Genomic DNA, 57,043 nt, shown 5'->3' on the forward strand with positions numbered 1-57,043 from the left:
AGCTGGTGGCTTTCCAGCTGCTCTACAGCAGAAAAGGGGATTTCATCCAAGAGTTCCCACAAAGATGATTCTCAGGAGGTTCTTACAAAAAAAAAAAAAAAAGCAGCTTGTTGGGAAGTCACGGAGCTTTTCAATTTCACCCTTGAAAAGGATCATTGGCGTCTCCTATGGCCGGATAAAGCCTTTGGAGGAAGCGAGCCTCACTCTCTGAGCACCTCCATCAGGGGGAGGTCTCTTCTCCCCCTTTCCCAAAGTAGTTCTGTAAGGTCTAAAGGCAAATAACGCCTACTTCGGGCAAGAGGCCCTGAGTCCAGGCAGGAGAAAGGGAGGGAGGGACACCAAGAGATGCCGCTGCCCATTGATGGGGTGGGATGGAGGAGAAGGAAGCCGGAGAGATGCCCACCTGCCCTCCCTGCCTGCCCAGCACCAAATTAAAGTCACACACGACGCACATCCCCGCCCCCCCCCTTTCTTCCCTCCCCACCCGCTTCATCCCTGTCCCCCCCCAGCTTTTCCCTAGAGGGGGACACCTCCGCCGCTTCGCCAGCCCTTGGCTGTCTCCTCCGGACCTGGTTGATGGGCGGCTCGTGAGACCCACCACGGAGGTGGGCATCCCAAAGCTAGCACCCTCCCGCCCACCCTCCCTCCTCTCTCCTCCCTCCCCACCCTCCCCGAAACGAATAGGATGGCTTCACTGGTCAACTCTTTACATTCACGAACAAAGAAAGCAGAGGAACGTCCACCCTTCCACCATCCGACCTTGCGCTGCGGCAGCCTCCGCCACCTCCCCGGAGCTGTCAGTCCAACCATCGCCTCTTTACCTGGAGGCTTCTTCCTTGAGCTCCTTGTTTTTCCTCACTTCTTCCGCGTGTTTGTCCTGTGGGAAGGGGTGGGGCGGGGGGTAGGAGGGAAGGAGGAGGGAGGACACGCGTTAGCTGGACGGACTTCGGGGTCCCCACGGGCGGGCCAGCGGCTTCGGAGGGGTTCGAAGGCACGAGGGCGTTTGCGAGGTTCATCCCCGGAGGGACACCACCGATGGGTCAACAGCGTCCTCTCCTCCCCTGGGGTGTTTTAAGGACTGTGGAGGCACTCGGGGACAGATTGTCCTCGCCCGCTAGCTAGGAGGTAGACGTCAACCAGACGGGATGGACCGGGAGCCCCAAGGAGATGGGGTTAGCTCGGATTGTCCTTCATTATCTCGTGCTCTCTGCCTCTGACCCAAGGCTAGCTGAGGCGTTTGGAGAAGGGCACTGGGCGAGCTCCTTGCAGAAGGGATGTTTTGGAGGGAGCTGGAGGTGGTGAGGGTGGGACCTTCCGTGCTGAGGTTGGGAACAGACCTGCTTCGGGGAGAGAGAAGAGGTCTGCACAGGCTGGCAGGGAGGAAGCATCTCCTAGCGTGGCAGCACGGACCCCTCCAGCTCCACCGGGGAGCTGACGGTTCCATGGCCTCTGGGGAAGGGACCAGGGGAAGATCTGCCACCCGGGAGGTGGAAAAATTGCCAGAGATGGGTCAAGGCCGTTAGGGTGGGACATGGGGAAAGCAAAGGCTTTGCATGTCTGTGGACAAGATATGGGTCCCAGCTCTCCACCCACCAACCACTCGTGATCCTACGGACTTGGTGGGTCCCCGGGCAGGACCCCCCACCCCGGGGTGGGAGGTGGTGTTTGGGTATTGCTGCACTGTGGGAGGGGAAGAGGGAGCCCCCCATTGGTGGTGTCCCCAGGGGATAATGCCAGCCCAAGAGCCATGCAGGGTGCCCGGGTGTCCTGTGACACCCTCTTGGTTCGGTGTCCCAGTGCATCCCCCCTCCCTGCTCAACACGCTCTCACCTTCTCCTGCAAGCGCTCCAGCATGGCCGCTAAGTGGGCCTCGCGGTTTTCCTTGTTGGACTCCATCTTCTGTGCCAGCTTCTCTTTGGCCATTTTGATGAAGTTATTGTTCTCCTCGATGGCCTTCTGGATGACCTCCCGCTCATGCTCCCGCTTCTCCGCCAGATGCTTCAGCAGCTCAGCTTCTTGGTACTGCGTGGGCAAAGCAGACACAATGGCCACATGGACCATGGATTCCTTACCCTCCTGGCCAAAACTATCCCCTCCAAATTCAGCAACGTCCCCAAAGTTGGGTGCACCTTACTGAGCACCCCAAATGCAAGGTTGTGTGTCCTCATGGCACGTCTCCATGCTGCGGTACCGTGCATGAGCTGCTGGACCTACCTTCCTCCTCTCCTCTGCTGCCTCCAACTTCTTCTGGATCTCCTCCAGGGACGGGTCACGCCGCCGGGGCAGGGAGGCGTTGAACTCAGGGATGCCATCAAACGATGGGGGCTTCAGGATGACCTCGAAGGACTGCCCTGAGGTTCGCTTGTTGAGCTCGATGACTTCCATGTCGGAGATGACGCACCAGGTGAGGTCTACCGTGTCTGCTGGGAGAGGGGCACGGGCTGACCGCTGGCACGGGCGCATCCCACCCCATAGGGCAAACCACCCTGGGGTCCTGCAGCCCCCTCAATGTGCCACCACCTCCCCTGATCTCCACTGGTTTCACCCAAATCCCCACACCCTGTAGTTCAACCCCAATGTCGTGGGTTGGGATAGGGACTCCAAGACCTCCATTGAGGGGGCTGAGCTGGGAATATTTGGGCTGAGCATGCCCCCGAGGGAGAGGCGGGCAAGCAGGGCAGCATTCAGCCCTGCTTTGGGGACTGGGAATGGGACCATGAAGCCCCTTTGCAGCTGCAGATCCCCCCCCAGCTAGCCAGGAGGAGCTCCCCAAAGCTGGGCAGCCCCCTCCGCCGCCGCTGTCGCCTCTGGACCCGCCGACGCGAATCAGTCTGAATCACCCGTCGCCGTCTGCCTAAAAATACCGAGCCCACGCCGGGCGCTTCGTGCAGCGGAGCCGTGGCAGAGGGGAGGGCTGCGGGGGGCTGCCCGAGCCCCCTCCTGACCCCAACCCAGCCCCGTGTTTCCACCCGGTGCCGGCAAACCATGGAGCCACCTCTCTCGGTTTGAGGGTGACCCAGCTCGTACCAAGGGGGAGGGGGGGGGGTCTGCAGCCCCCACCCTTCGTGCACCCCCTCGACCGTGGGTGGGCAGCAGGCTCCTACCTTCGTACGTGTACGCCGGCTTGTTCAGGGGGTCCGAGAGGAAACAGGAGCAGAAGAGGGAGACGAGAGGCAGCTCCTTCATCTTCTCTTTGTAAGCTGGGAAGAGATGGCGGGGTTGGGGTCAGAGAAGTGTGGGGGGGGGTGTTGTCCTGCCAGGTGTCCAGGGCAGGGGCTGCCACGTGCCAGGGAAGGGCTGGGACGGGGACGGCGGCTGGCACCAAATTTTGCCCAGATATCACAAATAGGGTGATGTGGGAGGGGGAAACAAGGTGTGCAAAGGGGAAACTGAGGCACACAGAGGAGGGGTGCCTTACTCATGGCCACGTGGGTTCTGTCTGTCCTGGTGTGTTGAACCCACGCACGAGCCCTTGCCTGTCACCACTGGGCTGCTGTGACCATCCCAGGGCAGGGCTTAGCCCAGGGTAGGGCCACCGCCGGGGGCGGTTTGGATGGGCCCCGACTCAAACTAGAGGTGCTCCAGCATGGGGTAGGTTCCAGGGTTGGGTTTATGGGGTGGGGTGAGCCGTGCTGTCCCCTGTCCCCTGTCCCCACGCATGGCCCCCCGCGGCGGTGCCGTACCAGCCAGAGTCATGGCGTGGAGATCCTTGGACGTCTGCAGCAAGAGCGTTCCTGGGGGAAGGAAAGAAGCAGGATCAGTGTGGGGTGTCCTGGGGCTGGGGACATCACCCAGCCCTGCCCACCCATGCCCACTCATTGCGGGGGTGTCCTGGGGGTGGGGGCATCACCCAACCCCGCCTGTCCCCTGCAGGCAGTGGGACAGCTGCCCACACACGGCCTTGTGAGCGCATTGGGGTTGCTATGGTGGGCACGCTCTGGGGTGGTGTGATGGGTGAGGTGGGCACTGGTGAGGTGGGCACACACTGGTGTGGCGTGAGGGACACACTGGTGTCATCACAGAATCACAGAACAGTTTAGGTTGGAAAGGACCTTGAAGATCATTGAGTTCCAACCCCCCTGCCATGGGCAGGGACACCTCCCACCAGCCCAGGTGATGGGCAAGGAGATGTGGTGTGATGTGACGGGTACATGCTGTTGGGATGGGCACACACTGGTGGGATGCAGTGGGTGTGCACTGGTGTGCCGGGCAGACAGACGTGGTGCGATGTGATGGGTACGTGCTGTTGGGATGGGCACACGCTGGTGGGATGCGGTGGGTGTGCACTGGTGGGGTGTGAGGGACACCCTGATGCGATGGGCACGCAGATGTGGTGGGAACGTGCTGTTGGGATGGGCACACACTGGTGGGATGTGGGGGACACACACGTGTGTCTAGAGACCCCCAGTCCTCAGCTCGCCACTTGCCAGACCACGCGCAGAGGGGCTGACGCAGCGGGACCCTCTCCCAGATCCCACCGGGACCCCCTCCTGTGGGTCTGTGGGTCAGGCGCGGGGGCATCCCTGGTACTCCCCCCCCCCACCCCCGGGGTGCAGAGCCCCAGGGTGAGCGCAGGACCTGGCATGGGGCGGCAACACCCGGAGACGCATCAAAACCCGGACAAGCCAGGGCCGTCCCCCTTTCCCAGGGTTTCTGGGGGACACAAATGGGGTGGCGGTTCCCCAGTGGAAATGCCCTTCCCGGCTGTGCCAGAGTGGGGGCTGAGTCTGGTTTTTGCAATTATTCATGGCTTTTGTTTCTAAGGTGGGAAAAAAAGATCCTTCTTTAAAATAGGGACTCTTAAACCTTTGCAGCCCCCCTCGGGAAGGGGCGATGCTCCCCGTCAGCATCCCGGGGCCGTCAGGGCACTGCCAGCTCCGGCAGCCGCAACACATCCCGACCCAGCTCCATCCGGGGGATCCCGAGAAACCCCGACCCCTCGTCCCTGCTGAAACCCCGTCCTGCCGGGATCTGACATGGGGACCACGTAAATAACCCGCCCGCAGCTGCCGGGGGCGAGTTGGGGGGGGGGTAAAACAGGGACAAAACGTGGGGATACGCTGCTGGGGACACCTTCCCCAGAGGTGTTCCCCCTTTTTTCAGTGACCCCCCCAGAGCCAGGGCTGGGGGGGGTTGGGGGTTACCCAGGGATGTACCCCCACCCAGGGCTTTCCTCCTCGCCCGGATGAAGGGGTTTGCTGCAGGCGGCTCTCGCCGAGCGCAGCGCCAAGGCAGGGTGGGGATGCTCCGATGGCTCGTGTGCCGACACGAGGCTGTGCCTGGAGCTCCGACAGCCCGGCTGGAAGCCGCCTGCACGCAAACCGGCAGCTGAAGGCATTTGCCATCCTCATCCCTCCCCGCTCCTTGCATGGCCGCCCCAAATCCTCATTTTCCCTGGGCTTGCGGGTGGGACCTGGATGCATTTCATGCTACAGAAACCTTTCTTCCAGGCGTTCATACCCCAACTGGAGGGGGAAATGCAGACACGACCCCATCAGACCCGAAATGGGGATGGGGTCCATTCTGGGGGATGCCACCAGCTGGGGGGGAGGTGGGCTGCCAGCCCCACTCCTCCTCGCTGGATGAAGATGCCGTTCAAGGCGTTTGGAGGAGGAACCCCCCTCCCTGCTGAGCTCCCTTCCCTCTCTGCTTCCCAGCCCCGCTGCCCCCCAGCCCCGACCAGTACGCCCAGCCCGAGGGCTGCGGGGTGTGGTTGGGGCTCTGCCGCTGCTGTCACCCCCGGCCTGAAACATGTCACCCCCAGCCTGAAACCTCACTCAATCCCCACACCCCCACCGCCTTCCCACAGTGTGGAGAGGCTTCGGGAGCGATCCCGCTCCCAGCGAGGCGCACGTGGCAGGGAGGGGGCCCCATCCGACGACCCCAAAGGGCTGCAACCCGGTTTCACACCCCGTCTCGGTGAGGGACACCCCCCCCCCCCCATCTCCCATCCTCTTCCCTGGAAGAAGCATCCAGTGATGGATGGAGGTGCGGGGGGGGCTCCCCGCTCCCCCGCTTGCAGCTCGCCAAGCGATGGATGCTGCCCCCCCCCCTCTCCGGGGGAGATGGCAGCCGCCTCCTCCCTCCCTCCCCCTCGCTTCCCCCGCCCCCCCCCCTCCACCCCTTCCCTGGAATAAATATTTCAGCGCCCGCTGAGAACAGGTCACCTCCGCCAGCATCCTGCCACCATCAATAATTCAGCCTGGTCCTGCCTTCCCGGGCTGGGGGGTGGGGGTGTCCGCGTCCCCGCGCCCACATTTTTTTGAGAGGTGGGGGGGGCTCCAGGAGAGGCGATGCACACCCCCCGGGGGTCCCGGGGATGCTGTGGGTGCGGGTGCCCCGGGATGCTGCGGCGAGAGGGAGGATGCTGAGCCCCATCCCTGCACACACACACACACACACCCCGCACCGTGGGGGTGGATTTGCCCCCCGCCCCCTCCCCCCGGCAAGGCAGGATGAGGCCCGCCGGGGTGCGGGGAGGGTCTCCAGCAGCCTGAGTTCGGCTGTCGAGACGGGGGGGAATGGGGGGGGGGGGGGAGCAAGACCCCCGGTTAATTCCTGATGTCCAGGCGGATGGCAAATCCACCCCGGGGGGGGGGGGGGTCCATGCCTGCTCGGGTCGGTGGAGGGGAGGAAAGAGGGGGGGGGGACCACCCAAAAAAAAGGGGGGGGGTGGTGCGGGGGTGGGTGGGTTGGGGCACGGCGGGGAGGATGCTGGAGGGATGGGGAGGGCGACAAAGAGGGGTGTCGCGGCCAAAGAGGGACACCCAGGGACCCCCCCCCATGGAAAAATCCTTCCCCCCACCCCACACCCCCCTCCCCCAAAAACTTTTCAACCAAAAACCACCCTCCACACTCCCACTCCCACCGTGACACTCACCCCACCGCCGGCGCTCGGGCTGTTTCTCCGCGCTCTCCGGGCTCATTTAACGCGGGCGCGGGGGGTCTGCGCGGAGCATCCCCGCCGGGGGGCCCCCAGCGCCCCCCCCCCCCCTCCATCCCACCCACCCCCCACCCATGACATCACCTCCCCGGCCGCCGATTGGCGCAGCGGCGCCGCCGCCCCTGATTGGCCCAGGGACCGTACGAACCGGGTACCAGCCCGGTGACATCACGCCCAGCAGCTATTTTTGGGCTGGGCCCGGGGAAAAAAAAAAAAAAAAAAAAATATATATATATATAGATAAAAAAATCACATTAAAAAAGGGGGGTGGGAATTATAGCGGGGAGAGAGGGGGACGGATTTGGCCCGAAAAATGGGGGTTTTGGGGGGTTCTGGGGGGGAAAGATGGGTTGGAAGGGTTGAGCGCGTGGTGGGAAGGCAGCTTGGGCTCTCCGCTAGAGCAGGACAAAGCTGGAGAGTGACAAAGTGACAAAGAAGGGGACTCGGAGGGTTTAACGGAGGCCCGGTGGCAACTCCGGAAGGGGCCAAACCGTCCCGCTCCGCTCCCCTGGACCCCACGCCAGCTGGGGGGTGCCCTCTCTGTCCTCCCAGGGCTGGGATGCAGGACAAGCCTGGCGTGACCCATTCCCGGTCCCCAAGACACGTGAGGACTCATTATCCTCCTCCAAACTGCGTAATGGGAGCTCGGAGGGGCCGAGTCCCAGATCCCGAAACTATTTTGGTGCGATGCTGCCGTGGATGCCGGAGCGAGCGGTGGTCCTCGGGGAGTCCCAGCAGAGCTAGGACATCTCTTAGGGCTGTGTCCTTCCCATAAACCGACCCTCCTTTCCCCAGATCCGCTTCACCCTGGCCTATTTATCGCCGCCGGCTCCGTCTGACGGCGATCACAAGCCCGGCACCTCCGGGGAACCGTGCGGGTATATTTAGGCACCGGTCTCCGCCGTTATGCAATGAGCATCAGGGAGGCTGTGGGGAGGAGGTTCCCCCTGGAAAACGAATGTAGGGTGGCTTCGCAAAGCCCGTGGCCTCAGGACGTGGGGAAGGACAGGGTGACCCAGCTGGAAACGGGGGTGACATCGCACGCGTGACACCGCGGCTCAGCCCTTTAGCTCATGGTGGGGCGTCTGCGACACGTCCCAGCGAAACTCAACAGCAGAAGGCTTCCCTCCGAAAGGATTTTCTGATGCTCGGGTGATGCGTGAGCTCCATGCCGGAGCCCCACCGGCTCGGCAGGGGTGGGGTGCCCCCAGTGGTGTGGGTGCCGTGGGTGGGATGGCCGTGGGACGTGCGAGGAGCTGCAGAGGGGACTGAGTAGAGCCCTGGGATGGAGGGAGCCGAGGGGAGGAAAGAGTGGAGACGCAGCAGCCAACTGGGGGACAAAGAGCCATTGTGGGGCCCCACGTGGCTGCGGGACGGTCCCCGCCGTGGCTGGCACCAGGCTGTGCGGCTCCCCGCGGCGGGGGGTGCAGGGGGCTCTGCTCAAATGCTCCTTTGAGCTCCCCACGGGTCCAGGCTCGGGGCACAAACCCCTCCTGGCCACCCCGCGTTGGTGGCCGGCTGCGGTCACTGGATCTGGGGGAGATACTGGGGGGAGGTCACATCTGGAGGTGCCTCCTTGTCCCCCAGCTCCACAGGACCAGCATTTTGGGGGGGGGGGGAGGGGGGACAGAGCTGGGCGTCAGCTCTCAGAGCCCCTGTGTGAGGCTGTGGCTCTGGGGATGCTCGGTGGCCACCATCCCTAAGGGCTGTCACCCCCCACCCCACAAAGCTTCTTGGCCACTCCAACGCCGGGAACCGCTCTGCCCCAGCAGCGTGTGCGGGGCTGAACTAAACGAGGCACAGAAAAGGGGGGCCAAGGAGATTCGGGTCTGCCCAGGGCAATGGGGACCGCAGGCTGTCATGGGCCACCCCTTTCCCATCCACGCCGTGCCCAGCAAACCCTCCCCAGGGTGTCAGCCCGGCGCGGGGCTGTCCCCAGCCCCGGGGTGGGACACGGCAGGAGGTGGCTGGAGGAGAGGTTGGCCGCGGAGCCAGGCTGGTGCTGGGGAGGAAAGACCTCCAGCATGAGAGGGTCCTTCCTTACCCATTGAGTTTCACTGGGATGTTCTACAGATGCCCCACCGTGAGCTGCGGTGTCACACACCCGATGTCACCCCCGTTTCCAGCTGGGTCACCCTGTGGGGAGAGGAGACCACCGGAGGCGAAGGGTTTGCCTCCTCCAGTGACTGCAGCCCTGTCGGCTTAGGGAAACTCGCTCAGCATCCCAAGTGCCACCATCCAAACCCTTCCTGGGCACGGGCCGAAGGGGTGGGAGAGATGAGGGGGACCTTTCACCATTGACACACAGCGCGTGGAACCCGTCTGCAGCCTGTGGTCTGTCTGGGCTGGAGCACGAGGACGGCTGTGCAGGAAGGTCCGTGTGTCCTGGGAGGGAACAGGCATCCAGGGGAGACCCTAAGGATGGGGTGAGCGTTCCTGGTGTCATGTCCCCCCCCTCGAGCCCCTTCCCACCCCCTCGGGGGGGTGGGGGGTATTGCAGGGCTGGAGGTGGGCTCTGCATCCTCCTCCTCCTCCTCCCAAAGCTTCAGCATCCTCAGACCCTTCAAGGATGAAGACCCACAGCTATGGACCCTCCTCGTTCCCGGAGGATTCCTGGTCCTGGGAATTGCCTCCGACACCTCCCGACCATCACTGCCAGGGCACGAGCTCAGCCCCAACCCCCCCCCCCGCCCCAGAACTGGGGACTCGGGTGCAGGATGTGTCCCCAGGACCCTGCATCCCCCCGGGCTGCCCAAGGGCTGCGTACACCCCGGGGAACCTCCTTTGGAGGGGACCGACGGGGGTCCCCTATTGCCCCCCCCCGGGATGCACCGTGCCCCGGCGCTGGCTGGTACCCGGGGCGAGGGGGGGGCTGGGGGGGGGGGGGGGGGGGCAGGGAAAAGATGTTGTACTCCCCCGGATTGGGCAGAAATTACATCATCGCCGTGTTGTGAGCCAATAGGAGAGCCGCCTGCTTCGCCGAAATATCGCCCGTCCTTATAAATGGGGGGGGGAAAGATATAAATGGGGTGGGGGGGATGTTGCGGGGGGGTGTGAATACAGCCTGATGGGGTGGGGGGGGGGCTTCACTGCAGCAACCTCAGCCCTCCCCCGGTTGGATTCCCGCCCCCTTCCCCCCCCCACCCCCCGGGGGAGCCCCACGCCCACCCGTGGACCAGCGGTACCGGGATGGATGGAGATGGGGATGGGGATCCCGGGTACCCCACAGGCTGGAGCGGGACCGTCACTTCCCATCCTCAGCGGGAGCAGCCAAAAATGATGCTAAAATAATGCTGCTACTGCTGCTACTAATTATTATTATCATTAATGAGATCCTTCTAATTGCTGCGAGGAGGAAGATTTGAGCTCGGAAAAGGTCCTGCAAGTACCCAACGTGTCCCAGGCGGGATCTCAGGCATCGGGGAAGGATGCGATGGCTGCAGAGGAGGGTCCCAGGCAAAATTCGCCTGCCCCTTACCAGACGTTTCCCCAAATTTGCCTTCCGATGTCGGATGTGAGAGCAAATGTTCAGTCCCGGGGAGACATCACCCATTTCTCTGCCTCGGTGGGAGCGAAATGAAGCTCAGGGGAAGGTGCAGGCACCGTTTATTACACTAAAAACCGCGGAGTCTTCGGGAGCCAACCAGTTCATTAATTCATATTGTTTCCTGCAAACCAATTTTTCACGAAATGATTCAGAAAAAAAGTCAAACCGGTTCAGTTTTGCCATGTGAAGCGATGCCTCATTTCACCCTTTATTGCCATTTTTACACCAGGCACCTGCTCCGGCGCTGGCGGCCGCGGGAGAGAAATGCTCCCTTCGGACCTGACAAAGAGAAACGCCTCGTCCTGCTCCAGCCCCGGCAACTCCAAGAGCTTCGCCGCCTTTTTATTGTTCCCAAATAATGCTTTGTTTGTGCCTAAATTGGCGGCGGGATGCCCAAATTCCCAGGCACTGCCAGTTTTTGGGGAGGTGATGGGCGGCGGCGGGAGACGGTGCATGGAGGGAGACGGGATGCTCAGGCCGATGTTCCTCCTTTCCCCGTATCCAAGGATGCTCGGCTGGAAATAGGTAACGTCAGCCGACGTAAGGAAGGCGGAGGACCCCCGGGGTCGCCCCCGCACCGCACGCCTCCAACATCTATCTCCCTTTTGTTTTTCCGCCACCGCCTCTTGTTCCTAAGGAGCATCCCTATGCAAATGGTGAGAAACCATGGAAACCGGCCGTTAATATCAGCATCCCGCCAGCGAGGTCCCGGCCAGCCAGGCAGTGTGGGCAGCCCCGGCAGCACGGCCCGCCGGGCACCCTCCCTTTCCCCGGGGCATCATCTTTAAACCCCAAGCGCTCACCAGGATGGAGGAAAAAGCCTTTTTTGGCAGGATTAATAGCAGGCCAGACCCAGCACGGGGTGGCAGAGGGTGGGTTTTTGTCTCCCTTCATCCCACCTCCCAACCTCCTCCACCTCCAAACACCAACCGCACGTCATCACCTGACTCCCGGAGCTGGGGATTTATGGAAAAGCCCCCTCAGAGGGGTAAAAGTCATAGGGAGAAGGGGTGGAGGAGACGGGTTGTTACTCTCAGGGATGTCCCCCTTAATGTTTTTTTTCATAGAGGGGAAACACATGCTTCTGCCTGCATCTGTGCGGCCACGTGGGACTTTCCTGTCCCCGAGGTCTGTGGGCAAATGTCACCGTCCCCTGCTTTACCCACCCCAGGGAGACATGGAGCTCTGCAAGCTGCAACACTTGGAGAAGGTTGGTAAAGCCCCAGGTGGTTTAATTTACTATTTACAGCCCCCCCGGCAGGGAGACACCTTCTGCCCGGGACCTTCTCAGCTTTGATCCATCACGGAGAGAGGCGGGAAAGGAGCGGAGGCGATTTAGGCAGAGAGGCGCAGAGCTGTACCAGAAAAGCAGAATGTTTATTAATGATTAAAAAAAAAAAAGAGGCAGTACATACATACATAATTTGTTTTTCCCCTTTTTTTTTTTTTAATTTCTCCTAAGGAAAGTTGGAAAAATCATCTGGAGAACTCCAAACGCAGTGGGAGGCCGTGGTGGCAGGAGACGGTGGCCGCTAGACGGGGACATCCTCGTGGACGCGGACCCGGAGGGGACAGATGCGGATCGCTTCGGGCAGCGCGCCCTCCGGCCTGCCCCCCACGTAAAAATAGGGGAAGACGGTGCCGCCGAATTTCTCGTGGAAGGTGTAGATGTGGGTCTTGCGGTCGGCGTCGTAGAAGGAGAGCTCCCCTTCGTTGCAGTCCAGCTCCACCCGGATCCGTTGCAGGTCGCCCACCACCGCCTCGGAACGCGCCGTGTTGGATGCTCGGCACGTCTCGCCGTCCTTCCCAGGTAGGCGGTAGATGTACCAGAAGCCGGAACGAGCGTCGTGGTGGAAGGTCCAGTGGGTGCCACCGCATGGCCGAGCCACCCCCACCCGCCAGTTTGTGATGCCGCCCAGGTCCACCTCCCAAGTGTGGAAGCCCGTGGAGAAGCCGTGGGAACCCAGGATGCAGGGGGCCGAGGTGAAGCGCTCGGGGTTCTCCACCAGTGGCTTGTAGCCCCCGTTGGTGACGCTGGTGAGGTCCTCAGACACCGAGAGCCAGCACCCCGCGGAGTTGGGGTCAAAGCTGAAGGGGACTGTGGTGGGGACATATGTGTTAGGAGCATGGCTTGGCGTGGGGATGAGCTCATGAGGGGACCACAGCCCTGCAAGTATCCATCCATCCATCCATCCATCCCTCCATCCCTAACCCAGCTCACCATGGAGAAATGCACTTTCCAGGGCTTCTCTTTTGGGGTGTAAGTGCCCCAGAGCACCCTATATGCTCTCCAACCCCCTTCCCCAGGGCCATCAGCCATGGGCATGGTTGCTCCACGCTCCTCTTCTCTCCAGCACCCACCGCCCCTGGACTGCCCCATGCAAAGGCTGCTTTAGCCACAGCATCACAGAGCGGTTTGGGTGGGAAGGGACCTTTAAAGGCCATCGAGTCCCACCCCCCTGCCCTGGGCAGGGACACCTCTCCCCAGCCCCGTCCAACCCGGCCTTGAGCACCTCCAGGGATGGGGCAGCCACAGCTTCTTGGGGCACCCTGCGCCAGGGGCTCACCGCCCCCACAGGGAAGAATTTCTTCCCATTATCTAATCCAAATCTCCCCTCTGACAGTGTCCAACCATTCCCCCTCGTGCCATGGCTCCCCTCCCTGACCCAGAGTCCCCCCCAGCACTCCTGGAGCCCCTTTAGGCACTGGAAGGGGCTCGGAGGTCTCTGCGGAGCCTTCTCCTCTCCAGGCTGACCCCCCCACCTCTCCCAGCCTGTCCTCCCAGCAGAGGGGCTCCAGCCCTCCCAGCATCTCCAGGGCCCCCTCTGGCCCCGCTCCACCAGCTCCATGTCTCTCCTGTGCTGAGGCCCCCGAGCTGGAGGCAGCACTGGGGGGGGTCCCCCAGAGCAGAGCAGAGCAGAGCGCAGCAGAGGGGCACAGCCCCCCCTGGCCCTGCTGGCCACGCTGCGGGGGATGCAGCCCGGGATGCCGGGGGCTCGCTGGGCTGCCAGCGCACGCTGCCGGCTCCTGGCCAGTTCTTCACCCCTTAAACCCTGGGACAACCACCCTTTGAGGGGGACCCACGTGCCCCCCAGGCCCAGCACCTCACCGACAGTGATGGTGTCCAGCATCTTCTTCCACACGTTGTACTGCAGCGAGCCCAGGTACTTGGCAACATCGAGGAGCATCCCCGAGGGCACAGCCTCCGGCTCCTCGGCCGTGCAGGCGATCCTAGGGCAGGGGCAGAGGACAGAGACGGGTCAAGGACGGAGGAAGGGACTGGGCTGGGTCTCCTGGCACCCTGTGTTTTGGCAGGGACTTCCCCACCGGCATCCCACATCTCCTCCTGGGCTTTGCCCCCACCCTGTTCTCACCCCAGGAGGGTCCCGAATCCCCCCAGCACCAAATCCCCCCAACCTCAGGGTTTTAGCGTTTCCCCCAAGACCTGCAATGCTGCTTTGTGTCTGCACGCGTGTCCCCCCACCCCCACCCCCCCAAATCTTGCCCGGAGGCACCCATGGGTGCTGCCATGCCTTGGGGACCCCCAACACCTTCTTCTGCCAGAGCAGCCGGATCCGGAGGGAGCATGTGGGTCCGGGAACTCGCTTGGGGCAGAGACCTCACTCTGCAGCCGGGCAGAACCCCTTCAGCCCCAGAGAGGGGGCGCAGGGGCTCAGCCACCCCGAGCACCCCGTGTCACCGGGCAGGGGACGTGGCGGGGACCGGGACTTACCTGCGCTTGCGGTTCTTGTGGCTCTGAAAGAGAAGGAGACACTGAGCATCAGGTCCCCGCTTGTAAGGGGCGGGGTGGGGCTGGCAAACCCCCAAAGCATCACCCAACATCCCCCCCCCCCCCCTCGCACCCCGGCGGGGGCAGGAGGGTGTCACAGCGAGGGTGACACCCCGCAGGGCACGGGGCAGCACCCTGGTGGGTGCTCTTTACCATGAGGAAGGTGTAGTCATCCTCCTTGAGGTCCGCCTGGAGCTGGAAGGCTTCGTTGAGCAGCGTCTGCCTCTCCTTCGCCAACCGCTTCATCTTGCCCTCGATGAGGCCGTGCTTGCGCCGCGTCTCCTCCTGCAGCCGCGCCAGCAGCGCCTTCTCCTCGCCCCGCAGAAACTCGTGCAGCTTCTCAAACTCCTTCCCGATCTGCTCCTCCAACCGCGCCGCTTCCACCTGCCCCATACGGGGACATCACCTCCATTCGGAGCCGGCAGATCCCCCTGGGCTCCCCCCCATCCTCCCCCTAAACTCTCCTCCGGAGCCCTCCGACCAGCTCCAGCGCTCAGCGACTCGCCGAGCTCCCCCGGGGACCACGCTGCCCTCCCAAAATCAACGTCCCGGCTGCCACAGCAGGCACAGCCCCATCACTCCGGACCCCAATTCCCCACCCGAGCCCTTCCTCCCCCCAGCATCGCTCCTCGCTCGGGGATGGAGCAGCCCAGGATGGGTGCAGCGCTCCACCCCAGCAGCATTCCTGCCCGGGGCGTGCGCACGCGTGTGCATACATGTCCACACGCGTGTGTGTCTGTGTGTGTGTGTCAGGACAGGGCCCGTCGCCTCCCTGCCAGGAAGGTACCGCGCACCTGGTTGTGTTTGGAAATGGACTCGTAGGAGCGATGCACGGCCCAGAAGTCCTTCGCCTTATCCCGCAGGGAGGTCTCCATGTTCTTCAGCTTGGCCTGCGGGGAGGAGACGCCTTCAGCACCCTCCCGAACCTACGCCCAGGGTTCCCGGCGCGGAAAGACAAGAGCCCCAAACCCAGTAGGACGAAGTTAAGGAGGATCCCTTGCTCAATCCACCCTTTCCCCTCCTACAGCCAAGCTCTGGGCTCGGGGCCGCACGAACACGTCGCCCCTATAAGCCGCGAGGCAGAGGAGCTTTGCTCCGCGGCGAACCCTCCCCCCCCCTCTTATTTTTAAGCCCTTTTACCGACGCACCGTCGAGTCCCCCGCCTGCCCGCCCAGCCCCGCACAACAGCAGCCCCACGGCCGCCCCGCGGCATTTGAAATCTGGCTCGTTCCCCGCGGGCTGAGTCAGGGCGGCAACGGCCGGCAAGCGCGGCGAGTCCTGGCGCCATGCCCGGCTGCCGGCCGGAGCCTGTCTCCTCTTCCTCCTCCTCCTTGCGCAGCCATGGCCCGTCCTGGCCCCCCACGGGGCTCAGGGCTGTCTCCCCAGCCCGCATCCCACATCCCTCCCCGGAATTGTGCAACCCCCATCCCAAACACGTTCCCAACCCCGAGGCGCTGCCGCAATAACCGGCTGTTGCAATCGCGGCCGCGGCCAAATCCAGCCCAGCGCGGCGGCGGAGGAGGAGCGAGCCGAGAAAACGCGGGGATGGGGCCAAACCCCTCGGAGCATCACCCCGCTCCCCTTTCCCGCGGGGCGAAGGGCCGTGCCCCAGGGGGACGGGGTGGCGCTGGGTAATTATTAGGCAGGGAGAGCGTCGGGCAGCGATGCGATGCGGCAGGGGCGCTCCCGTGGGGACCCAACCCTCGCATAGCGCGGCATCTCTCATCTCCCGACACGCCGGCGGGTACAACCACGCCGCGCGTGGGCCAAAGCCGTGCGTTGGCAAGTTTGCGGCAAGGGCGTGCGCGGGCTGCACCCCTCCAGATGCCGGGGTGCCTCTCCGGGTCATCTTTCCCGCCCCCCCCCCCCATTCCCCCGCTTTTCCCGGAGCATCCCTCACCCTGAAATCCGCCGCCACCTCCTGCACCAGCCGCATCTTGTGCCCTTCGTGCTGCTTGGAGCTCTGGCAGACGAAGCACGCCAGCTCCTTGTCCTCCAGGCAGAAGAGTTTGGCTTCTTCTTGGTGCAGGGGGCAGAGGGCGGCCCCCCGGCCCCGCAACTGTCCTTCCTCTTTGAGGATCATCTCCACCAGGTTGTTGAGGGTGTGGTTGACGCGAAGGTCGTCGAAGGAGGAGGTCTCCTTGCAGACGGGGCACACGTGGTGCCGGTGCTCCCAGGAACGGCTCACGCAGCCCTTGCAGAAGTTGTGGCCGCAGCAAAGCGTCACGGCTTCCCGGAAAGGCTCGTAGCAGATGGGACACAGCAGTTCTTCCTTGAAGGTGGCCGTGGAGGACGAGGCCAAGGCCACCGAGCTGCTGGCTGAGGGTCTGGCTTCCTTCTCCATGGCGCTGGGGAGGGACGGAGGGATGGAGGGATGGGGGGGGGGAGGCCGGAGCGGGGCTTTCCGGGAGTCCCGGCTGGAACAACAGCCCCGTTCCTGATGCAATCGGTTTCCTGCCGGTGACTCACCCCCGCAGCTCCCTCCCCGGGCGCTCACCCGCCTGAGTGACACCGTCCCGGGCCACTGGCAGCCGCCGAGGGCGGGAGGGCTCCGGCCACCGCGCCGGGATGCGGCGGGTCCGCGGGAAAAGGGGGGACGGGGGCGGCCGGACCCGGTGCGGGGCTTATCCTGGTCCCCGGATCCCCACCCCTGGAGCTCTCCCCCAGGACCCTTAACCCCCTGGTGCCGGGAGCGGGACCCCCCAGACCCCGGGGCAACCCCGGATCCCCACCCCCGGAGATGCTCCGGTGCCCGGACCCTCAGCCCCGGAGCAGCCCCGCTGCCCCAACCTCGGTGCTGCTCCGGTGTCCTGACCGGGACCACCACCTCCAGGGCTGCTCTGATGCCCGGACCCCCATCCCCGGTGCTCTCCCCACGTGCCCGGACCGGGACCCTCATCCCCTAGGACCGGGACCGGGACCCCCACCCTCGGGGATGCTCCGGTGCCCGGACCCCAGTCCACGGGGCAGCCCCGGTGCCCGTACCGCCATCCCCGGTGCTCTCTCCCGGGACCCTGATCCCCTGGTGCCGGGACTGGGACCCCCCCAGCCCGCGGGGCAGCCCCGGTCCCCCACTCCCGGGGATGTCCTGATGCCCGGACAGGGACCCCCAGCCCCGGGGCAGCCCCGGTGCTCTCCCCCGGTACCCAGACCGGGCCCCCCAGCCCCGGGGGTGCTCCGGTGCCCGGACCCCAGCCCACGGGGCAGCCCCGGTGTCCGAACCCCGGCGCCCGTGCATGGCGGGGGGTACCCCGGGGAGGTGTGTGGGGGGGTCCTACCTTGCCGAGGGCGAGAGGCAGCGCTTGCAGCGGCCCCTCCGCCGCGACGAGCGGAGGGGGGCGCGGGTGGGCGCCAGCGGCATCCCGAAGCCGGCGGGGCTCGTCCGGTGCTGGCGGCGGCGAGGGCGCCCGGAGGGGCGGAACGGGGCGGAGCGGGGGCGGGGGGGAGAGAGCGGTTTGCAGCCTCCGGGGAGGGCCCGGGCACGGCCCTCCCCATCCCCACCGCCCCCGCTCCGGAGGCTCTCCCGCCCCCCCCCCAGACTTCAGCCCTCCTCCTGCTGCTTGGGGGGCAACTTCACCGGTTCACGACCCACCACACACCGCTTGTCCCGTGTGGGGTGGGGGAGATTAGGGCTCTCCTGTCCCCCCCCCCCCCCCCGCAGGGCTGGGACTGCTGACATCCACTTGTTCATTTCCCTCTGTGATTACAGGAACTGGAGGCTGCTCGGTGCCGGGTTCCCAAACATCCCCTGACTCCAGGAGCTGGCGTCTCGGCAGTCCCGGGAGCCCGGGCAGAGCGAGCTGAGATGTGTTGGGCTTTGGGCGGTGTCTGCCGCTCCCCTGTCCCAGGCAGCCTGCCCATCCCTGCTCCAAAACCCTTTCCCTGCCTTCCACCCTCTCAATCTTGGGCCTTTGTGTTCGCCTTTCTGCCCCATGGATCCCACTGTAGCCCAAGGGTATGGCTAGCAAGCTGTCCCGCGGGATCACCAGCCCTCGACGCTGGCCGGAGCCCCTGATGGGGACCGGGAGAAAAGTGAAAAGTATTCAAGGGTACCGATACCCATTGAGCAAAAAAAAAAAAAAAAAAGGTGTTATTCTGCTCCGGTATGAGAAACTGCTCGTGCTGCGTTAGCTTTAGGCAGGGGAGTCAAGGCTAAAGATAAAGCTGGCCAGGAAGCCTGGACTGGGAATGAGATATAACTGGTGTGAACCAGAGGGGTGGAAGGGAGTCACGGATGCGACGTGGCCCTCCTGGAGACAACTCTGCCAGTAGCACCACTTTGGGCTGATATTGGCTCGGAAATGCACAATTTAGGTACAGATTTAGCATCAATGGGACTGATGAGGGAAAAGTAATTGGGTGTGGGTTGTTTGGGAGATACCCAGTGGGGAGAAAAGGGGTTGGGGCAGCAAAGGGAAAAGGGGGAATAAGGTGTAAAATCAGCTAAAGAAGGGTGGGCTCTCTTGAAGCCAGGATGCGCAGGGACAGTGAAAACGTTGAGCTGCGGGAGGTGAAGGCTTCTGCCCAGCTTTGGCTCCACAGAGGGAACGGAGGACACAGACCACACAGCTTTGCAGCATGAGGGGGGAAACGCTTCCCCACAGCACCGTGAGTCCCTGCTTTGGGGTGGGATGCTTGGCTGAGGCTCCCCAACATCTTCGGAGGCGAGAGGTGCGCTCCTTGCAGGTCACACGCACTCTCCCAGCTCAGGTTTAGGAAGGGTTTATTAGTCCCTGCCAGGATGTCCTGGCTCCAGCCACAGCTTCAGCTCGGGACAGAGAAAAGCCGTGCCCTGGCCCTGGGCACTCACTGCGTTTCCCCGGGGCAGGACAGGTTCAGGTCCATCCAATGCGTGGGAGGGCAGAGCAGCTTGCTGTTCACCTGCGGGGAGAAGCACCCTGAGCCCGACAGCGATGGGCTCCCCTGTGTTTGGGACCTCTGCATCGGGCCCGTGGGGTGGGGTGTCCCCAGGCTGCAGGGGAGGAGGATGCCACACTCACCCCAGAGCTGACGTACTCCTTCAGCAGCAGGTACAGCTCCGAGTTCTGCTGCCGCAGGATGGCTGCTTCGGCCAGCAGGCTGGCCCTCCGCGTGAGGACCTCGCTGGGCAAAAAAGGGGAGAGGGTTGACACGGTTAGCAGGTGCCAGCCCCGCTGCGGTCCCCCCAGCCTGCCCTGTCCCCAGCAGCGCTGCCAGGCACTCACTAATATTCCTCCAGTGCCACTGCCAGCGCGTCCCACAGCTTCAGCGTTGGCTCAGGGATAACGTGCGCCAGGGCTTCCCAGTACTCCCCGTCCTCTGAGCTGTCCCGTACCTGTAGCACCTCCTTTGCTGATCCGTCCTTCTCCCTGGGGGACAGAGAACAAAGCCCTGGGGCTCAGCTCTTCATGGGTGAGGAACATCCCCGTACCCAGCTCAGCCACACTGAGCACCAGCACGGAATCACAGAATAGCAGGGGTTGGAAGGGACCTTCTGAGATCATCTAGTCCAACCCCACCATCACACGAATGAGATCACACGGGCTGATGGTCATCTCCTGCCTTGTTGTCCCCAGCCATCCCTCACTCAGGCATTGTCTGTACCCCCTTGCCCTGGTGGGACCCCCATAGCCCCCTCTGTGCCCCAGACTGGCTCCCCCCCAGTGACAACAGCCCTGCTCTGCCCCTACTCCTACCTCAGCTTGTCAAAATCCCGCACAAACACTTTCAGGATCTTTAGGACATCATCAGCGTGGATGTACACAGATGAAAGGGAGCCCAGAGAGCTCCGAGGGGATTTGAGCTCATCTCTCTGGGCACCGGATCCACCGTCCTCTTTGTCCTCAGCCGGATCCGTGACATCTTCTCCACCTGGGCTGCCCCGGCTCTGGAGGGAAGGCCAGCAAGCTGGGCACTGTGTCTCCCACCACCTCCTCCTCCCCAAGAGCCACCTTCCCCCTTGGACGCTTCCAGCTGCCCGCAGCCTTCTCCCTTGGCAAATTTAGGGACCGGAGGCAAAAATTCATGTGCAGGAGGCTCTGTTCAGCCACGGCAGAAGAAGATTACAACCCCTCAGCCCCGGCATCTTCACCTTCCTTATCCGGTCACAGGGAAACATTTCAGGGTCAACACGCTGGTCCCCCTCTCTGCCTTCCCTGGGTGTTCAGGAGATGTTCTGCTCCCCCTTCCCTGGTCCCCTGGCTCTGCTGGACCCTCCCCACTGCTGTCCCTGGTGGTCCCACCTGGCTGACAGCCACCTCCTGGGCTTTGTACTTCAGGAAAAAATCCACCAGCTGGTACAGGTCATCCTCGCTGTCGATCTCGAGGGCCTGGAGAGTAGAGGAACCAGGTTAGCGTCCCTCAGAGACATCACGGGAGGAGCAGCAAAAAGAAGAGCGTTTCCCAGGAGCAGAGAGTGCCCCTTTGGCAATGCCACACAAGGTGGGAGCAGGTGGTAGGAAGTGGCGAGTGTGGGACAGCTGGGGGTATCTGTGGATGGGAGAGTCTGAGAACAGGCTGGGGAGGTCCTGGAGATATTTAATTCCTCAGCAGGACGTCCTTGAGCTGAGAAGCGTCTGACCACAGTGCTTCACACCCTCTCAAAGTGTTCTTCTCTCCTTGCTGCCCCACAGTCACCCCAGCCGCACCTCCCTGGGGTACCTCAGTCCTGCGCCACGCAGACACGGAGCAGAGAGCTTTCCCCGGTGACCGCCAACCTTGCCGGCAGCCCCCGACGGGCCAAGCCACAACTTACCGCAAAGATGGAGTCGAGCTTCATGAGGGTGCGCTCGTGCCTCCCCAGCGCCTGCAGGGGCCTCAGCAGCTTGCTCTCAATGAGGAAACCCTTGGGAGACAAGCAGAGAAGAAGGTGCAGAGAAATTGATGGGATGGTAGGAAGAATTTCTTTAGATTGGGTATTAGGAAGAATTTCTTTACTGAAAGGGTCATCAGGCACTGGAATGCGTTACCCAGGGCTGTGGTGGAGTCCCCATCCCTGGACGGCTTTGAGGGTCATGTAGATATAGTGCTCAGGGGTGGGCTTGGCAGTTTTAGGTTGATGATTGGACTAGATGATCTTACAGGTCTTTTCCAATCCAGGATATTCTGTGATTCTGTGAAATAGCGTCCCCCAGAAGCCAGTCCATGCCATGCTACGGCCGTGCCACCCTGTGATGGCAGGCTGAGCGGGGAGGGTGGGCAGTGGCCGGGCAGAGTGAGGCTGGCAGGGCCAGGGGGCTCTGGACCAGCCACCCAGCAGACAGGGAAGATAAGAGTCACCAGCACGGTGATGCCAAAAAGACCTCATGATCTGAAGCTCTTGCTGACCATGCCCAGAGACAGGGAACAGCCTGGAGCATCAGATGCAGCAGGTTTGCCTGTGCTTAATTCTGGTCTGGGGAGCTGTGGATTTTGGCAACTGCACCCACCAATACCTTTTATTAGCATCATATACATGTGCCACACAGTGGAAAGACCTGGAGATCCTCTCCCGGCCCCTGGGACAGCTCTCTGACAACAGGCTGCCTGGCACAGCAAGGCAGTGCCATGCAGAAGCCTTCACCCCAAGACATGGAGCTTTGAAGAGATCCACTACAGGCTGGGGCAAACAGGAGACAGCATGCCTGCTCCCTGATCAAGACACGTGCTACATCATCACGCACCGACTCGTCGCTCACAAGCTCCAGGATCCTCTTGGCAGTCTTCTTGGAGATATTTCGCAGAGGTGGGACTCTGTCATCAACCTTCACTGTGTTTTCTTTTCCTCCTTCTACACTGCCCGCTTCTTCCTTCTCCTTCTCTCTCCCTTCCTCCTCCTGTCCTCCAGAGCTGCTCTCTGAAACACAGAGAAAGAAGGCTGAGCAAAAGCCTTTGTGCTTTGACTGTGTTCTCCAGGCTCTGCTCTCCCATCACATCACTGCAGGAGTCACCAGGGAAATCACGATTGTTCCCTGCGACCTGGAAAGTCACCCGAAGACCTTGTGACACGAGCTGGCTCTTGGTCTGGAACTGGGAGCACTGGGCAAAGTACAGCGCAAAGATCCCCAGGCTGACTCGGCATGATCCAGCTCAGGGCTGGGGACAGCCCCTGCCTGGGCTCACAATGTCACCCCCATAAGATCCCACTTTGCAATGGCAAGGACCGGAGTGACAGTAGGGGCTGTCAGGGAGGAAGGTGAGGGTCTCCTAGTGCCACAAGGGTGACAAGGGCACTGTGCAGCCCACCTGTCAGGACCTCTGCAGCCAGCTTGGTCGCCATCCTCTTCGCTCTGTAATGCCCGAGGGGGCCGATGTTATTCAGGAACCAGTAACGAGGCTCTTCCCAGGGCAGCCCCAGTTGCTGGGTGTGAATGATGCGATCTGCATTGAGGGCTTTCCGCATCAGCCCTTTGGCTTCCTCCTCATTCATAAGCCAGACCTCTGTGAACTTCTCAGCGTCGCTGACAGCAAAGTGCCTGTGCAGAATGGAGACGGCCCGTGGAAGGAGGCTCCGTGCCCCAAAACGACAAGTCAGCTCCCCCTGCACCTCACTTAGGTGCTCCGAGGCCTCGTCATGGGGTGGATGCCCGCGCACAGCCCCACCTCATGCTCCTCTGCACCTCCTTGCACTGCCCCGTGATGCGCTCGCAGTCGGCTGCCAGGCTCTGGTTCTCCTCTCTGAACTGCTTCTCTTGTTTGGAGAGTTTTGTTCTCAGGTTATTGAGCAAGCTGTGGAGCCTGGGGAGGGACAGCAAAGCGGAGCATCCCTGAAGAGGCACCTTCGGGCGTACCCAGCTTGTAGGAAGACGCTGGGACTTGGGGCTGCTTATCTACTAGTGACCATGCAATGCCAAGGCCTGCCTGACGCGGATGCAGCTGGCATGAAGTGCTCTTGGGGATGGCCCTGCCCTGTGCTAACCCCAGCCCAGGGACGGGTTGGGACACAGCTTGTTGGCCCGTGCTAGGTGATGGGCTCCACAAAAAAATGGCATATGGGAGGTGATGGCAGGTAAGGCAGAGCCCATCTTCCAGGGATGCATTTTTACCGGTTGAGCTTCCTCCTCTGCTGGGATCTGATGATGGTGTTCTCCTCGTCCTGCTTCTTAAGCACCTGAAGGCTGTACTCCAGCTTCTCCTGGTTCAGCTGATAGATGGCTTTCAACTGCTGGAGCTGCCTCTCCAGATTCTGGCATTTTGAAAAACACAAAAACAAGCCGTGCCATGAGCAAAGGCCCCACTGAAGCCTGGATCCTACTGATCCTGCATCTCCAAACCCCATCTTCCCATGCACATCTCTCCAGCTAAGCCCCAGCCGCATGGTATCACTCATGGGTGAGTGATGGAGAGGCTGGTTGGCCATAAGTACATGCTACGGGGCCATGTCTGGGGAAGGGTGAGCAGGCTGAAGTTGTACTCTACTTTCACTCAGTGGGGCACTAATTTGGGTTTCTCTCCTCAACCTAGCTGCTGATTTTCACTTCAGTATTAGGAATTGCATCTCTCTGAATTAACCAAGAGGCTCAGGAGTTACTTGGCAAGCTGGAGGAAGGGAGGGAGGACACACAGGAGCGACCGCACAAACTCCAGGTCTAAAGGAAACCAGAACAAAACAAATAACTGAACCATTTGTAACAGCAGCATCTCACTGCATAGCCTGGGGGACAGGAGAGAGGCGGTGAGTTCTTCCCTTTGTCCCACAGCTGCAATGGAGGAGACGTCTGCAATGGAGACATCTCTCTCAGCTTCCCAGTGTCCCATTTGCTCGACAGCAGATGGAAAGGAAGAGCCGCTTCCCGGGCTGATTGCCCCAGTCTCCTGCGGCTGCTGCTCTGGGCTGGGAGGCATCACACCCTACCGATGAGCTGCTCTCTGTCAGCCCTACAGCTCATTTGGAAATGAGCTCAGGGGTGGACAGTGGCATGGAAACTCCGGGAGCAGGTAGCATGACTGCATGGAGGGGTGAGAGGTGGTGTCTGGGCCTGGCATGGTTTTTCATGTGCAAAATGAGGCAGAAATCTGATACTGAAAAAAAATCTCATAGTACAGTGCTTTACTGGGGAGGCCGATAAAGATTTCTTCCACAATAGGAAGTGATTGGAATTAAGCTGCTGCATGGCCCCAAATTACAGCATCAGCTACAGGCTCAACAGAGAGACCCCGTGGAGTCTCCATCGGGGGATGAGGCTTGCTCTCGGCTCAGGGGGATCTCAGGGGGCAGGTAAAGAGTCCCAAGCTGTAGGCTAGAAGCCGGGAAGATGAGGGTACCCAGGTTAGCAGGCTCAGAGCTCTTCTGGGTAGCCCTACGTACAACAGGGAGTGTACAACCAACCTGGGAAGACACCCAGAAGCAGACCCACCCAGCTAGGATCAAAGCTTGACTGAAAAAAAGGTGGAAGTAAATCCCAGAGGGGCCAAGGGACCTTCTCCTTACAGCAGATGGAGGAAAGCCATGGGCCAACCCCCATATTTAAAATGCCAATTCCCATCTAGTCAAACTGGGGAGTATTCAATAACCCCCAAACCATAGACTTCATCTTTAGGTCTTGGCTAAGATCCTGAGATACCTCAGGATGATGATATCACAGCTTAATCAGGAAAATAGTCTCTTTTCTTATTCTCCCTGAACTGGAAGTGTGAAGTCTGTGCTTTACAGAGTTACACAACTGCAGTGCTAAAGGGAAGCAGGAAGACATCTAGCTCATCCACCCCGCCGAGGGAACAACTTCACCAAATCAGCCCCAGCAGAAGCTGATTTACGTTATTCTTAAAATCCCGAGTCGAAGAGCAGCAAACCCAGGGCACAGTCACTCTAGCTAACCATCAAGCAAGTCCTTGCCATTTCCAGGCTTTCCTAGCTTGAAATTTCAACCCTAAATCTGAATGCAAATTTAAATCTTCTCTACCAAAACTCAACCTCATGATTTTTTCTTGTATCTACAGTGGACACAGAGAAGTTATTCTCCATCACACAGAACTGCATATTTGTAGACTTATCACTTTCCTCCAGAAATCTCTTCCCTGATCTAAGCAGTCCCAGCCCTTCACCCTTTTCTTACGGGTCATTTGTCTACTTGGTCTGCTCTAGACTGGCTCCCCTGTTCCCAAGCGTGATGCCAAACCTGGACAAGGACATGTAGGTATAAAGTAGAGAGGAATAATTACCTCCCCTGCCTTATATATAAACCCTCCCACAACTACAGCTAAAGGCAGCAGGTGCATTTTTACAACAGCCCCACACTGCTGCCTGTGAACCTGGATCTCCAGCGTGCTGCTGCTTCCCTCCCCTAATGGCTCAGAGGCATCTGCAAACATTACACGCACGTGTCACCTTCCAGGTTATCAATATGAAGATGAAGAAACCGCAGAGTCAGCACTGCCCTCCCTGGACTTGCCCTTTCAGGCTGACAGGGACCTTGCAACAGTAATATTTCACCTGAAGTTGTGCAAAACCTTCTAGACATTGGCCCTAGCCCGTATTTCACTGGGCCTCCTAGGGACTCCCTAAAGGACATCCCATGGGACAAACAATAAGCTTCTCTAATGTCCTAAGGCAACGTGTCCCATTTCTACTGTGCAGCCCAGGAAGCAACACACGACAACTAGCAGGGAAGGTATCAGCTGAGTAGAGGATGATGAATGATTTGGGGCTAAACCAAACCTAACAGCCTTAACACCAACGCTGGGGCTGACGCCGTCCAGTGGACCAGCAGGATCGCAGAGAGCAACAGATGCACTGCTTTGCTGACACCGCTGCTCGCAGAGAATGCAGTGGATTAAAAGGTATCTGTATCTCGAGGAAGACACGGCTACAAGGTTGGGATCCGCAGTGAGAGCCAGCGGTGTGCCAGGGCTGTGCTCTCCACTGCATTCCCTCCTACCTTAGTAAGGGCAAACAAATGATAGTTCTCACACCAAGTGGACTTTAAGGGCATTAGAGAAATTTTGGCTCTATAGACAGATGCCAAGAGGAAAAAGCTCACGCCTCCAAGGCCAAGACCCTGCCAAAGGAGGAAATTGGACTGGTCTGAAATGATCTGGTGCCAGGACACTCCCACTATTCAATCTTTCTAGCAATCATGATGGCAGTAGAAAACTCCTCGACCTTCCCAGGTGCTTCATGCATACTAGAGCTACAGTTCATGTGCTACAGACCTCTGAGAGCCAAGGGCAGATGGACACTGCGGTGTAGGACCTATGGAGAGGAGAGGACAACAGCTCTCTCCCCCTGTTGACATGGGGCTGGACTGTGCATGGTGAAGAACTGAGGGGACCAGTTACCAACTGCAGCTTTCACACCGTCTAGCTGCCCCACAAACAGAAAAGCTCAGGGAGATCTGATCCACTGCCTCCCCGCATGGCACACACAGGCCTTTTCTGTACCTGCACATCATTCTCCAGCTGTATCTTCATGCTGTTATACTCCTCCTCATCCTGCACCCGCAGCTGATTCAGCTGTTTCTCAAACTCTTCCACCTTCCTCATACGGGCACGCAGGTATTCCAGCTACAGGGAAAAGAAGAACCTCATCCATCAATGGCCACAGCTTCCTCCCGCAATCACAGCTCCTTCGGCCAGCCCAAAACAAGGCCCTGCAGAGCAGGCTGGAAAACTGCCCCTCTGCCCCCCACACTCCTGAGGAACCAGCGGCCTTCGTGCACATGTGTATTTCGAGGCAGCCCAGTGCTGGAAGCAGCACCGGTCCTGGCAGCCTTTGGCTCCTCATGACAAGAAAGACGTTGAGGCGCTGGAGCGTGTCCAGAGAAGGGCAGCGGAGCTGTGAGGGGTCTGGAGCACACGTCTGGTGAGGGGCGGCTGAGGGCCCTGGGGCTGTTCAGCCTGGAGGAGAGGAGGCTGAGGGGAGACCTTCTCGCTCTCTACAGCGCCCTGAAAGGAGGGGGTAGCAAGGGGGGAGCGGTGGTCTCTGCTCCCCAGGAACAGGCGATACAACAAGAGGAAATGGCATCAAGTTGCACCAGGGGAGGTTTAGGATGGATCTTAGGAGAAATTTCTTCAGGGAAAGGGTTGTCAAGTATTGGAAAAGGCTGCCCAGGGCCAGTGGTGGAGTTCCCATCTGTGAAGGTGTTTAAAAGATGCATAGACGTGGTGCTGAGAGACATGGGTCAGTGGTAGGCTCGGCAGTGTTACATTAATGGTTGGACTCAATGATCTTAAGGGTCTATTCCAACCTAAATGATTCTATGATTCTAAATCTCACATGGACCTTACCTCCTGTGTGTTGTGGGCCTGAATGGCTTCCTCCCACTTCTTCCTGTTGTTGTCCAGCAGTTCTCGCCGTTCAAGCTCAAAAGCTTTCTGTGAAGGAGACAGAGCCCTTCACCATCAGGTTGGCACCACTTGTTGCCAACCTCAGACTAGTCCAGGCCAGCAGCCTCCAGGAGGGGATTGGCTGCAGACTGGTGCCACCATCCGATGAACACACAGTGGCGTGATCTCTCCTCTCCATGCCAGGACCCCACTGGCATAGATCTCACGCTGTGACCCCACGGTGACCGCTGCTATCAGCCACCTGGAGCTGGGAGGGATGCTCTTGGTGGTGGGTAGCTCTGCGAGTTCACTGGAAATCATTGCTTGATGATTAACCGTGGAGCTTGGTCAGACAGCCACCTGACAACAAATGCAGGTTTGATCCACGAGGTGGGACTTTGTGGTCTGCAGAAGGCAAGGCTAAAGAACTATAACGGTCCTTTCTGGCTTTTAGGGACATAAATAATCAGCCATCAAACAGCAACAGCTTTCACGTGCCACCGAGTTGCTCTGCACTGAACCACAATCATTCACAGCATGGTATAAAACAGCCCCTCAGCACCATTCATGCTTGTGCTCAACCAGATTTCAGCCTCATTCATCACGAAACCAGCCCTGCTGCTCTGGACAGTAGTCAACAAGGCAGTGCAATGAGCCTGATGCCTTTTTGCAATAAATATGGAGAAGCAAAAGGCTACAGGTTTTCTCATTGGACTTTTCCTCCACCATAAGAACTGGCTACCTCAATCTGCAGGAGTTTGTGACGGTAAGTTTTCAGCATGAGCCTGACATGCTCCTCCATTCTCTCCAAAAGCAGGTGGATATCATCTGACTGCTTCTTAATGGCCTGCACGTACTGCTCGTCTTTGTTTTTCAGTTCCTGGAGGAGGAGAGCAGATGCTGAAATCAGAGAGAAATATTTGACCAGGAATTCTCAGGCACTAACTGAGAGGATAAGACCCAGATTCTGCCTTTTCCAACAGAGAAGAGGTGATGAGAGCAAAGAGCCAGAGAGTCAAGAGGTAGTTAGGAGGGAAGGTGAGAAGAGAGACAGATCATCGCTGCCAAAAGGCCCAGGTGAGATGGAGAGGGAGGTGACATGCCTGCAGACACAACACTCCTTCTCTGGAGGCCAGGGAACCTGCTGTGGGGAAGGCTTTCTTCCCTCTACAAAAACACTCCTCATCTCTGCTCATCTGCCCTTTTTTTACTGTGCAATCTGGGAATTGCCAGTCTATCTTATTGCTACCAGTGTCCTGTGTGTCTGTTCTCGTGCAGTGAACGGTGTCAGGGCACTCAATCTCATTGTCCCCATTGGGACACTGGCACCGCAGGTGCTGGCACAGTTTTGACCTGGACCAGCTGACACTAAACAGATCCCTGCCACGTACTGGTAGATTGAAGAGCCAGACAAGGATGGCTGTTGCCTTAGAACAGCATCCTCCAGTGCCTGAACCCCCCCATCCTTCCCAGTTGTCCCTGGTCCTCGTGCTACCTGCTGCAGGTCACCGATGAGCTTGTTCTTCTCCTCCAGAAGCAGCGCGCACTGCTGCTGCTGCTGGTTAAGCAGCTGCCACAGCTCCTGCGGGATCATCATCTCCTTGGCCAAGGCCCACTTAGAGGTGATCTCCTCGAACTTGTATGTGCTCAACTTGGCTTCATTCTCCAGCTTCTCCACTCTGCAGGCAGAAAGGAGCACACGGCAACCGGGGAGCTGGGGCAGGGCAGTGAGTACTTCAAACATGGTTCAGTGGCCCATGGCCCAGGAGCACTTTCCTGTATAACCCAGTTTGAATTCTGAGTGGCATCAAGATATCAGTGGAGCAGCAGCTTTCCTGCAAGCGCTTGTCAGAGCATCGGGCAAGGGCAGAGCTGGCATCCGGCAGGCCCTTCCCTTCAGACAGCCATTCCCCAGCTCTGCCCTTGCCCGGTGCTCTAACAACCGCAGACCTGGAGAAGAAAAGACTAAAGAGCTCAGCTCAAGCCGCAATCGCCTTTGCAAGGAGCACTAGTTTTTCTGCCAAGAGAGCTGTCTCTGGGCAAGAGGTGACGGAGAAGCAGTGCCAAACAGCCTCCTGGCTATATCTAGACTTGGGAGTCAAACTGTCCAGATGCTATACTCCAGCTAAAGCCAAATGGCACCGAACATCCCACATCCATATTACAAAACTCCTTCCTCTTCCAAACAGAGGTACCATCCAACATGCTCTTGGCTCAGGCTGAACAGCAGCCACCACCTTTGTCACCCCCAAACCTGCTCTATGGGAAGTTCCTGAACACGGCACCTGGTTCCTTCATGAGAGTTCCACTGGGGATCCCACTGAGCGAGTGACACACATCCTGCTACAGCCAGCCTCCCATAAACTGTTCCTACAGTGCCCTCCAAAGGCAGTAGGAGCAAGGACTTGGTGTTTCCTAGCTGATCTCCCGGTCCTGGGGACAGGGCTGAACGAGCCAGTCCCTTGGAGACCGCCCAGCTTCTCTGGTGGAGCAGGACAGGTTTGCCCAGGAAGGCACCCAGAGAGGATCAGAGAATAATCAAGGCTGGAAGGGCTTCGGGAAATCACTGACTCCTGGGTCACAGCAGGATTAACTTCAATGTCAGAGTAGGTTGTGCAGGTTGTGTCCAGGCATGTGCTGAGTATCTCCAAGGAGGAAGATCTCTACAACATCAGGGTCCCCTGATTCAGCATCTGACCACTCTCACTGACAAGACCTTAATATCCAATTTCTCAAATTAGCACCTCCTCACATTCTTCCCACTCCTCACACACAGCCTGAGGTTGCTGTCCCGGCACATTTTCATGGGATGGCCAATAATTACCCCTATCTCCATGACTGGAGGGCAACCTCTGGAAACAGGCCATTTAATGAGCCACCTCTTAGCACAAGGCGGCACGTTCTCCACCACGGTGTCACCTCCAGGCTCAGAAGGGCTGCTTGGCAAGCCAGACGTGAGGGCAGCTGTGCCTACGCTTCTGGAGCAAGGAGACCACAAGTATACATGGTACAGGCTCATGGTGAAAAGCTGAGAACCAGCTGTGTTTCTCACACTCTGGAGCTGAAGATGTGATGGATCTGGAGGAGATCGGTAACCAGAAAATCCGTGGTACTGCAGTGCCACTTGGGGAAGCCAACGGCCTTGACCTGCAGAGCTCTGCAAAGATCCAGCTGTGGCAGGTTGGACCTGGAGGCTCTTTGTGTGCCTAAATTTTCCTTTTGAATATAAATTCAGTGTTGCCCTAATTGCTAAGCGTTCCCAGATTACCAGGGTTAGGATGTCCTCAGAAGGATGCACCATCATCTGCAGTGCTCCTTCCCAGCAGCGCAGACCCACTGCACAGTCTCTTACCTCTGCAGCTTCAGCTCTGCCTCCTCTGCCCTCCTCTGCGTTTCCCTCAAGTCAGCAGCCACCTGGATATTTGTCACCATCTGCATGCCATCAAAAAGCAGCTTGGCCAGCCTCTGTGAAGTAGGTGGTACACATCTCACCCAGAGACCTGAGCTCTGGAGGAAGGGATATCAAAGGAACTCTTGCTATGCCTGTCCAGAGCCTGGCTCCTATGCCCATGCCTGCGTGGACCCATAAGCCCCGTCTTCCCTATGGCAGGGTTTGATGAGCACGGCAAGGACCTCAATGCACCCATGGGTCCTCCCTCTCCTGAAAAGCCCTGCAGGCCACCAGCACCAGCAGGAACATACTTAGAGCCCCTTCTTGTTTTGCTTCCCCTGTGTGTGTGTGTGGGGCTAGGCACAGCGGGGTTTGGGTTAGGATGGAAAACATCAGTCCTAGATCCTTCCAATCTATGGGCTGTTTGTCATAGGGAAATCATATCCCCAGGATCCAGCCCAAAAATCACCCTCCATGCAGTCCTGAGTTTCTGTCCCTCCCTCTTCTCACATAAATGCTGCTGTGTGACACTAGGCACCGCACAAAGCTAAAGGGAGGGTAAAGCCAAATGTCTAGAGGTCAGGGACCTGAGAGGACCTTCCTGTCCTACTGCCGCACCTGCCTGCTCTTCTCAATCTCCTTATGGCTCCTTCTCTGCTCTTCCTCCTCCTCAGCCACCTTTGGCTCCGCATCTTCTCCAAGGGCCTCCCTGGGCAGAAAAGGGGAAAAGACAGAACATTTCACACCACACCATCTTCCTAATGCTCGGAGATTGCCTTGAATCTGGAATCCCCATCCAAAACTGTGTGGTTCAGTACTTTGCTCGCTCTCTTTCCCTTGGCAGGTTTAGTCCCAGGCCAGGAGGTCCCCAGAGATGCATAAAAGAGGCATAAAAAGGTGGGATAGCCTCCCCGAGGGAAAATGGGGTCCAGGCTTCCCTTTCTGGAGCTGGGAATGCAGCCCAGGGCTGGGGGGCTCAGCCCCTGCTTGCTTCCCAGAGGGAGGAGGGCAGAGGCTGTCCAGGGGCTGCCCTTAGGTGGCTGTGGGGGACCTTTGCTCAGCCACGAAGACAGCCAGCTTCCATCTGGAGCCATTTCAGGGTTGGCACCAAACCCGTGCTCGTTCCTTGGGATCAATCCAACCTAAAGGGAGAGCTCTGGGATCAGGAAGGGGAAAACAATCCCGTTGGGGTCAACGTTAGCGACCCAGGCACAGTTTGGTAAAAGGGTCCACAGTCGCCTTGTTGTGGTTTACCCTCATTTTGGGGAGGAGATGGTGGTTACTGCCCTGGTTTTCCCCAGGCTGGGGGAAGATGGGGACCATAAGCCAGCCTCAGCTCAGGAGAGGGTGGCAGGGTACTGTCACTTCACAGTCTGATCTCACCCAGCCTGGAGGGACAGCAAAGGCTTAGGAGAGGACTCCTTCTGGTTTGGGGAAAGGTATGTCCCATTGCTGGTGAGTCTCAGGTTTGGGAACATCAGCCTGATCCAGAAGGCCACTGGACTGCTGCTGATTTTGTCCAGGGGGGCAGAGGATCCATGGCAGGGGAATATTTGGGGGAAGGGGGTATTGCTGCCCCAGCACTGGGCTGGAGACAGGACAGGGATGTCCTTGGTTTTGGGCTGAACTGGGATTGGGAGGGGTGGTCCCTGACCTCCTGCCATTTGGCAAGGAGCGAGGAATGTCTCGGACTGGTTCGGGATGCAGGGTGGTCCCTGACCCGAGGCCAGTTTGGGGAGAGGTGCTGAGTCCCGTGAAGGCTGGCACGGCCACGCCAGGTCCCTGCCCCCTGCCGGCTCATGCTAGGGGTCCTGGCCCCAGTGCCACTGTGGGGCAGGGGGTGTTCTGAGCCCCGGGGACAGTCTCTGAGCCTGTGCTCCTCCTGGGGATGGGGGGGGGGGTGTGTGTGGGGGTGTGTGTCAGCGCTGGGTGCCGGTTTGGGGAGAGGGACCTGGCACTGGTTTGGGGCTGGGGGCATCAACCCCAGCGCCAGTTTGGGGGAGAGGAGCTCAGCTGCGCCCAGCCATGGGGAGAAGGTGTGGGACTCGGTGCCGGTTCGGGGCAGGGAGGGGGCTGGAACCGGCTCGGATCTGGGGGGGGGGGGGGCGGGGCGGGGCGGGTGGCAGTGCAGGCCGCCGCCACCGGGGCGGGGGGGGACAAGGGGGAAAGACGAGCCCCGTTTCTCACCGGCGCTTGGCATCGAGGCGGGCGGCGACACGACGCCGGCGAGCGGCGATACGCTCCTCGGGGCCGGGGCCGGGGCCGGTGTCGCTGAGAGCCGGGGCCGGAGCCCGCCATCCCGCCGCCGCCTCCGCGCCCGCTCCCCGCCTCATGCGGCGCCGTCCCGCTCGCAGCGGCAGCTACCGCGCATGCGCGCCGCGCCCGGAGCGTCCCGCCGTCGCCCGGCAACGGCCGTACTGCGCGTGCGCTCGGCGCTTTCCTGCCTCCTGGCGGCGGCCGTTGCTGCGCGTGCGCCGGGCGGCGGTTGGGCTGAGGCTGAGGCGGCGGCGGGGGGGGAAGCGGGGCTGTGGGGACGCGGTGGCGCCGCCGCGGGCAGTCCGTTCCCGCGCTTGGCCCACCTTTCCCTGAAGGCATTTCTCCTAAGATCCATCCTGAACCTCCCCCGGCGCTACTTGAGGCCGTTTCCTCTTGTCCCATCGCCTGTTCCTGGGAAGCAGAGACCGCTCCCCCCCCCCCCCCCCCCCCCCCTCGCTCCCCCCTCCTTTCAGGGCGCTGCAGAGAGCGAGAAGGTCTCCCCTCAGCCTCCTCCAGGCTGAACACCCCCAGGGCCCTCAGCCGCTCCTCACCAGACGTGTGCTCCAGACCCCTCACAGCTCCGCTGCCCTTCTCTGGACACACTGGAGCGCCTCAATGTTTTGTGCTGAGGGGCCCAGAACTGAACACAGCACTTGCGGTGGGGCCTCACCAGTGCTGAGTACAGAGGACCATCACTACCCCAGTCCTGCTGACCACACTATCCCTGATACAGGCTGGGACGCCATTTTGTGGAGCCCTGTTGCACAGAACCAAAATGAAGCAAGCAGGGAAGAGCAGGAGATGACAGCCTGCTGCAGCCAGGAGCCCAGACCAGCAGGAAAGACTAAGCCCACATTTTTCCTTAGGCCACCCCTACCCCAGGTGGCCTGCCCATGAGGTGGGAAGGAGGGATCATGCCAACTGGAGGTTCCCAAATGTCCCCGTTCCCCAAAGCTGTGGGTGCAGGATGAAAGCACAGGTGATTTCTCAGCAGAAGACAACCCTGCATCCACCCTATCAGCGTTGGCAGCAAGTCTTGCCAAGGTCTCAGTATTCCTGGGGAGAGTGCTCACAGCCGCTCTTTGGGGCTCTCTGCTGCTCGAGGCCTCCAGAGATAACAGGCAGATCTTTGTTCCATCCTAGCAGAGCATGGTAACATGGCTGCAGACCAGTCTGGGCTCTGCCCTCCTCTCTGGGCAGGATGGGACCAGGCAGACAGCAAGGTCCTGCAGCCACTGGGGGTGCTGGTGGCACGTGAAGGATGGACATCTGTTGGACGTGCCCCGGGCTGTCCTTGTCGAGGGGTCTGACGTAGTCCAGCAGCTCATGGACTTCCTGGCTGACGTCAGCCATCTGGTTGGCTCCAAAATAGACATGTGCCCACATGCACCGTGCAGTTGATGGTGAAGCTGGCAGGACTTCACCCATCACTTCTGCAGGACTCGGGGCAACCACTGGTGGGACTGAGGGGCTGCTGCTGGGCAGGGAAGCCCGGTCACTTCTCTTTGTCACCTGCTGGCTGCATTGAGGGAGGCTGCCCAGCAGGTAGTCTCTTCTTGCCCACCCTAGAAGAGAGGAAGGAGGTGAGGAGGGAGGGACCCCTGGGCTCCATTGGAGCTCCAATGACCAGCTCAAAGCCCAGCCCAGTTCCAGCTGTAGGTCCTCCTTGTCTTCAGTGGCAGCTGCCGGTGATGATATAGTGAGAAGAACGCCGAGGGCAATGAAGAAAGATTTCAGGGCCTTGGGACGACTGGTTAAGGGATCGGGAGCCCAAGTCTTGTTTCCCTCTATCCCTCCAGTTGCAGGGAATGATGAGGGGGTTAACAGGGCTCCCAACCTGGTGCTACCGGCAGGGTTTCGGGTTCTTTGATCACGGCCCGATTTACAGAACACCAGGCCTGCTGGCAGCAGATGGGAAAAGCCTGTCTCGCAGGGGGAAAAGGGTTCTTGGAGTAGAGTTAGCAGGGCTCACTGAGAGAGCTTTAAACTACATTTGAAGGGGGATGGGCAAGTGACTGGGCTCGCTAGAGAGGCGCCTGGGGGGAGCAGCTCAGCACTTGTGGGGCAGAGTGCTAGTATTTTTGAGGATCATAAGGTCCACCATCCCTCGAGGGCAAAAACTACACACTCAGCGGCCTCTCTGAAACGCCTACACACCAATGTGCGCAGCATGGCGAATAAACAAGAGGAGTTAGAGATCTGCGTGCGGTCACAGAGCCACGATCTCATTGCAATTACTGAGACATGGTGGGACAGCTCACATGACTGGAATGCTGTCATGGAGGGCTGTGTTAGATAGGCCAACGAGGGAGGTGGTGGAGTCGCTCTTTATGTGAGAGAGCAACTGGAATGTATTGAGCTCTCCCTGGGAACAGACGAAGAGCAAGTTGAGAGTTTGTGGGTATGGATTAAGGGGCAGGGTAACAGGAGAGACACTGTTGTGGGTGTCTATTACAGGCTGCCTGATCAGGATGGGGAAGTTGATGAGGCCTTCTACAGACAAGTGAGAATGGCCTCACAATCACAGGCCTTGGTTCTCATGGGGGACTTTGACTACCCTGATATCTGCTGGGAAGGCCACACAGCTGGGCATGTACAGTCCAGTTCTGGGCTTCCTGGGTCAAGAAGGACAGGGAACTGCTGGAGAGGGTTCAGCAAAGGGCTATGAAGATGACGGGACTGGAGCATCTTTCTGATGAGGAAAGGCTGAAGGACTCGGGGCTTTTTAGTCTGGAGAAGAGAAGGCTGAGATGGGATCTTATCAACGCTTATCAATCCTTAAAGGGAGGGTGCCGGGGGGATGGGAACAGCGTTTTTTCAGTGATGCCCTATGACAGGACAAGGGGGAAAGGGTACAAACTTGATCACAGGCAGTTCCATCTCAACCTGAGGAGGGACTTCTCTCCTGTGGGGGCGGCAGAGCACTGGCAGAGGCTGCCCAGAGAGGGGGGGAGTCTCCCCCTCTGGAGCCATTGCAAACCCGCCTGGAGGTGTCCTGTGCCACTGCTGGAGGTGCCCCTGCTCTGGCGGGGGGTGGCACTGGGGGAGCTCCAGAGGGCCCTTCCAGCCCTCACCAGTCTGTGATTCTGTGATTCCCTGCTTGTTGTTGTGTGGTGCTTCCTGGGCTGCACGGTAGAAATGGGACACGTTGCTTTGGGACTTTAGAAAGGCTCATTGTTTTTCCCAAGGATGTCCTCCTAGGAAGCCCAGTGAAATAGAGGCTAGGGGTAGGGTAGAGGGATGCTGCGTGTCATTGCTGCCATCTTGAGGCCGGCCAACCTGAGCTGGAGAAATACCTTCTTCTCCCCTGCAGCACCCCAAGGAGTGGGGGGCTCCCCCCAGCCCCCATGACCTATAGCAAGTTCCAGCAAAGCAGTTATTTTCATTATTTACTTTGATAATCAATCTTGTTTTCACCTTTATGGGATGTAAAATCCCATTCCCAAGCGGCTCAGGCCCCAAACCTCTGAAAATGGGAGTAAGGGCAGGTGGGTGTCTGCCACAGGCAGCGATGGGGAGACACCGGTCGTGGCAGTGCCGGGTGCCAAGCCATGGGTGGGATGCCGGAGCAAGATTTGTGATGCTCAGGTGTTTTCTGGGGGGCTGTCAGTAGGAGACGGGACAAGTGCTAGCAATGCGGGGCACCCTAATAGCATCATCACCGCCCGTGTGAGCCCTAGGGCGTCCCCAGTGGGGCTGCTCCCCACCACAACCCCATCTCTCCTCAGCCCTCGGGAGCAGTAGGGTCAGGCCCTCAGGGTTGGAAGCGGATGGGGGGTCAGGCCCCCATAGGATTAGCAGGATAGCGCCCAATATGGGGCTGGATCTGCTCTTCTTTTGCTCTCTGGAGGTCACTGGTGAGGTGACTGCTTGGCTCACTGCATCCTGGAGCTCTTCCACCCATGAAACCTCCAAAGGGGTCAAGCTGGCAGAGGGGAGGGACAACTGGGCTATCCTAGAGGCCAGTAGGGTCCTCCACAAATTATCTCCTGACATATCCCTGCTCGGAGACTCCAACTCAGCCCATTCCACAGACCCTGGGCTGTCCTCCCTCGCCCAGCCCTGGTGCCTTGGTGCAGCCACGATGGCTTCCCTCTGCCCAGCAGAGCTGAGATCCTGCCAGGGGCTTGGAGCAACCCCAAAACCCTTCTCCGACACCACCCTGGAGGATGCCTTTTGGTTCTGCCCGGCTCCTGTCCCAGGGAAAATAAATGTCCTCTGAAAGGGACTCCCTGGGGTCCAGGCTGGACACAAAACAGCTGATGCAGACCTGGAGAGGCTGGACTGTGCTGGGGTGGGGGACCTGCTCCCCCAGCCCTGGAGGGACGGCGGTGGTTGAGTCTGAGATGACCATGTCTGGTCACCTCGGGGCAGCACAACAACCCCTTCTCTTCCATCTGGATTTACTGGTGGTCACCACTGCAGGGTGGGAAGGGTGGTGGCCATGAAGCGCAGAAGAAATCTCTGGCTTCAGCACACCCGGGCATGCGCCCGCCTCCGGGCTGTAGGAACTGGTGGCATTGCCTGTGCTGTTGCTATGGTATTTGTATTTGCGGTTGCCATGGAGACAAGGAGGCGGCTGAGAGTGGGGGGCTGCTGCCAGGATGTCCCCCAGGCCCCACACGGAGGAGTTACAGGCCTTACCTTTCCCCAGGTCCTCCTTCTTGCCCTTCTGGAGTGTACCATCATCAAGTTTGCTGATGACACAAAACTGGGAGGAGTGGCTGACACACCAGAAGGCTGTGCCGCCATCCAGCATGACCTGGACAGGCTGGAGAGTTGGGCGGAGAGGAACCTCATGAAATTCAACAAGGGCAAGTGTAGGGTACTACATCTGGGGAGGAATAGCCCCTGCATCAGAACAGGCTGGGGGCTGACCTGCTGGAGAGCAGCTCTGTGGAAAGGGACCTGGGAGTCCTGGTGGCCAACAGGATGCCCATAAGCCAGCAATGTGCCCCGGTGGCCAAGAAGGCCAATGGCATCCTGGGGGGCATCAAGCAGAGTGTGGCCAGCAGGGCGAGGGAGGTCATCCTCCCCCTCTGCTCTGTTCTGCTCTGCCCTGGTGAGGCCACATCTGGAGTATTGTGTCCAGGTTTGGGCTCCCCAGGTCAAGAAGGACAGGGGACTGCTGGAGAGGGTCCAGCAAAGGGCTACAGAGGTGATGAGGGGACTGGAGCGTCTTTCTGATGAGGAAAGGCTGAGGGACTCGGGGCTGTTCAGTCTGGAGAAGAGAAGGCTGAGGGGGGATCTTATCAATGCTTATCAATCCTTAAAGGGAGGGTGCTGGGGGGATGGGAACAGTGTTTTTTCTGTGGTGCCCAGTGACAGGACAAGAGGGAACGGGCACGAACTTGAGCATAGGAAGTTCCATCTCAACCTGAGGAGGACCTTCTTTGCTGTGCGGGCGGCAGAGCACTGCCCCAGGCTGCCCAGAGAGGTGGGGGAGTCTCCCCCTCTGGAGCCTGGACGTGTCCTATGCCACTGCTGGAGGTGCCCCTGCTCTGGCGGGGGGTGGCACTGGGGGAGCTCCAGAGGTCCTTTCTAACCCCTATCATCCTGTGATTCTGTAAATTGAACCTTCCTGCTGCATCCTGTTACAAGCAGCTCTGCTGGCTGCACGTCCTCTCTCCTTCCTGGGTAGGTGGGACAGGAGCCGAGCAGAACGGAAAGGCAGCCTCCAAAGCAGGGTGTCGGGGAAGGGCTTTGGGGTTGCTCCAAGCCCCTGGTAGGGTCTCAGCTCTGCTGGGCTGAGGGAACCCATCGTGGCTGCACCAAGGCACCAGGATGGGGACACCTGGGCTGGGCTGGACAAGGGACTTCCTGGACGAACACCTCCAGGGATGGGGCAACCACAACTTCTCTGGATAACCTGTTCTCATGTCTCATTGTCCTGGTTTGAGCGACACGGGACTAATTTCTCTTCTAATACTTGGGAAGACTGCACTTTTAGAAGACTCTAGTCTCTGAATTTTTGAAAATATGTACTTTACAGCCAGCTATAGTGTGTGGGTTTCAAGGTCTCAGTGTTTTTGAGCTCGCCCGGTGCAGGGATGAGGAGGAGCGAGATCTGAGCACTTGACCCAAGCTGGGTAACAGGGTTAGTTCATACCATGAACATCGCATTCAATACAAATCAGAAAGTTTGCTACGAAGTTCTCTCTCTCCCTTGATGGTGGCGATCCTTAGAACTTTGTGCCCCGGTGCCGGAGCCCAGAGCCCTTCCCTTCCTCTCGAAGCCGCAGCACTCACAGTGTTGCACATTTGCTGTCCCTGCTGGGAGTGCACAGCTTCCTACCAATATAATTGGCTGAGTGTAATCCCTGCACATTCCATATTGGTATCGGGATCAATATTGGTTCTTTAGTGCTATTAATGTTAATTATCTAATCTTACTCTATTAAATCTGTTTATACTTCAACTCACGGGTTTCCTTGTTTTTTCCCAATTCCATTTCCCGGGAGGGGAAGGGTCATTGGGTGATAGAATGATTATCTAAACAACAATAAATTGTTAGGCGTTTCTCAAACCATAACAGTCATCACCCTTGTAAAGAACTTCTTCGTTACTGCCAATCTAAATGTACCCTCTTTCAGTTTAAAGAGGGATTACAAAGTTATCCTTAATGCGCACCAAGAGTCTACTTGAAGCTTTCTGGGTTATTTTTCAAGCAGATGTCCAGCAGAAGTCCCCTAGCAGGATCAGCAGGTCCCCCAGGCCCCATGGGGTGCCAGAGCAGCCCTGGTGCCACCAGGACCGGGCAGCCATCACAGTGGCCCATCCTGGCCTAGGGATGGAGGTGGGTGGCGCAGAGGAACCTTCCCTGCCCACTCCCCGTCTGGCCCTGGGCTGTGTCCTGGTGTGCCCTGTCCCCCCAAACCAGGACACAGGACCTCTCTGAGGCAGCTAATCCTGATGGCTTCACAGCCTCCCACACCAGCTCAGCCCTGGGTTTTCATGGCAGCCACTGTGAGGCAACGTGATGTCACCATTGCATCAGAATGGTGACCCTTATATTGTGGGTTTCTGAGAGAGTTGGGTGCCGCTTTCACTGCAAGTCATCAAGCAAGCAAGCTGCTGGCCAAGGATGTGAAGGAAATATCAGTGGTGCAAAGGAAAAAAAAAAGAAGGTAGGAACAGGATGCTTCAGTGTCACCCCAACCTCTCCTCCCCTTGGGGGATCTTGCTGGGTTCCTCAGCCTCCCCAGTTGACCCCTTTGCACATCCCGTTGTCATGCAGAACCCTGCAGATGCTGGCACTACCTGGACAAGATGGAGCAGTGGATGATGCTGCTCTTCATCTCAGGCTTTTGGGTCTTATGCATGTCCTTGCTGCCCTACATCCTCAGCTTATTTGCCATAATTGCTCTGGTCATCTTCAGGATCTGCTGCCTTAAGAGCAAGGCCAAGGTATGCATCTGTCTTGGTATCGCCCCAAAGACTCCCTGGGCAGGGGTAGCCTGGGGCAGAGCCCATCCCTGTGGTGCTCAGAGGTAGCAGTGAACAGTGGCCATTGGCCACCCAGCTAAGCCCCTGCCCTGGAGCCACCGAGCCACCTCCGCTTGGGCACCAGGCTTGGGGCCAGGGACACTCCTGTCCCTCTAACTCCAGTTACTCTTCCCAGGGTCCTTGTTTGCCGGGCGGGGGCCCTCCTGACTGCGGGGACAAAGCTTACAGTATCATGGAGCTTGATTTTCAGGGGCAGGGGACCTCTGCAGTGAAAATCTGTCAGAAAAGCACAAAGAACGGCACGAAAGGTGAGCAGCCCCGTCCCAGATCTGCGCTGGGCTCTGCAGCGACTCCTGGCTGAGCGACATCCATTGCATGGCCTCCGCGATGGCTGCCTATGCTCATTCTCCTTCTGCTTCCCACCCCAGGAGTCTTCGCCCATGTGGAAGATGCAGAGGGGTCTACAGAGAGCTTGAAGGATGAGTAAGAAGAGCCCTTCCCTGCAGGGGGGATGCTTGGGGAGGTCCAGGGCAAACCCCTGTGAGGATGGGGCTTCCAGGGCAAAGCCCTCTCCTGGCACCCACCGAACCCCCTCCCACAGAGTGCACTGGTTGCCACAGCGCTCGGCCCTCAGCCACTGGCCTGGGCTGGCCCCTTTCTCCTTGGGCTGGAAGGCACCCAGCCCCTCGCTATGCCTCTTGTTCCCAAGACCCCGCCCCGCCCAGAGCCCAGACCCCCAGACGGTTGGGAGAAGGTAGAGAGAGGGTCCATGCCATCCCACAGCAGCAGCCACCAACCAGCCAGTATTTCCCCCCGCAGGTGCGGGAAGCCCCATGGAGGAGGACTGGGGGGAAGCGACTGTGGCGGGGAAGACGTTTCTGCAAGGGAGCTCCCGCAGGAGACAGAAGACATGGCTCAAGGTGGAAATGTGAGTGCGGACACCAGCCCAGAGCTCCTTGGGAACCTGCCCTCCATCGGCAACATGGATGAGATCATCAGATTGCTGATGGAGTCCCAGAGCATAACCCAACTCTGCCAAGAGCTGCTGGATGAGCTGAAGGATTCTCCAGACAGCACTGTGCCAGTCCTGTGCGGAGCCGTGCGGAAAGAATATCTCATCTGCCTGCAGTGCGGTGGATGCTTCACGGGCAGCTGCCCGCACTGCAGCGAGCCCGTGGCAGAAGAGGACCTCCCCATGCTGGCCACCATCCTCTACGCTGTTGACATCCTGGTGCACGAGGAGGTCCTACAGTTGGAACTGGTGCTGGGCTTTGAGCTGTCCTTCGGTGGGGAGCCGGTCTACATGTGGGAGAGAACCCATCGGCTCCCCGAAATAGCGCCTGAGGGATGCTGCATGGACTGCAAGGCGCCTCTGCCCAGGAGCCCCGGGGACAGCGAGCGCTCGCAGGCATGGACACAATGCAGCGACAGCAGCAGTGCATCCCTGCAGCCAGCTGGGCAGGGGGGGTCTCTGCCCACCGGGGTCCCCATGTGGCCCCTGCCCCCATGGGCGCAGCCCCCCTCCCCTGCGGCCCTGGACCGTCTGCTGGGATCTGGGATGGAGCCCCTGCCCTGGGTGGAGTTCCGGGGTGTGGGGAAGGGGCTCAGTCTGCAGCGCATCCGGCAGTCCTGGTGCAAAGTGAAGGTCAGTGTCTGGAGGAGCATCGAAGATGAGTGCGACTGGTTGTGGATAGTAGACGGCCCACCACCCAGCAGCATCAGGAAAGGGGACCGGGCGCTGCCGCTCCATCTCCAGTGTGAGGAGGATGCGCAGAGCCACGCCACACTGATGGATGTGTAAGGAGCACCAGCAAGAAAAGGTGGGACTGGGAGGAGTGTGGGCAGGGCGAGCACAGCTCAGGAGACAGGGATGGGTCAGGGCTGTCTTGTGCAGCCATTGAAGCTGTGTTTTCAGGAGGTGCTTCTGTGGGATGAGATGCTGTGGTGTGGGAGAGTTGGGATGGCGGTGAGAGATGTGATGGCCTCTCGTTGATTTTGGGTTTGGACAGGGCTGTTAAAAAGGAGTGGGACTGACACCAAATGGTTGACTCCCTGCAAGGTGTGGTGTCTTTGTCCCCTGTGGAGGTGTTCCAGCACATAGCCACATGGCTTCTGTCTGCACTGAGCCAGCTGACCATCAACCTGCTCGGCTCCCCCTCTGTCTGGGGCTGGAGGGTGTCTGTTTTATGGAGGACAGTCATGGCATGCCTGTTTCCTCCCCCCCCGCCTCCCCGACCTCCCCCAGCAAGGGGGCCCTCCTGGGGATCGGCTCTGTGGAGATCCTGGCCAGGGGTGAGATGTGCCCGGCTAAGCTGTTGCTTCCCGTGCACCCGCGAGGGACTGCCGGGAGGGAAAGCAGGTGGAGAGGCGGGATCCGGCACAGGGGCATAGAGGTTCAGGGCCCCCATGCCTGGAAGAGGCCAGGGCAGGTGGGTATCCTGCGGGGCTTGCAGAGGGCGAGGGCTAATGCTGGGATGCCCTGGAGATGCCTGATGCCCGCTGCTCACAGACCGCAAAGCCCCTTTGCTCAGAGCCCCCATTTGGACCCCAGAGCCCCTCTCTGCCCCGGGTCTGGAGCCCAGGGGTCCCTCCTCACCACCTTTCTCTCTTCTAGTGTGGGCAAGAAGAGACTGCCCGCTGGGCAGCACCCCCAGTGCAGCCGGCAGATAGTGGAGAGAAGTGACCGGGACTCCCCTGGCTACCAGCCACCTCTCTCGATCCCCGCCGTCCCCAGGAGGTGGCTGTCAGCCTGCCCAGAGGGGAAGGCAGGGCCCAGCTGGGTTTGCTCCCTGGGCAGCCGAGGGACCAGGCTGCCTCCCCAGGCACAGGAACCAGGGAGAGGCTGCGGGAAAAGAGGCTGCGACCGGGAAGCAGTGGGGAGACGGAGAGGAGGAGGAACGGGCTCCTCTTGGAAAGCAGCCGGCGATGACAGGTCTCTCTACTAACGCGAGACCTCAGCGGAGAACGCAGACGTGAAAGTTGACTTTTATTGACTCATTAAACCAGTAGTATCCCAAAAACCTCCCCGAGATGTCCTCAGTTATTCAGTGAGGGTCTTGCACGCTGGGAGCTGAGAGAGGTGGCTGTTCAACAGCTGAATATTGCAGCGAGCTGAGAAAAGAGCCCGTCCCTCATACAGATGGCGAGAAAGAATCATAAGAGTCACAGAATGGCTTAGGTTGGAAGGGACCTTAGAGATCATCTAGTCCCACCCCCCTGCCATGGGCAGGGACACCTCCCCCCAGCCCAGGTTGCTCCAAGCCCCGTCCAACCTGGCCTTGAACACCTCCAGGGATGGGGCAGCCACAGCTTCTTTGGGCAACCTGCACCAGGGGCTCACCGCCCGCACAGGAGAGAATTTCTTCCTCAGATCTCATCTCAGTCTCCCCTCTTTGAGTGTAAAACCGTTCCCCCTCGTGCCACGGCTCCCCTCCCCAATCCAGAGTCCCTCCCCAGCTCTCCTGGAGCCCCTTTAGGCACTGGAAGGGGCTCGGAGGTCTCCCCGGAGCCTTCTCTTCTCCAGGCTGACCCCCCCACCTCTCCCAGCCTGTCCTCCCAGCAGAGGGGCTCCAGCCCTCCCAGCATCTCCGGGACCCCTCTGGCCCCGCTCCACCAGCCCCATGTCTCTCCTGTGCTGAGGCCCCCGAGCTGGAGGCAGCACTGTGGGGGGGTCTCCCCAGAGCAGAGCAGAGCAGAGCGCAGCAGAGGGGGACAACCCCCCTCGCCCTGCTGGCCACGCTGCTGGGGATGCAGCCCGGGATGCCGGGGGCTCGCTGGGCTGCCAGCGCACGCTGCCGGCTCCTGGTGAGCTTCACATCAACCAGCACCCCCAGGTCCTTCTCCTCAGGGCTGCTCTCCAGACACTCCCTGCCCAGCCTGGAGTTGTGCTTGGGATTGCCCCAACCCACGTGCTGGACGCTGCACTTGGCCTTGTTGAACTTCATGAGTTTGGCATGGGCCCACCTCTGCAGCCTTTCCAGGTCTCTCTGGGTGGCATCCCTCCCCTCCAGCGTGTCGACTGCTCCATACAGCTTGGTGTTGTAGGCAAACTTGCTGAAGGTGCACTCCATCCCAACATCCATGTCACAACAAAGATGTTAAACAGCACCGGTCCCAGTACCAACCCCTGAAGAACATGCTCACTGCTCTCCACTTGGACATCAAGCCGTTGACCACAACTCTTTGAGTGCAACCATCCAGCCCATCCATTATCCACTGAGTGATCCATTGATCAAATCCATGTCTCTCCAATTTCAAGACCAGGATGTTGTGCAGAACGGTGTCAAATGCTTTGCACGAGTCCAGGTAGATGGCATCTGTTGATCTTCCCTTATCCACCAATGCTGTAATGCTGTCGTAGAAGGCCACCAAATTTGTCAGGCAAGATTTGCCCTTAGCGAAGCCAAGCTGGCTGTCACCAGTCACCTCCTTATTTTCCATGTGCCTTAGCAAAGTTTCCAGGAGGATCTGCTCCATGGTCTTGCTGGGCACAGAGGTGAGGCTGACTAGCCTGTAGTTCCCTGGGTCTTCCTTTTTTCCGCTTTGTAAAAAATGGGTGTTACGTTTCCTCTTTTCCAGTCAGGGGAAACTTCACCGGACTGCCATGAGTTCTCAAATATGATAGTGGCTCAAAGACTTCAGCTGTGATACATGCCAACCCCAACAAAGTAAACCAGGAATGCAGAAGGCCATGGGGAGCTCATCCTGGCTTCCTGTGAGCCCCAGGGATGTCCAGCCAGCACCACCTCTGGGTCGGGAACCTTCGGAAGGTGTTTGAGCTGCTGGACACTTCCCTGCCTCTACCAGAGCCACGGGGAGGGACGGGCAGCGCCTGCCCCTTGCGCAGCCCCAGGGCTCGCTGCAGGGCCTTGGTGGCTGCTGGGTCACGGGGTTTGCTGTCCCCCGCGGTGGCATGGGCCCCTTCACCCATCAGTGCTGGGTCCATGCCATCCCACAGCAGGCGCCACAGACCAGCTGGCATCTCCCCCCACAGGCACGGGAAGCCCCATGGAGGAGGATTGGGGGGAAGCGACTGTGGCGGGGAAGAGGCTTTTGCAAGGGAGCTGCCGCAGGAGACAAAAGACGTGGCTCAAGGTGGAAATGTGAGTGCGGACACCAGCCCAGAGCTCCTTGGGAACCAGCCCTCCATCGGCAACATGGATGAGATCATCAGATTGCTGATGGAGTCCCAGAGCATAACCCAACTCTGCCAAGAGCTGCTGGACGAGCTGAAGGATTCTCCAGACAGCACTGTGCCAGTCCTGTGCGGAGCCGTGCGGAAAGAATACCTCATCTGCCTGCAGTGCGGTGGATGCTTCACGGGCAGCTGCCCGCACTGCAGCGAGCCCGTGGCAGAAGAGGACCTCCCCATGCTGGCCACCATCCTCTACGCTGTTGACATCCTGGTGCACGAGGAGGTCCTACAGCTGGAACTGGTGCTGGGCTTTGAGCTGTCCTTCGGTGGGGAGCCGGTCTACGTGTGGGAGAGAACCCATCGGCTCCCCGAAATAGCGCCTGAGGGATGCTGCATGGACTGCAAGGCGCCTCTGCCCAGGAGCCCCGGGGACAGCGAGCGCTCACAGGCATGGACACAATGCAGCGACAGCAGCAGTGCATCCCTGCAGCCAGCTGGGCAGGGGGGGTCTCTGCCCACCGGGGTCCCCATGTGGCCCCTGCCCCCATGGGGGACTGCTCGGCTCCCGCTCTGTCTGGGGCCAGAGTGTGTATGTTTTATGGAAGATAGAATCATAGAGTTGTCATGGTTGGCAAAGACCTTTACGATCATCAAGTCCAACTGTTATCTAACTCTACCAGGGCCATTTCTAACCCACGGGCCTCAGCACCGCATCTAGACGCCTTTCATATACCTCCAGGGATGGCGATTCAACCACTGCCCTGGGCAGCTGGTTATGGTCTTTGATAACCCTTTCGGTGTAGAATTTTTTCCTAATACCTAAGCTAAACCTGCCCTGGTGCAACTTTCTCTTGTCCTAAGGAGGGGGTAGCAAGGGGGAGTTGGTCTCTGTTCTCCAGGAACAGGCGATGGGACAAGAGGAAACGGCCTCAAGTAGCGCCGGGGGAGGTTCAGGATGGATCTTAGGAGAAATGCCTTCAGGGAAAGGTGGGCCAAGCGCGGGAACGGACTGCCCGCGACAGCAGCGGCGGTGCCACCGCCTCCCCACAGCCCCGCTTCCCCCCCCGCCGCCGCCTCAGCCCAACCGCCGCCCGGCGCACGCGCAGCAACGGCCGCCGCCTGGAGGCGGGAAAGCGCCGAGCGCACGCGCAGTACGGCCGTTGCCGGGCGACGGCGGGACGCTCCGGGCGCGGTGCGCATGCGCGGTAGCTGCCGCTGCGGGCGGGACGCTCCGGGCGCGGTGCGCATGCGCGGTAGCTGCCGCTGCGGGCGGGACGGCGCGGCATGAGGCGGGGAGCGGGCGCGGAGGCGGCGGCGGGACGGTGGGTCCTGGCTCCGGCCCCGGCTCTGGCTCTCAGCGACACCGGCCCCGGCCCCGGCCCCGGCCCCGAGGAGCATGTCGCCGCCCGCCTCCATGCCAAGCGCCGGTGAGAAACGGGGCTCGTCTTTCTCCCCCGCCGCCCCTGTGGCGGCGGCCTGCACTGCCACCCGCCCCCCCCCCCCCCCCCAGATCCGAGCCGGTTCCAGCCCCCTCCCTGCCCCGAACCGGCACCGAGTCCCGCACCTTCTCCCCATGTCTGGGCGCAGCTGAGCTCCTCTCCCCCAAACTGGCGCTGGGGTTGATGCCCCCAGCCCCAAACCAGTGCCAGGTCCCTCTCCCCAAACCGGCACCCAGCGCTGACACCCTCCCCCACCCCCCCCCCCCCAGGAGGAGCACAGGCTCAGAGACTGTCCCCGGGGCTCAGAACACCCCCTGCCCCACAGTGGCACTGGGGCCAGGACCCCTAGCATGAGCCGGCAGGGGGCAGGGACCTGGCGTGGCCGTGCCAGCCTCCACGGGACTCAGCACCTCTCCCCAAACTGGCCTCGGGTCAGGGACCACCCTGCATCCCGAACCAGTCTGAGATATTCCCCGCTCCCTGCCAAATGGCAGGAGGTCAGGGACCACCCCTCCCAATCCCAGTTCAGCCCAAAGCCAAGGACATCCCTGTCCTGTCTCCAGCCCAGTGCTGGGGCAGCAATACCCCCTTCCCCCAAATATTGCTCTGCTGCACCAGTGGCAGTACGTTGCAAGGATCTGCAGTCTGTCCTGGTCAAAACTTTGCCAGCACCTGCAGTGCCACTGTCACGGTGTGGATGATGAGATTGAGTGCCCCGGCACCATTCAGTGCAGAAGGAGAGACATGGAGGACACTGGTTCCTGTAAGACAGACTGGCAGGTCCCAGATTGCGAGGTAAAAGAAAAGGCAGATGAGCACAGAGGGGGAGTGTTTTTGTAGAGGGAAGAAAGCCTTCCCCTCTGTAATTCCTGTAACTCCTCCATGTGGGGTGTGGGGGACATCCTGGCAGCAGCCCCCCACTCTCAGCCTCCTCCTGTCTCCATGGCAACCGCAGATACAAATACCATGGCAACCCCATGGCAACAGCACAGGCAATGCCACCAGTTCCTACAGCCTGGAGGCGGGCGCATGCCCGGGTGTGCTGAAGCCAGAGATTTCTTCTGCGCTTCATGGCCACCACCCTTCCAATCCTGCAGTGGTGACCACCAGTAAATCCAGATGGAGGAGAAGGGGTTGTCGTGCTGCCCCGAGGTGGCCAGACATGGTCATCTCAGACTCAACCACCGCCGTCCCTCCAGGGCTGGGGGAGCAGGTCCCCCACCCCAGCACAGTCCAGCCTCTCCAGGTCTGCATCAGCTGCTTCGTGTCCAGCCTGGACCCCAGGGAGTCCCTTTCAGAGGACATTTATTTTCCCTGGGACAGGAGCCGGGCAGAACCAAAAGGCATCCTCCAGGGTGGTGTCGGAGAAAGGTTTTGGGGTTGCTCCAAGCCCCTGGCAGGATCTCAGCTCTGCTGGGCAGAGGGAAGCCATCGTGGCTGCACCAAGGCACCAGGGCTGGGCGAGGGAGGACAGCCCAGGGTCTGTGGACATGGGCTGAGTTGGAGTCTCCGAGCAGGGATATGTCAGGAGATAATTTGTGGAGGACCCTACTGGCCTCTAGGATAGCCCAGTTGTCCCTCCCCTCTGCCAGCTTGACCCCTTTGGAGGTTTCATGGGTGGAAGAGCTCCAGGATGCAGCAGTCACCTCACCAGTGACCTCCAGAGAGCAAAAGAAGAGCAAATCCAGCCCCATATTGGGCGCTTTCCTGCTAATCCTATGGGGGCCTGACCCCCCATCCGCTTCCAACCCTGAGGGCCTGACCCTACTGCTCCCGAGGGCTGAGGAGAGATGGGGTTGTGGTGGGGAGCAGCCCCACTGGGGACGCCCTAGGGCTCACACGGGCGGTGATGATACTATTAGGGTGCCCCGCATTGCTAGCACTTGTCCCGTCTCCTACTGACAGCCCCCGAGAAAACACCTGAGCATCACAAATCTTGCTCTGGCATCCCACCCATGGCTTGGCACCCGGCACTGCCACGACCGGTGTCTCCCCATCGCTGCCTGTGGCAGACACCCACCTGCCCTTACTCCCGTTTTCAGAGGTTTGGGGCCTGAGCCGCTTGGGAATGGGATTTTACATCCCCTAAAGGTGAAAACAAGATTGATTATCAAAGTAAATAATGAAAATAACTGCTTTGCTGGAACTTGCTATAGGTCATGGGGGCTGGGGGGAGCTCCCCACTCCTTGGGGTGCTGCGGGGGGGCAGAGGGTATTTCTCCAGCTCAGGTTGGCCGTCCTCAAGATGGCAGCAATGACATGCAGCATCCCTCTACCCGTTTCGAGTGAGTGGGGACCGCTCCATCCAACCCTCCTGGCTCGAAGGACACCCCCAGCCGCCTCTCCTGGCATTGTCTCCCTGCTTCTTCTTCTACGCCACTCCGACACCACGCAATTTCTTCTGCTCCTTCTTGGTGCCCCCAAACATCTGCTGGTGGCTCTGGAGCTCCAACCGATGTCCTCCTCCATCACCTCGACCCTCCGGCCCCGGCCCTGCTCCTTGGCAAAAGTAAGTTGGTGCCTTTCTCCCTCGAGCAACCCCGTGCTGGGATGCTCGAAGCCGTTTCCGAAGCACCGCTCCCTAGTGATGGGAGAGGTGCTATTAATAAATCCCGTCAGATTTTATCGCTTCTCTCTGTGCCAATGAAGAGTGTGGTTTGGGGAAGGGGGGAGGCGGGGGGAAACCTGTTTCTCTTGAGCGTTTCGTAGCTACGAGCTCGCCCTCGGTGCAGGAGCATGGGATGGCTCAGCAGGCTGTTCAACCAGCTTTCCTGTAAGTCACGGGCCTGAATCCGCTGGGGGCTCACGGGGTGGGGGGGGGCTTTTGGGTTAATTTTTGGCAGGGATTAGCAGGGGGAAAGGGTTGCCCCCCTCCCTGGGGGCTGCGCTGGTCAGGGCACGGGAGCGGAGTGCCAGGGTTTCTCCTAAACTTGAGTGGGAGCCCAGGCACCTCCATGAATGTGCGTGGGTGAGATGGCAGTGGGGTGAGGGGATGGAGACGGAAAGGGGTACGCAGGGTGCACCTCCCCGGCTCCATGGAGCCGCAATAGCGAGCAGAGGGGTCCCCGGAGCCTGTGGTCTCTGCATCCCCCACCCTGGCTGCCCCCGCTGCCCACCCACGCTCCCCCCTGCCCCTTGCCGGGCTATACCAGCCCACCCGGGGCGTGCGGAGGTAGCTCCATCCTTCTGACGGTATTTAGGCGTTTAAATAGCTTGGCTGGCTTCGGGCAGGAGAGTGGGCGCAGGCTGTCAGCGCTGTGTTCCCTGCGTGGGAGAACTGCCGCAGGAGCTCTGGGTACTGCTGGTGGCTGGGCTGGGAAGACGGTGACAGTGGTTGACCCGTGTCCATTCAAAGCTCTTCTGGCCCCTGAGAGGATCTTACTCATGCCCAGAAGCTTTTGGGGTCTCTGTGCCTCTTCTCCCTGCCCCCCCCCCCCCCCCCATCTCTCGGGGTGCAAGGAGGTCCTGCTGCCCCTCCGTGCCCAGATGCTGGAGCGTGCCGCGGGGATGCTCCAGCTGTCTTCCAGCGGCTGTAGCGGGAAGGGGCCGTGATCAGGTTGTGCCTGGTGTAGCACCAGTCGCTCACAGGCATCGCACCTCGAGGAGTGGGATTAATTTGGGGGCAGCAGGGGAGGAGTGGGAGCTGAGCGGAGGAGGAAGGGATGGGAAGGAGATGGGGTGAGACTTGTCTCTGACCGCCTCTCCAAGGCGGGGGATGCCATGCAGGGAGGGACCCCGCTGTGCTGGTGTGTGGGTGCAGCCATCGATGGGGTGACCCGGCAGGGACCCGCTGAGCTGCGGGTGGGGGGATCCCCGGGGGGGCTGCAGCTCCCCACGACCCTGCAAGCTCCTGCCTGGGGTTTCGGGAGCTGCCTGACCAGCTTCATCCCACTACTTCCCCATTCCCGCTCGGCACGGGGGTGCCTCCCACCACCTTCTGGGATGGCAGCCACCCCACTGCATGCCGTGGGGTGGGGGGCAGAGGGTGCACCCCATTGCTCCCCTCCTCCTCCACCTCTTCCTTGGCCCCCCCAGCACTCTCCAAACCATTTTGGCAGAGCGCTGTGGTCGGGGTCAGGTCTAGGGGCCTGGGTGGCTGGACTTGATGTCTGGCCATGGAGGGGGTCCTCAGAGGAGCGTTAAAGCAAGCGTTAAAGGGGGGAGCTGCTGCACCCCAGAAGTAGGGAGGTGTTGCTGCGTCCCGGGGGTGTGGCGGTGCCAAACGGCCGCCCCATGACCGCGAACGTCGGCCCCGGCGGCTCTTGCACCATCCTCCTTCCTGCCTGTTCTTCCGCAGTGTTGGGGCGTCCCCCTGGACCCATGTTTGGGTTTTTTTTTGGGGGGGGGGGGGGCGGGGACGGGACACACCCCAGCGACGGGGCCTCATGGTCCGTGGGGAGCCTGCCAGCTCCTCCCAGGTATGAGCGGGACCAGCCGGAACGCCGGCTGCCTCGGGCTCCCTGCCGAAATTCCCAGCTGATCCCAAGACCTGCCCCAACCCGCCCGCAGGACTGAGGTGGGGAAAGGCTGGGTGGGCAGGTGAAGGGGTCCCGGGCCTTCCTCGCCTCCCGCCTCCTCTTCCTCCCCGGTGTCGGCAGCGCCCGCCAGCCCCATCGAGCCCTTTCTTTCCGGAAGCGGGCGGTGGGGAGGAGTGGTTTCACCGCCGGTACCAACCCGCGGGACACGCACCCAACGGGCCAACCCTCCCCGCCGGCGACGCCACTGCCTGTCCCCGCTGCCGCTGGAGCGAGGAGCGGGTCCGGTCGGGAGGGTGAAGGTGGCTTCTGCCAAGGTGAGAGCCTCTGCTCGCTCCCAGGGGGGGACACGCTTGGGTGCCAGGGGGGGAGACCCAAGGGTTGGTGGTGGGTGGGGGTGGGAGAGGGACGCATGGCAGCAGTGTTGGGGTGCTCGGGAGCTTGGGGACACGAGGGCAGGGCACTCCCCCCATGCTCCCCACCCTGTCGCTGGCGATCGGGAGGTGCCCGGGCTCTGCTATCTCTTGCCGGCGTCAATGTTTGCCCAACGGCGGGGCGGTTCCTGCCGGCGAACATGCCTTGCCTGTGCTCACCGGCCCGGCACGGCGCCCGTGAGGACACGGGGGAGGAAAGACGGAGATGGCAGCCTTGCAGTCCCGGGGGCTGATGCAACAGCTCCGTGCGCTTTCCACGGGGGTTCGGTGCAGCCGGGAATGCATCATCCCAGCGGAGAATTCCCCTGGGACACGCCGCTCCTCCTAACCCAGCCCTGGCCGGGGAAATCTGCCCGGTGTCCCCGGCTGGAAAGGGCGGCCCCATCGCCGGGTCCACCAGGACAGGGACATCCAGGGAATGTCTGACCGCTTGGCCGGGCATTGGGAGGCTCGGAGGTGCCACTGGGACTGTCCCAGGGAGGTGGCAGTGAGCCGGTGGCATGCAGCCGCCAGGGAAGGCTGGGTGCGTCTCCCGTGCTGGCAGTGGGACCGCGCTGGACGAGGCACCGGCATGGGGAGCGGTCAGCGCTGGTGGCTGGGCCTGAGCGTGCTGTGTCCTGGGGGGGCTTCATGGGCAAGGGGATGCTGCAGGCGTCCCCCATCCCCCTCTGGGCCCAAAATTGTGCCCAGCACAGGGGTATTTCCAGGACGAGGTGGCCATCGGGGCCCTGAGCTCTGTCGGGGAGGGGACAGCCAGCTGCAGTGTCCCGTTGCATCCGTCAAGTAGTCCTCCTTGCTGTCTTCGCGCAGATGGAAGCCCTGGAGAAGGGGTGTCATTGGGGCTTGCTGGGGTGCAGGAACACCCTGGGAACGGTCCGGTTCCCACCGATTGCTCCTGCAGGCGGAATGGCCTCCGAGAGCCCCCTTGGCACCAGCCGCATGGCGAAGGTGGTGGAAGGTGATGTGAGTCCACCTCTGTGTGGCTGCGGGTGACAGATCCTCTGAGCAGGAGCCGAAACGGGGTGTCCGCGAGCTGCCCGGCGCCAGGCAGGGAAGGACAGCATCGGGATGCGGATCACCCTTTGGGTTCGGGTCCGCAGCCCTGATTTACAGCTCCCAGCCCTGCCTGCGAGGGCCGAGGGGAGAGTTGGAGGGAGAAGAGCTGCGAGAGAGCGGGGGGAGCCCAGGGGCGATGGAGAGCAGGGGGGAGCGGAGGGCGGCGTGGGGCAGCGGTGCCGCCGCGGGTGGGCGCCGCAGGGGACGGGGGCTGCGCGCCCCGCGGGGTCTGCAAAGGACGGGCAGGGATGGCCGCAGGCGGGGAACCCGCCCTCACTTTTACACACGCTGGTGCGACGCACACACACACGCGCGTGTGCAAGGCATGCGGGGGCACAAGTGCCGCTGTCCCCGGGCTGTGCGTTTCCATGCCTTCGCGCTCAGCTATTATTAACGCTCGGCACAAAGGCTCTTCCAGGCGCTGGGGGCTGGGAAAGCAGCCGCTGAATCATTTTGCTTTTTTCCCTGGCAGAATTATTACTCATGAGGGGTAGACGGAGCTGGGGAACCTTTCGTGCAAAGCCGGGCTCCTGTTTCGCCTTGCAACGGTGGCAGACCCCCCCCCCTCCCCGGGGATACCCACGTCCCCACCACCGAGGCATCCTGCCGCGCCGGGATGCCCGGCACAAAAATCCCTTGGGGAGACCTTTCCCTAAGCGACCGCGGGGGTAAAATGGGATTTTTCCCTTGGAAAGTCCTCCCGAGGGGTGGCAATCTGCACACACACACACACACACACACCCCCGGCTCGGTTGTGTTTTCCCCCGGGATGGGGCTGGCCGGCGGCTGCGGTGGGACAGAGAGGGACAGCGCTGGTGGCTGCGGTGGCATCGCAGCGAGGCCACCCAGCTCCGTTTGGGGAAGCGCCTGCAAAGAGGGAACAGGAACAGGACACGTTGGAGAACGCGGCTCCCGTCAGCCCCCGGGGGGGGGGGGGGAACCTCGCAGGACTCAGCTGGGCTTTGCGTTTTGGGGCGGTTTGCTCTGTTTCGTGTTTAAAAAAAAGGCTAAAAAAAAATAGTTTCAGCAGAAGTCCGGTTCCCGCAGAGAAAAACCCAGCAGCTGCGTCCGGGGAGGGGAGCGGGGGGAAGCTTCTCCCCGGCTGTAACCACCAGTAAGGCAGGTTAGCTGGTGTGCTGGGCTGAACTGGGATGGCCCCGCTGCGCGAGAAAGGCGGCGGCGGAGGGAAGGAAGCGCTGCGGATTCGGGGCCAGGCTGCTCCGCGCGCCACGGGGGCCACGGCGCGTCTGAAGGCACGAGCGGGGCTCCCTTTGGGGGGAAAAAAAAAAAAAACCCAAAAAACCAACCCGGGACGTTTTTAGGGTATGAGTTATTTTATCCCGGGGAGAACTTGACATCGCTGCCCTAAAAGTCTCCCGCTCCTCTCCGTTAGGCTGAAAAGCTGCACGGTGATGTCTCGTCCCACGGAGGTGATTTCCATGGAGGTTTTCGGCGTTTTGGTCCTCTTAATGGGTGCGGGAGAGCTCCGCCTGCCCCCTGCCCGCGTCCCTGCCCCGCTCGGCTCTCCCGCGCCGCCTCGGCCCCGTCGCAGTTCATCCCGCGGGCCCCACTGGTTTCCATCGCAGCGGGAGTGTTGCCGCGGGCAAGAGCGTGCCACGGGCAACCTGACCTCGCTCTTGTGTCCTAAGGCGGCTCCAGCAGCTATCGCCCCGGGGCGCGCTGCCTCCGAGCCTCGGGCGAGCTGCTGCGCGCCCGGCCACGCTGCGCACGCTGCCACCCCGCACACTGTGTCACACTGCCACGCTGCGCACGCTGCCACCCCGCACACTGTGCCACGCCGCACACTGCCACGCTGCGCACACTGTCACACCGCACACTGTGCCACACCGCACACTGTGCCACACTGCCACGCTGCGCACGCTGCCACACCGCACGCTGCCACGCCACGCACACTGCCACACCGCACACTGCCACACCGCACACTGCCACACTGCGCACGCTGCCACGCCACACACTGTGCCACACCGCACACTGCCATGCTGCGCACGCTGTCACGCCGCACACTGTGTCACACCACACACTGTGCCACACTGCCACACTGCACACTGTGCCACACTGCACACTGCCACGCTGCACACACTGCCACACTCTGTGCCCTGCCACGCTGCGCACGCTGCCACACCGCACACTGCCATGCCGCACACTGCCACACCACACACTGCCACGCTGCGCACACTGCCACACTGCACACTGCACCACAACGCACATTGCCACGGCGCACACTGTGCCACACCGCACACTGTGCCACACTGCACACCGCCACACCACACACTGTGCCACACCGCACACTGTGCCACACCACACACTGCCATGCCGCACACTGCCACACCGCACAGTGCCACACTGCGCACACTGCCACACCGCATGCTGCACCACACCGCACACTGTGCCACACTGCACACTGCCACACTGCCACACCGCACACTGTGCCAAACTGCACACTGCACCACGCTGCACACTGTGCCACACTCTGTGCACTGCCACGCTGTGCACACTGCCACACCGCACACTGCCACGCTGCGCACTGTGCCACACCACACAACCGGCCTTACTGCGCACACTGCCACACCGCACACTGTGCCACACTGCACACCCGGCCACGCTGCACAACCGTCCACGCTGCGCACGCTGCCATACTGCATGCTGTGCCACGCTGCGCACCCGGCCATGCAGCACATCCTGCCACACCGCACACTGTGCCGCGCTGCATGCCCTGCCGCGCTGCACACCCGGCCACGCCGGCCGCTGTGCCACACCGCATGCCCGGCCGTGCTGCACCATCAGCCACGCTGCGTCTCCTGCCACGCTGCACACGCTGTGCCGCGCTGTGTGCCTGGCCGTGCTGCACACACGGCCGTGCTGCACACTGTGCTACGTGGCACACCCGGCCGCGCTGTGCACCGTGCCGCACTGCACACCCAGTTGTGCTGCGCACTGTGCCCCGTTGCACATCTGGCCACGCTGCGCACCCTGCCCCGCTGCACACTGTGCCCTGTTGCACATCTGGTCATGCTGCACATCTGGCCCCGTTGCACATCTGGCTACACGCTGTGTTGTGTTGCACACCCTGCCACGCTGCACACTGTGTTGTGTTGCACACCCAGCCCCGCTGCACACTGTGCCCCGTTGCACATCTGGCCCCGCTGCCCCCGCTGCCCCCGCGCAGGCAGTCCTCTCCGTCCATCCCCATTCCCTGCAGGCTTTTCCCTCCCGGCCCCCACGGGTGCTGCGGGTGCAGGGCTGGTGCTGGGGGGGGGGGGGCTGCTTGGGGGCCCCCCTGCCTGCTCTGACCCACAGCAGGGCAGAGGAGGAGGAGGAGGAGGAAGGGGGTTTGCCTTCGCCTCCCTCTGCCAGTACAGCCAGAGGCAAATCCCTGCCTGTGCTGCCAGGATCGGGCCCGGCCCCATGGGGCCCCGCGGGGGCCGCTTCCAGCAAACGGGGAATTTCCACCTGGCACAAACCGGGGCGTTTTCGCTGCTTGGTTTTATCTCCGAAGGTTGAAGCAGGGAGGGAAATCCCCAAACCTTTCCCTTGCAGAGAAAGGTCGGGATGCTCCGCCGGCTCTGCTCCATCGCCGCCCCGGCCGTGGCGTGAAAAGTTTAGGGGGGGGGGGGGACACCTTTTCCCCCGCTGGGACCCACACTGCCGACCCCAAATCAAAAGAAAAAAAACTCGAGGGCAAAAACTAAGGACCCCGCACTGCAAAAAGTTTAGAAAACCCCCGGTTTGGGGGAGTTCAAGGGGAATAAATATGGTTTTTTGGCCTGAGCCGGTGCATCTGCAGCTTAGGTCGGGTGGGGAGAGAGTTGAAGGCACCTCAGAGGGTCGTTCGGGTTATTTCATTTTTTAAAATGTTATTTTAAATGTTTCTCTTCCTGAGAAAAGCGCTA

At 60.6% G+C, this 57,043-nt stretch overlaps 3 protein-coding genes across 7 annotated transcripts; all 3 read right to left on the bottom strand.

The window, feature by feature from the left end:
- Positions 1-764: 764 nt before the first annotated feature.
- Positions 765-3,200, bottom strand: STMN4 (stathmin 4; the record flags this gene model as incomplete). 5 transcript variants are annotated; one of them, XM_082481919.1, is made up of 4 exons in its annotated part: positions 3,105-3,200; positions 2,215-2,420; positions 1,831-2,022; positions 765-877 (listed from the first exon to the last, which is right to left on the bottom strand). In XM_082481919.1, exons 1-4 carry the CDS (start codon positions 3,184-3,186, stop codon positions 818-820), a joined length of 540 nt encoding a protein of 179 aa, XP_082338045.1. In that variant the 5' UTR covers positions 3,187-3,200. The 5 variants fall into 5 exon arrangements, with proteins under 5 accessions (XP_082338045.1, XP_082338046.1, XP_082338042.1 ...); XM_082481920.1 differs by having other exon boundaries at positions 2,215-2,423; positions 3,105-3,195; XM_082481916.1 differs by lacking the exon at positions 765-877 and adding an exon at positions 1,194-1,337 and having other exon boundaries at positions 2,215-2,423.
- An 8,652-nt stretch (positions 3,201-11,852) lies between these two features.
- On the bottom strand, positions 11,853-17,684 carry TRIM35 (tripartite motif containing 35). The gene is made up of 7 exons (XM_082480655.1): positions 17,559-17,684; positions 16,181-16,628; positions 15,075-15,170; positions 14,434-14,664; positions 14,224-14,246; positions 13,600-13,721; positions 11,853-12,588 (listed from the first exon to the last, which is right to left on the bottom strand). The coding sequence occupies exons 1-7, from the start codon at positions 17,639-17,641 to the stop codon at positions 12,023-12,025; spliced, it is 1,569 nt and encodes a 522-aa protein (XP_082336781.1). The 5' UTR covers positions 17,642-17,684; the 3' UTR covers positions 11,853-12,022.
- A 1,313-nt stretch (positions 17,685-18,997) lies between these two features.
- On the bottom strand, positions 18,998-33,225 carry DRC1 (dynein regulatory complex subunit 1; the record flags this gene model as incomplete). Its single annotated transcript, XM_082481141.1, has 17 exons — positions 18,998-19,161; positions 19,281-19,383; positions 19,485-19,628; positions 19,956-20,146; positions 20,502-20,588; positions 21,014-21,103; positions 21,921-22,093; positions 22,483-22,712; positions 22,840-22,974; positions 23,283-23,422; positions 26,617-26,739; positions 27,463-27,549; positions 28,244-28,381; positions 28,997-29,180; positions 30,854-30,966; positions 31,511-31,601; positions 33,080-33,225. 17 exons carry the CDS (start codon positions 33,223-33,225, stop codon positions 19,087-19,089), a joined length of 2,250 nt encoding a protein of 749 aa, XP_082337267.1. The 3' UTR covers positions 18,998-19,086.
- Positions 33,226-57,043: the final 23,818 nt, after the last annotated feature.

Source organism: Vanellus vanellus, assembly GCF_965231255.1.
Source record: "Vanellus vanellus genome assembly, chromosome: 3".
NCBI lineage: Eukaryota > Metazoa > Chordata > Aves > Charadriiformes > Charadriidae > Vanellus > Vanellus vanellus.

What these genes read in the sequence shown, in the direction of transcription:
- TRIM35 (XM_082480655.1), bottom strand. Translation starts at nt 17,641, where the DNA reads ATGCCGCTGGCGCCCACCCGCGCCCCCCTCCGCTCGTCGCGGCGGAGG. An exon ending in AGGTGGCGGCGGATTTCAGG is followed by an intron (nt 15,171 to 16,180) that starts GTGAGGGATGCT and finishes TCCTCCCCGCAG; the next exon opens with GCCAAGCTGAAGAACATGGA. An exon ending in GCTGGACACCATCACTGTCG is followed by an intron (nt 12,589 to 13,599) that starts GTGAGGTGCTGG and finishes TCCCCACCACAG; the next exon opens with TCCCCTTCAGCTTTGACCCC.